This window comes from Bubalus kerabau, chromosome 23 (assembly GCF_029407905.1).
Source record: "Bubalus kerabau isolate K-KA32 ecotype Philippines breed swamp buffalo chromosome 23, PCC_UOA_SB_1v2, whole genome shotgun sequence".
Taxonomy (NCBI): domain Eukaryota; kingdom Metazoa; phylum Chordata; class Mammalia; order Artiodactyla; family Bovidae; genus Bubalus; species Bubalus kerabau.
Window position 1 is genome coordinate 14,655,349 of NC_073646.1, and position 60,948 is coordinate 14,716,296.

Consider the following 60,948-nt stretch of genomic DNA (forward strand, 5'->3'; position numbering starts at 1 on the left):
CCGAGTCATCAATTAGAAGTTAAACATGACCCAGTTTTAATAGCCTTGGCTGCTTACAGAACACAAGTTAGGTGGGTTCCAGAGAACACGAACAAAACCAGCACCATAATCCCTGTCCGTTGAACAGAATCTTCTTGGGTAGGATAAGTATGTCTTTAGTGCATTCTCAGGATTCTGATATTGAATAATAACAAAAAACATGGACTGAAGTCTGAGATCTTTGCCTCTTTCTCCCACAGGGCATGTCTTCTTCTCTTGCAGCCACTCCCTATGAAAATGGAAAGCAACTGAACTAGGTCTTTTTTTTTTTTTTTAACATTTACTTATTTGGCTGCATCGGGTCTCAGTTGCAGCACATGGGATCCTTCACTGCAGTGCACAGACTCTCTGGTTGTAGAGCTCAGGCTCCAGAGCACAGAGGCGTCATTGTTGTGGCATGTGGGCTTAGTTGCTCCAAGGCCTGTAATCTTAGTTCCCCGATTAGGGATCGAACCTGTGTCACCTGCACTGCGAGGCGGATTCTTAACCACTGGACCACCAGGGAAGTCCCCCAGCCAGAGAGACAAGTGGAATGCCTCTCTGGCAAGAGGAATGTCTCAATTCCTCTACATCAGTGGTTCTCCACTGGGACAGTTTTGTTTCCCAGGAAACACTTGGCAATGTCTGGAGTCACTTTTGGTTGTCACAACATGGAGAGGAAGGTGCTACTGGCTTCTCCCTGTGAGTAGGGGCCAGAGGCGCCTGCAAAATGTCCTCCCATATACAAGACAGCCCTCCCGCAGCAAAGAATCATCCAGGGTAGTCTGTGTTAGTCTGCTCAGGCTGCTATAACAAAACATCACAGACTGAATAGTTTAACAACAGAAAATTTCTCTGTTTTGGAGGCTGGACTCCTTATAGAGAGATGCTGGCAGCTTTGGTTTCTGGTGAGGACTTGGTTCCTGGCTTATAGGTGGCCATCTTATTGCTGTGTCCTCAAAGGGGCTCCTCTCTGTTCAGGTGGAGGGAGAAATCTTTGGTGTCCCTTCCCCTTTTATAAGGACCTCAGTCCTATGGACTTAAGGTGTTATCCTATAACCTCACTTAATCTTGATTACCTCTTTATAGACCCTCTCTCCAAACAAAGTCACACCGGGGCTTGAACATATGAATTTTGGCAGCACACAATTCCGTCCCTGTGTGCCCAGTCACTTCAGCTGTGTCCGACTCTTTGTGACCCTATCAACTGCAGCCCGCCAGGCTCCTCTGTCCATGGGATTCTCCAGGCAAGAATACTGGAGTGGGTTGCCATTCCCTTCTCCAGGGATCTTCCCGACCCAGAGACTGAACTCAAGTCTCCTGTGCCTCTCTGCAGGAGACTGCACCTTGCAGGTGGATTCTTTACCTCTGAGCCACTGGGGCAAGAAGCAAGTGTCAGCAGTGCCGTGAATAAAGCAAGGATGCACAAAGGAAGAAACAGCCCAAATATTCCTAAGTGGATGGGTGAATAAACAAAATGTAGCGTATCTAGACAATGGGATATTATTGGCCTTAAAAAGGAAAGAAATTCTGACACATGCTGCAAAGTGGAAGGATCTTGAACAACACGGATGCTAACTTATAAAAGCCAGAGACAATAAGACAAATATTGCATGATTCCTCTTATGTGAAAGGTACCTAGAATAGTCAAAGTCATAGGGACAGAAAGTAGAATAGAGATTACCAGGTGCTGGGGGAAAAGGATGATGAAGACTTACTACTTAATAGATACTGACTTTTAATTTGGGAAATTAAGTTCTGGAGGTGAATAGTAGTGATGGTTGCATAGCTGTGAGAACATATGCCACCGAATTATAGGCTTAAAAGTAGTTAAAATGGGATAGCTGATGTCAGTATCACAGTGACAAAGACATCCCTTGCTTTTATCCCTTTTCCTAACCAATAACAAAAATCTGGCATCCATCCATGGACAAAGGTACCATTGAGGGAGCAGTGGGATCCATAAGCCAACAGATGCAGGAGCAGTCTTGCCCACCTGTGCTCAGATAATAGGCAGACAGACCTTGCTCCCAGCAATAGACCCTGCGGTGGCCCATGAACTGGCTCCAGCCTCTCTCTGCTGTGGTCTGGGAGTCCCTAGAATCAACCATGGGTGAGAGAGCCTTTGCGGAAGTCCAGCTTTCCAGAGGAAAAGTTCTAGGACGTGAAAGGAGCAAAGAGGGACTTCTTTGCTCCTCTGGTGGTCCAGTGGTTAAGAATTCTCCTTGCAATGGAGGCAACACGGGTTTAATCCCTGGTCAACGAACTAAGATCCTGGCAGAGCAACTAGACCCGTGCGCTACAACTACAGAGCCCACATGCCACAACTAGAGTCTGTGTGCCACAGAGAAAGATCTGGCATGATGCAACAAAGATCCCGCATGCTGCTGCTAAGACTCGACACAGCCAAATAAATATTTTTTAAAAAGAAAGAAAAAAGGAGCAAAGAAATACAAGTCTGGACACAAAGGAGAGGGTAAGAGGAACCACTTCACTTTCCCCACATCACTCCGCCCCCAAGGCAGCCCAGCTCAAGTGAAAAGAGAGGTTTTCTCGGCAGTGATTTCTCCTGCAAGGAAAGGCAGAGCATGGGACTGAGTGCCCAGCCTTCCCAGTTGTGCAGGATGTAGGGGAAAGGCTCATTCCTCTCTCACCCCACCCACAGTTACTGAATCCTGCGCTCCAGGACGGGAGGACTGGAAGAAGCTGGGTGAGTGGAGATAGGATTCCGAGGGCTTTAAAGGGATGCAGATCCTACTAACTGCATTGGGACTCCATCAGGAAGCCTGCCCATGTGTCGCTGCGAAAGCCCCGCTTGCCAACTGACCCACAGGTGCCCTCAGTGCTCCAGATGCCTCGCCCACGCCACCCTACTCCTCTGTGGCCAGGCCCCTGTGTGTGCTCCTGACAGCAGCGGGGAGAGCAAACTGCAGTGGACAGCTAGTGAGAACACTCAGGAAGCCGGCCTCAATCTGTGGGCCGGGGACGGACGGCAAGCTTGGCGGTGCTAAAGCTAAAGCCCCATCTTTGGGAAAACAGGAGAAACTGTCAGAACTTTGCAGGATCCAGAGAAGACATAGAAGCTTAAGAATTCTGCCACAAGAGGGAGCAAGCAGCACAGAGTCGGTATACCCCTATAAGGTCTGAGAAAGCCTCAGAATCGGTAGCAGAGTCAACAGAAGGCAGTAAAAACTGGAGAAGATGACCGCTACTTTACGTGTGAAACGAGCAAAGCAAAACTCCAAGGAACAGGAAAGGTCAAGGTAACATCACACCACCAAATGATCACAAGAAACTTCCAGTAACCAAATCCAGAGACACGGAGATCTTCAATTCACCCAATAAAGAATTGAAGTAGCTGTTTTAAGGAAACTTAGTGAGTTTCAAGAAAACACAAAATGACAATTCAGTGAAATCTGGAAAACAATATACAAACAAAATGAAAGGTTTAACAAATACATAGAAATCACAAAAAAGAACAAAACAGAATTTCTGGGGACTTCCCTGGTGATCCAGTGGTTTAAATCCACCTGCCAATGTAGAGGACTCAAGTTTGAGCCCTGGTTGGAAAACTAAAATCCCACACATCCTGAGGGCAATTAACCCTGACGCAGCAACAACTGAGCCCACGTGCCATAACTACTGCAGCCCACGCACTCGAGAGCCAGTGCCCCACAACTAGAGAAGCCGCGGACCACAACTAAAGAGTGGCCCCTGCTTGTTTGCAACTAGAGAAAGCCCTCGTGCAGCAATGGCAATGAAGACCCAGTGCAGCCAAAATAAATAAATACATACAAGTTCTGGAGCTGAAGCATTCATTTTATGAATGAAATGAAAAATGCGATAGAAAGCAACCACAGATGGATCAATAGACGATTCTGTGAGACAGAAGATAGGAAATTAGAGCTTATCCAGTTAGAGGAGATCAAAGAGAAAGGAATGAAAGGAACCTATGTGGTCCATGGATCCATCAAAAAAAAAAAAGTATTTTCCAAATTATTAGTTTCAAAAAGAAAAGAGAGGGAGAAGAAGGCAGAAAGTTTATTGAAGAAGTAATGCCTGAGAACTTCCTAAATGTGGAGCGATCTGGATATCCAATTTTGTGAAGCTCATGGGTCACCTAACAAAGTCAGCTTAAAGAGATCCTCTCCAAGGCACATTTTAAAAAAACGATTGAAACTCAAAAACCAAGAGAGAATCTTAAACACAGCAAGAGGAGGGTGGGGAAAAAAGCCTATAACTTACAAAGGACCGCCCTCAAGCTACCGGTGGATTCTCAGCAGAAAACTTAAATGCCAGAAGACAGTGGGATGATGTACTCAAGAGTGCTGAAAGGAAAGGGCAAAACAAAACCTGCCAACCAAAAGTGCTTTACTGGTAAATCTGTCCTTCAGGAATGAGAGTAAGATAAAGACTTTCCCAGAAAAATAGAACCTGAGGCAATTCATCACCACTAAACCTGCTTTATAAGAAATGCTGAAAGGAATTCATTAGTAACATGAAAACATGTGAAAATATACAACATACGGATAAAAGTAAGTATACAGTCAATTCAGAATATCTGAATACTGCAATAGGATGGAGTGTTAACCACTTAGCTCCTTTTGGTTGGCAGGTTTTGTTTTTTCCTTTCAGCACTCTTGAATATATCATCCCACTGTCTTCCGGCATGTAAGTATTCTACTGAGAAACCACTGACAGATTAAGGGAGTTCCTTTGTTATTAAGGTTAAAGAACAAGAGTATTAGAAATAGCTATAACTATAATAATTTATTAAGGAATATCCAAAATAAAAGAGGTAAATTATGACATCAAAAAGATAAAAGGGGGAAGTAAGAGGGAAGAGTTTTTGTCTGTGATTGAAATTAAATTGTTATTAGCATAAAATAGATGGTTATATCTATAGGACATTATGTGCAAGTCTCATGTGCAAGCCTCACAGTAAACACGAAGCAAAAACGTACAGTAGATTCACAAAAGATGAAAATGGCTTTAGTGTGGCCAACAAAGCAGCAGTCAACAAAGCAGAAGTGGATGTTTTCTTGGACTTCTGCTTTTTCTATGATCCAATGGATGTTGGCAATTTGATCTCTGGTTTCTCTGCCTTTTCTATCCATAATGGAAAAGAATATAAAATATAAAATATCTTCTGGCTCAGCTGGTTAAGAATCTGCCTGCAATGTGGGAGACCTGGGTTTGATTCCTGGGTTGGGAAGATTCCCTGGAGAAGGGAAATGCTACCCACTCTACTATTCTAGCCTGGAGAATTCCATGGACAGTATATATATTTCATGGGGTCGAAGAGTCGGACACGAGTGAGTGACTTTCACTTCACTTTCATATACAGATAGATATAGATATGAATTACTTTGCTATACAGCAGAAATTAATGTTAACGTTGTAAATCAACTACATACTGCAATTTTCAAAGTGCAGCTTAAAGTATGTCACATTATGTCATGGTATATTTCTTGTTGTTTAGTCGCTAAGTTGTGTCTGACTCTTTCATGACCCCATGGTATATTAGCACTATGTAAAACCAAAGAGAGATCAACACCTCTCAACTAAAAGGCATTATCATGTAAAAGAAATCTATTATTTCTGAGATTTAAATGCAGGTAGTATCGGAGAAGGCAATGGCACCCCACTCCAGTAATTTTGCCTGGAAAATCCCATGGATGGAGGAGCCTGGTAGGCTGCAGTCCTTGGAGTCGCTAAGAGTCAGATAGGACTGAGCGACTTCACTTACACTTTTCACTTTCATGCATTGGAGAAGGAAATGGCAACCCACTCCAGTGTTCTTGCCTGGAGAATCCCAGGGACGGGGGAGCCTGGTGGGCTGCTGTCTATGGGGTCACACAGAGTCGGACACGACTGAAGCGACTTAGTAGTAGTAGTAGTATCATGTTAGCTACTTGAAAGTTAATAAACAGTTGCTCATTTTTCTTCTGGTTGATGAACGCCTTCCCAGCCAATAAAGGAATCAATAAGTTAATTAAGTTATTGACTTACTAAAGAAAAAAATACTAATCTGGGGTGTGAAAATGGCTTTCTCTGAGAAACTATATTGTTACAATTACCTAATCCCTATCTCATATCAAGGACCCTCCACACCATTGATTTTTAACAATCCACTTCTGAAAGGCTTTGATCTGTGCTCCTGTACAAGAACTACTTTTTACCATCAGGAAGTAAAGCAAACATTTCTTCCATAAAAAGAATAACTTAAAAAAATTATTTCCTCAAAAGTATCCTGTGGTTTGTAACTTCTCTGGTAGTTCAGTGGTAATGACTTGGTGCTTTCAGTGTCAGGGTCTGGGTTCAATCCTTAGTGGGGGAGCTGAGATCCCATAAGCCCCTGGGTGCAGCATAGGGTGAGTGGGGAGATGTTAATGAGTTACTATGTTGAAAAATTGTAAAATGCGGCAATTTTCCATTGAAAACAAGATAGACTAAGAAGTGTATTTTAATAGTATTATTGCTGTTTGTTTCCATTAAGACCACGAATGTAAAATTGTAACAAATTCTGATTTTGTTACAAATACTCTACAATAAACTCAAAACAATGTAAATACACCAATTTTTCAAATTTTTTCAACTAATTTAACACTATAAGGAAAATTAAAATTTCCTTGGTGGTCCACTGGTTAAGACTGTGCTTCAACTGCAGGGGGCAGGGGTTCCATTCTTGGTAGAGGAACTAAGATCCCACATGCCTCACAGAGTGGCCAAAAAAAAAAAAAAAAAAAAAACAACCCCACCAAAACAAAACTAAAAAAATTGGAAGGAAAATTAAAACAGAAGAAACTTAAAAGACGGGGGAGGGGCGGGGGACTTCACGTCTAGGTCTGCTTTCTAGGCAAGCAAGTAATCGCCCAGTCACTAGGAGGCAAATAGCTAAAATCCGAATTAAGATATCTATCAACAGACCCTTCACCAAAACCAGGGGAAGCCTTTAACTCTGAAAGTGGTAGCACCTGACACCAAGCTGCATTCTTAGCTGGGAAGTGGAAGTTTCTGACAGAGTCCTTGCCCTTTGCTCTCCTTCAGGATTTCGCCCCCGTTCTGGAAGGCGGGGGCTCGAAGGAAAGAATGTAGATGTCTTCCTACGGCGGGGACACAGAGCACGTGAGGTGAACGCTTGGCTCTCCGAAGGTCCCAGGCCGCACACGCACACGCGACTGGAGCACGCCGAGGAAACACTGCGCGCGTGGGGAAGGCGGCCCGGGTGGGGGGCGGGGCACCGCCTTGGGGCAGACCGCCTTGGGGCAAACTGCGCATGCGCCCGGCTCTGGGGCGACACCTCCCCCCACCCCCCGCCCCCCTCCGCGCAAGTGGGCGGCGGCCGAGCTTTCCCGAACGCTCGTCCTGCCTCCTTCTTGGCGCGCCCCCAACGCGTCGCCGTGGCGACCCAGCGGCCCCTGCCGGCCTGTGGCGACGCCGCTTGCCTGGTAGCTTCTGCGGACCCGGCGGCGGCGGCGACAGTCGGGGCTCATGGAGGTTTCGGTTAACCACGTCGCCAAGATCGAGAAGCGGTCGTGCCTGGGCCGCTGCAAGCATTTCTTTTGGCTGGGCATCACCTTCGACACGGTGGGCGCGGCCATGCTGTTCACCGGGGTCTTCACCCGTGTACTCTACTATGACATGTTCCTCTACCTGGGTGCCAGCATCGTCTTCCTCAGCCTCCTCTGGTGGGCTTTCTGGTACAGCGGTAACATCGAACTGTCTTCTGAAGAGGCCTTCAACAGCCCCTACCGCCTGCCCTCCGCCTACACGCTGGAAGTCCTGAGCCAGACCATCAGCAACCGCTTCACTTTCACCATAGGCAGCGTTTCCAACACCTTTATGCGGATGCAGCGGCGGCGGCGACAACGCCAGAGGTTCCTGGAAGGGCAGACATCTCTGGATATGACCGTCACGGGCCAGGTCGAAAGCCAGCTAGACCAAGACAAAGACCGGGCAGAAGGGGCCGCGGAGAAGGGCGAGGCTCAGGACTTTGGCAGCAAGGATCTCCCCAAACCCGAAGCTGTCAAAATTTTAAAGGAAGCTGGCTCCCAGGTGCCCGATGCTGGTGACCTGGGCCGTGAGGCTAGTCTCCCAAAGTTCGTTAAGGGACCATCGACCAATCTGGTGCAGCCATTCACGCCATCTCCTCTGGAGCAGGCTCCAACTCCAGTCATCCTGGCTTCTAAGAGCCTGCCCGTAGTCTCCTTGGCCTCTATGAGCCAAACTGCCCCTATTCTGACTTCGAAGAGCCAGCCTGTAGTAGACTTGGCCTCTACGAGCCAGCCCCTTGCAGTGACTCTTGTCTCTGTGAGCCAGCTTGCAGCCCCTTTGGCCTCTACTAGCCAGCCTCCACGTCTCCTGACTTCTAAAAGCCAGTCTGTAGTTTCCTCTACAAGCCAGGCCCCTGCAGTCACTCTTGCTTCTGCAAGACAGCCTGCTGTCCCCCTGACTTCTACTACTCAGCCTCAGGTGGTCTTTGCCTCTAAGAGCCTGCCTGTTGTCTCCTTGTCCTTTGCAAGTCAGCCTCTGACCATCCTTACCTCTCAGAGCCACCCCCTGATGCCTAGGACCTCTCAGAGCCAGCTCCCGGTGCCTGTGGCCTCTGAGGGCCACCCTCTCGTGCCTGTGGTCTCTGAGAGCCACCCCCTGGTGCCTGTGACCTCTGAGAGCCACCCCCCGGTGCCTGTGACCTCTCAAGTCCAGCTCCCAGTGTCTGTGGCCTCTGAGGGCCAACCCCTGGTACCTGTGGCCGCTAAGGGTCAGGCTCTGGTGCCTAGAACCTCTCAGAGCCACCCCCTGGTGCCTAGGACCTCTCAGAGCCACCCCCTGGAGCCTAGGATCTCTCAGAGCTACCCCCTGGTGCTTAGGACCTCTCAGAGCCAGCTTCCGGTGCCTGTGGCCTCTGAGGGCCACCCCCTGGTGCCTAGAGCCTCTCAGAGCCACGCTCTGGTGCCTGTGGCCTCTCAAAGCCAGCTCCCAGTGCCTGTGGCCTCTGAGGGCCACCCCCTGGTACCTGTGACCTCTCAGGGCCAGCCCCTGGTGCCCAGGGCCTCTCAGAGCCAGCTCCCAGTGCCTGTGGCCTCTGAGGGCCACTCCCTGGTGCCTGTGGCCTCTCAGCAGCAGCTTCAGAATCTTTTGGAGGTCTGTCAAACTGGACCACCACCTCTTCAGGCCTCCCAGGCCCAGAGTCTGGCCACCATCTCTCTGCTCCAGGTTCTGCCCACCGAGTCTTTGCAGACCCAGCCTGTGGACCTTCAGGTGGTCCAGGCTATTCTGGACCTTCAGGCCACGTATCACACCCAGCAGGTCTCCCAGAGCAGCTCTTTAGTCCAGGAAATTAGACCAAGCCAGCCTCCATCTGCCCGGGAGTTTCACACAGAGCCAGTTGATCTTGAGACCCCGCCACCAGTGGACCAGGAGCTAAGTCAGAACCATCCTGATGCTGCAGCCCTGCCTCCTCAGTCTCCAGCTCCAGCTGCTCAAGCCCAGCAGTCAGTGCCCTCTGGGAGGACCCCCACCCTGGACCGAGAGAAGAAGAGTCACTCCATCTAGGACAGAAGCAGACCCCAGCCCTCTGAGTGGCCCTCAGGCCTCCACCAAGTAAGTGATTTAGGAGGAATACCTTCAGTATTCCTTAATTGTTTCCAGGTCCATGTCCTGGTGGTTTCCTCAACCTCCTCTGTTCAGACACACAAAGTTACTGGAGGTGAACTGACCTGTTCCTTCAGCGATTCGATTATTTGAACTTAGGTAGGTTTTTGAATAGGACTTCCCTGGTGGCACTAGGTTTTTGAAACCTAGTGCTCTGAGTGGATGAGTTGTTGTTAAGGCTTTATGGCTCTACCAGCCGAAGGGTGTTAATTACCTTCACTCAGGAGTTCTAAGGCTTCGGGGGTGTGAAGGTAGGGAGATTCTACAATGTTTCTGAAACAAGATGAGTTTAGGTGGTACAAGACACAGCACAAATAGCAGTGAGCCTTCCTGTGGGAAAGGTCTTTTCAGTTCTTTTTCAATCTTTTTGATTATATGAAGGAGAATGTCCTTAGTTTGGGGTTACTGATCTCTAACACCTCTGTAATGCTTTGGTAGGCAACACCTGCACCCAGCTAGGACTTAATACCATTCATATTAACAAAGTTATTTTAGTGGATAACTTCTATCTATGCCCAGTATTGTAACAGTTTCTCTGTTTATGGTAGTGATGGTTGCTTTTTGAAATCCATTTACTTAAGTAAAATTATTTTACATGCGTCAACATAAAGGTTAAAATTAATCATGGCCTGAAACTTGGAAAGATTCTGAGATTTGGAAAACATTTTGTTATTTGCATTAAATCATATATGCTTATGTACCATAGTACACATGTGGTTATGTGTACTGAATCACAAGACCGTTTATGCTGACCTAGGAGATGAATGTTATGGTTAAGACAGCTGAGGAGGAGGTTCATTTAACTCCCAACTGATCCCCTGTCAGTTAGAACAATAGAAGAGATCATGTGAAGGTCAAAATTGGTGACCCTTAAAACACTGCTTCTCAATGGTTTAAGTGCTGTGTGTCAGTATACTGGTCTTTGTCTCTGACCCCATTTGATAAATTCCTTGGGGGGCAAGGAGGAAGAGCATGGAGCAGAGCAATACCTTGAGATGATGTTAATGCTCCTGTTCACATGCTACCAACATATTCAAGAAGGTGTTCATATTGACTGGTTTCATCTCTGACGTGAAATACAGCTATTAGGTGGAAGTCAAACCCTTAATTTCCTTACAGTTTTCTCCAATTCACCTTTAACAGAATGTGTAACAGTTTCTAGGTATACACACACACACACACACACACACACATATTCTATAGATAATCATAGGGGCAAAGCATTTTAGCTTGTTTGATTTTTGTACAATTTGGACTCGTGGATTCTAAAATGAAACACATTCAGTGATTTAGGTTTCTTTTTTTTAAAGAGCAAAATAGTAACAAATTGTAATAATTCCATAAGTTAAGGATTTAGTGTTATTGAAAAAGATCATTTTCCCATTAATTCATATGATTGAAATAATTCTCCATATAATTCTTGAAGGAGCATTTACTAAGTGCCAAGAATAATGGTGACCACAAATAAACACAAAGGTTGCAGACCTTGCCATCAGAAAGCTTAGAGACCATGTTCTCTAAAGAGAAGAACACTTTAGACAAGGAAGAAGAAGGGGTAGCCTTGTGTCTACCCCTTATTTTTGACAGGAACTGCCATGCAGTGCCTTTCAAATAATTAATTCATTGGCATGGCATTTGTTGAATTTCTATCAAGTGCCAGGCATTCCATTAGGTGTTAGAGATTCAGAGATAAGGTGCCCCTGTTCTCCAGGCATTCACTGTTTATCAAGGGAGGCAGATCTAGAAATAATTACACAGTAAAGAGCTGCTGGAGGAGGAAACAGCCACCCACTCAGTATTCTTGCCTGGAAAACCCCATGGACAGAGGAGCTGGCGGGCTACAGTCTATGGGGTTGCAAAGAGTCAGACATGACTGAGTGACTGAGCACACACACACAGCAAGTGCTGTAACACAAGTCTACTCGGTCTTCCAGAATACAGGTGTGTGCTGGGTGAGGGATTTTTTATCTCAAGCCTGTGTGTAGCAACAAAGACCCAGAGGTATCCATTGGATTAAGAAGATGGAAAGAACATTCCATGCATGGGGAAAAACCAACAGAAAGGCTCAGAGGTTTAACAGTCCGTGACCTGCTGGGGACACACTTGGGAAAGGATAATCTGAGGCTGTAGTCAAGAGTGCTTGGGGCTTTTCGTTCCTGGTGGTCAGTTGTCAAGATTAGTGGGCAGTAACTGAGCCAAGATGCTGCAGTATCTGCTGGCTCTTTGTCGGATTACCCAGAGGACCAGGAGTACTGCTTCACACAGGCAGTTTGAGCATAAGCTTCCAGGGAAACAAAAGCTTTTTCAGGAAGGTAATGGCATTCCAGTGCATCTGAAAGGTGGGATAGCTGATGCCCTCCTGTATAGAGCCACCATGATTCTTAGAGTTGATGGAATGGCATATGCCATATGTCAACTGACTATGACTTCATTTCCCAAGAGGCAGGATTGGCTTCAGTTTATCCTCCCAGCAGTCACTTGGCTCAACTCCATTCAGCTCACTGTGAACCAGTAATCTGATAAATAACTGAGTTTTGCGGGGATCAATATTTATTGACTTGTACTAACCGCCACCAGATTGCCGGGAGAAATACCAATAACCTCAGATATGCAGATGACACCACCCTTATGTCAGAAAGTGAAGAGGAACTAAAAAACCTCTTGATGAAAGTGAAAGTGGAGAGTGAAAAAGTTGGCTTAAAGCTCAACATTCAGAAAACTAATATCATGGCATCTGGTCCCATCACTTCATGGGAAATAGATGGGGAAACAGTGGAAACAGTGTCAGACTTTATTTTTTTGGGCTCCAAAATCACTGCAGATGGTGACTGCAGCCATGAAATTAAAAGATGCTTACTCCTTGGAAGGAAAGTTATGACCAACCTAGATAGCATATTCAAAAGCAGAGATATTACTTTGCCAACAAAGGTTCATCTAGTCAAGGCTATGGTTTTTCCTGTGGTCATGTATGGATGTGAGAGTTGGACTGTGAAGAAGGCTGAGCACCGAAGAATTGATGCTTTTGAACTGTGGTGTTGGAGAAGACTCAAGAGTCCCTTGGACTGCAAGGAGATCCAACCAGTCCATTCTAAAGGAGATCAGTCCTGGGTGTTCTTTGGAAGGAATGATGCTAAAGCTGAAACTCCAGTACTTTGGTCACCTCATGCGAAGAGTTGACTCATTGGAAAAGACTCTGATGCTGGGAGGGATTGGGGGCAGGAGGAGAAGGGGACGACAGCGGATGAGATGGCTGGATGGCATCACTGACTCGATGGACGTGAGTCTGGGTGAACTCCGGGAGTTGGTGATGGACAGGGAGGCCTGGCGTGCTGCGATTCATGGGGTCGCAAAGAGTCGGACATGACTGAGCGACTGAACTGAACTGAACTGAACCGCCACCAATAAAGCAGTCTTTACCATGAAAAAGAGTGCCTGGGACTCCAAAGTTGGGGGATGAGAAAGTGAGAAATCTTTGCAGGCCTTCTTTTTAAAAAATTGCTTATTTATTTTTGGTTGTTCTGGGTCTTTGTTGCCCTACACAGGCTTTCTCTTGTTGCAGCAAGCAGGAGCTACTCTTCATTGCAGCACACAGGCTTCTCATTGCAGTGGCTTGTCTTGTTGCAGAACGCAGGCTGTAGGCGCAAGGGCTTTGGTTGCTCCGTGGCTTGTGGGATCTTCCTGCACCAGGGATTGAACCAGTTTCTCCTGCATTGGCAGGTGGATTCTTATCCACCGTACCACCAGGAAGTCCCCTTGCTGGCTTTTTAAGAAGGGTAATTGCGTTCATAATTCTACCTGTGTGCTCTGTTATAAAGTAATGGCAGTAGGCCAATAATTAGCAAATAATTGCTGAATTCTCTCCCGGTTAGTTCTAAGCTGAAAACAGCCCTCTTTGATGTTAGCAACAGTTTCTAACTAGAGTGTAGGCTCCATGGGTATTCATCAGGTGTTTATTTACTTGGGCATAACACTTTGGCTACAAAGATTGTTGCCAGGCCCTTTCTAGCTTCTTGGACAGTACTACCATAGAAATGAGTATCGTTTCCCCAAGGAAAGGAAAGCTTAGGCAACAAAAGCTTTTATATATATATATATATAATTTATTTACTTATTTTTGTATGTATTTATATTTTGGCTGTGCTGGGTCTTCGTTGCTTCGTGCAGGCTTTCTCTAGCTGCAGCAAGTGGGGGTCACTCTCTAGCTGTGCACAGGTTTCTTATTGCAGTGGCTTCTCTCGTTGCAGAGCACAGGCTCTTGGGTGTGGGGGCTTCAGCAATTGTGGCTCATGGGCTTAGTTGCTCCACGTCATGTGGAATCTTCCTGGACTGGGGATCGAACCTATGTCCCTTGCATTGGCGGGTGGATTCTTATCCACTGTACCACCAGGGAAGTCCCAAGAAAAGCTTTTTATTAAAAGAGATAGCTTGTGCACAAAGGAAAAAGTGGCAACGAAAAAACACAACTACAAAACAAAACTTTCAGCTGCTGGAGTAGAAAGGGTGAGTTGCTTTTAGGACAAAAGGGAGGGTTTGTCTGATAGAGCACTGAAGACTTCCGGAAATTGTCAACCTTCTTTGATTATCAGCAGGTGGCTCCGTGATGGCTATCAGAAATAGGGAGTGCTTCTGTGAGGGGAAAGAAATGCATGAGAATTTTCTGTAAGAAAGCACAGGAACAGATAAGGTTACAATTTATAGTTGAGCTTCTTGTCTTGTGGCAACTAGGTATACTCCTTAGTGTAACAGAGATAAAGTTAATCTTTCGTTCCCTGCGGCCCCTGTTTTTTGTCTCTGGGCCCCAGACCCCTGGGGCCTTTGTTCTTAGCTCACAAGGCCTGTTTTTCTCCAGGCCCTTCCTGGTCCTTTTCCAAAATGGCTATGTTCTTGTCTTCCTGTCTCATGATACCATCAGGTAGCATGACACCATTTTGATACATTTCTCTGTATTGACAGTAGGATGAGTGCTTATCTAACACGGAGCTGAGACTTCCCTGGTGGGCCAGTGGTTAAGGCTCCACGCTTACAATGCAGGGGGCCCAGGTTTGATCCCTGGTCAGGGAACTGAGGTCCCACATGCCATGCAGTGAAAAATAAATAAATAAAATAAAATGGAGGCTGGCAATATTTTTTTCTATAAAAGCCCAGATGATAAATATTTTAGGCTCGGTGGGTCAAAAGGGAAAATCTGGGATACTACGTGGCTGCTTATACAACAAGAGAGTAACTGCTCCTGCCCACCCCCACCCCCATTCCCACTCACTGGGCGGTGGGTTGTACAGCTGCTTTGACTCCAGTTGCCTCAGCTGGAATCATCCACCTGACCAAGAGCAGCTGGCCTAAGGCAGAGGGAGACTGGCCTGGCCAGTCAGGTTCACAGGCAAAATGCTGTACTTCACTCTGTGCCAGTGACACCCAGGTCCCAGGGTGCCATTCTCTCCTCTCGGAGAAGCTGGCCCATGTCCTGGTCATCTGCTGGCTGGAGGAGAGCTGGTCTGCCCAGTCCCTGACTCCCCGATTGCGATTCCACCATTGGATGCCTGCCATCTGCTGACAGTGGAGTTTAGAATGTTCAGGTGGTAACGTTCAGGCCCTGAGCAGACCGCTGGCCAGACAGGCAGGCCCTGGGAGCTCTGGGGAGAGCAGGAGTAGAAACTGAAGCCTGGGTTTGGTCTTGGAGGCTCGCAGCCACAGCCTGCAGCCCACAGCAGTGCAGATATGGAGAGTGGGAAGAGGTGCTGTTGGCAGCTGGTGAGTGGAGGCCAGAGGTGCTGCCAGACCCTAAACTGCTCAGTTCAGTTCAGTCGCTCAGTCGTGTCCGACTCTTTGCGACCCCATGAATCGCAGCACGCCAGGCCTCCCTGTCCATCACCACCTCCCGGAGTTCACCCAGACTCACGTCCATCGAGTCAGTGATGCCATCCAGCCATCTCATCCTCAGGCCAGCCCTTTCGCAGCACAGAACTATCCCACATCATCAGTATGAGGTTGAGAAACCCTGATCTAGAATAATAATAATAAAAATTATGCTATAATTCATGAAATGCTTAAAGAAAAATCTTGATTTGATCCTCAGATGACTCATTGCCTCTTTTTTTCTTCTTAAAAAAAAAAAACCACAACATTTATTTGGCTGCAGGGGATCTCTAGTTGTGGCATGTGAGATCTAGTTCCCTGGCCAGGGATTGATTCTGGGCCCCCTACTTGAGAACGTGGAGTCTTAGCCTCTCGACCCCCAGGGAAGTCCCAGATTCACTGCCTCTTAAATATAGTAGTAGTCACTTCTCCACTAGACCATGAGGATCTCATTCACCATTGTTTTATTCATCTTTGTGTTCCCATTTTGTATAATTCGGAAGCAACACACACACACACGGGGCATTTGTTAATAATAGTAGCTAGCATCAGCATTTATTGGGTGTGAAGGCAATGGTACCCCACTCCAGTACTCCTGCCTGGAAAATCCCGTGGATGGAGGAGCCTGGTAGGCTACAGTCCATGGGGTCACTGAGGGTCGGGCACGACTTGAGCGACTTCACTTTCAGTTTTCACTTTCATGCATTGGAGAAGGAAATGGCAACCCACTCCAGTGTTCTTGCCTGGAGAATCCCAGGGATGGGGGAGCCTGGTGGGCTGCTGTCTGTGGGGTCGCACAGAGTCGGACACGACTGAAGTGACTTAGCAGCAGCATCATACATTACCCACTGTGCCAAGTAACTTACAGGCTTTATCTCATTTGTCACAACACAGACAGGCACCACTCTTATCTCTACTTTAAGGAAAGGAGATTTGATTTTGGAAGGTTATGTAATTTTTTCAATGTCATATAAATGGAGAAGCTGGAATTGATATATAATTAATGTATAATTTGTTATAAGGTGTATACTATACACTTTTCCTGAAAGCAGTAGTTATTAATGAGCTTTTTTCTTAAGCCTGTTAGTCATAACAAACTGTAAGACCCCAGATCAGTCTGTGGCTTAGTTCTCCATTTAAAGCTCTACTTCCAGAGAGAATGAAAATCAACAACTCTTTAATTTTTTTGTTCCACTTTCATCTCAAAATTGCTTTTTTCTTTCCAGAACCCACCAGTATTCCTTCAGATTTCAACGCCAAGTTTATAAAAGCACAAATACTTACCTTAACCTCATTTTGGAAACCTCCACCCGCAGTCCTGACCTATCTCAGACCAGCAAACGTAACTAGACTGCCTCTGCCAAGTATACGTTTCAGGGTTGGGGAGAATATTCCAGCCTCAAATAATAAAGACATTATCAGAATTTTAAGTCATAATAAACTGTGCCAATGAAGAGTTTGTTGAACAGCCAAATGAACTTTGTTTTAAAATAAGTTGATTTTTAAAATAGATTTCTCTTGTGGAAGCATTCCAGCATTCTAAGTGGAAAATAACATCACACACTTTGGGTAAAGATATAAGAACAAATCCCACAGAAATGGACATTGAAAAATGTGGCTTCTTTTTTAAGGATACCATGTGGCCTCATCAAGCTATCGGAAAGATTAGTACAATCAATGTATTATAATTTGTATGTTCATTTTTTAAATAGCAGGAGTTTCCCTTTTTCCCAAGGATTTAAAACTGCTGATTTGATTGCATATATTAATGATAACTTCCAGATGTTCAAGCTGGTTTTAGAAAAGGCAGAGGAACCAGAGATCAAATTGCCAACATCCACTGGGTCATCAAAAAAGCAAGAGAGTTCCAGAAAAACATCTATTTCTGCTTTATGGACTATGCCAAAGCCTTTGACTGTGTGGATCACAATAAACTGTGGAAAATTCTGAAAGAGATGGGAATACCAGACCACCTGACCTGCCTCTTGAGAAACCTGTATGCAGGTCAGGAAGCAACAGTTAGAACCAGACATGGAACAACAGACTGGTTCCAAATAGGAAAAGGAGTATGTCAAGGCTGTATATTATCACCCTGCTTATTTAACTTATATGCAGTGTACATCATGAGAAACGCTGGGCTGGAGGAAGCACAAGCTGGAATCAAGATTGCTGGGAGAAATATCAATAACCTCAGATATGCAGATGACACCACCCTTATGTCAGAAAGTGAAGAAGAACTAAAGAGCCTCTTGATGAAAGTGAAAGTGGAGAGTGAAAAAGTTGGCTTAAAGCTCAACATTCAGAAAACTAATATCATGGCATCTGGTCCCATCACTTCATGGGAAATAGATGGGGAAACAGTGGAAACAGTGTCAGACTTTATTTTTTGGGGGCTCCAAAATCACTGCAGATGGTGATTGCAGCCATGAAATTAAAAGACGCTTACTCCTTGGAAGGAAAGTTATGACCAACCTAGACAGCATATTAAAAGGCAGAGACATTACTTTGCCAACAAAGGTCCGTCTAGTCAAGGCTATGGTTTTTCCAGTGGTCATGTATGGATGTGAGAGTTGGACTATAAAGAAAACTGAGCTCTGAAAAATTGATGCTTTTGAACTGTGGTGTTGGAGAAGACTCTTGAGAGTCCCTTGGACTGCAAGGAGATCCAACCAGTCCATCCTAAAGGAGATCAGTCCTGGATTTTCATTGGAAGGACTGACATTGAAGCTGAAACTCCAATACTTTGGCTACCTGATGTGAAGAGCTGACTTATTTGAAAAGACCCTGATGCTGGGAAAGATTGAGGGCAGGAGGAGAAGGGGACGACAGGATGAGATGGCATCACCGACTCAATGGACATGGGTTTGGGTGAACTCTGGGAGTTGGTGATGGACAGGGAGGCCTGGCATGCTGCGGCTCATGGGGCCGCAAAGAGTCAGACACGACTGAGCGACTGAACTGAGCTGATTAATGATAATCAAAATTCATGTGGGACTGTTCTCCTTTTATGTTCTTCTTTTGTATCATTGGATTATTTGTGCAAGAATGCTTTAATATAGGGATAGTTTCTTTTTTTAGATTTCCAATTACAAGCAAAAGTATGTGGTGTGGTATGTTTTATAAAATCTTCCAAAAATGTTAGTTTTTTTTTTATATTTCTTCCCATTTTCTGTCCCATGCTTCAGTATTTCTGTGTTCAGAATTTTAAAAAATTAACTCAAGCTGGAAGCCTATATGCATTGCAGATACTTGGAAAAAAGAATAATGGCAGGATATTATGCTAAGTGAAATAAGCCAGTTACAACAAGACATATGCTGTGTGAGTCCACCTGTATTATAAGATTTCTCATGTCAGAGAATCAAACTCACAGAGACAGAAAGAAGAGTGATGGTTTCCAGAGTCTGGGGATAGTTGGGGGGATGGGGAGTTATTTAATGGGTATAGAATTTCAGATGAAAAGGGTTATGGAGATCGATTGTACAACAGTGTGGATGTACTTAACACTACTGAACTGTACATTGGAAAATGATTAAGATGGTAAATTTTATGTGTGCATGCTTGCGTGCTAAGTAGCTTCAGTTGTATCCAGCTCTTTGCAACCACATGGACTGTAGCCCACCAGGCTCCTCTTTCCATGGGATTCTCCAGGCAAGAATATTGGAGTGGGCTGCCATGGCCTCCTCCAGGGGATCTTCCTGACCCAGGGATAGAATCCGTGTCTCTTATGTCTCCTGCATTAGCAGGCAGGTTCTTTACCACTAGCACCACCAAAACTTTCTGTGTATTTGACCACAATCCAAAAAGAATAATTGGATTAAACCAGCAATTTATAAACCATTTAATATTTATAGATTTATTTTTAACTAATAAATATATGCAACTGCTGAGCTGCTGTATATAAAATGCACCAGGTAAGCACAGTTGTTTTGTTGTTGCTGTTTTTAATTTTATTGATTGTTTGTTTATTTGGCTGCACCAGGTCTTAGTTGCAACATGTGGAATCTAGTTCCTTGACCAAGTATCGAACCCAGGCCCCCTGCATTGGGAGTGTGGAACCTTAGCCACTGGACCACCAGGGAAGTCTCAGCAGACTTGTTTTAAGAATTGAAGAGCTATAGTTAGGAATTCAGAGAAAAATCAGCTTTAATGTAGTGCAGAATAAGGGACCAAGTAAGTGCAAAGGACATTCTTGGAGGGCAGAGGGTGTGTACGTATGCACGTTTCAGGAACCTGCAGAAGAGCCTTTTATCTTGCAGAGGCTAATCAATACTCGTATGATTGGATTTTATCTTGGGTAAATAGAGTTGGTTCTTAAGAATTGTGATTAGTGAACCTCAAGCGTCACCAATGCTGAGCAGCAGATAGTCACCTTGAAAGAAAAATAGAAACAACTTTATAATCATCTTAGTAAATATAGGTTGGTATTTTACAAACACTAGGTCCCCAAGTGACTGACTACCTAGAGCAGAGCTGCACCCCCAGCCAGGACTCCGCACAGGCCTTGACATGAAGGAAAAATAAATATTAAAAACATAAATGTATCAATCAATCAATCAATATACAATAAAGTAAAAAACACTAGACTCTTCTGGTTTATCTTACCCTCAATTTAAAAGAAGTATTTTTATACTATTCAGCCATTAAGAATAAAATTTTGCAGTTTGAACACCATGGATGGACTTGGAGGGCATTATGCTAAGTGAAATAAGTCAGATAGAGAAAAACAAATGCTGTATGATATCAGTTGTATGTAGAATCTAAAAAACCACAACAAAGTAGTGAGTATAACAAAAAAGAAAGACTCACAGATACAGAGAACAAACTAGTGGTTACCAGTGAGGAGAGGCAAGACAAGGGGTAGCGGAGTAAGAGATACAAAATATTATGTATGAAGTAAGCCACAAGGCTATATTGTACAGCACAGGGAATATAGCCAATATTTTATAACAACTCTAGATGGAGTATAATCTTAATTAGGTACCACTATATTGTACACTTGTAACATATAATATCGTACATCAACTATACTTCAATTTTTAAAAAGTGACATAGAAATAAAACGTTTTATAGGATGAACAAATTTTTAAAGTTTAAATCTTTGACTAGGTAATGTAATTCCATATTGCAAAATCCAAAAAGCATAAAATAGCACATATTAAAGCCTCCCTTCAACCTTCAGAACATTGCTACTGATAGACATCAAAAATGTTATTAGGGGCTTCCCAGGTGGACCAGTGGTTAAGAATCTGCCTGCCAGTGCAGGGGAGACAAGTTCGATCCCTGGTGCAGGAAGATCCCACATGCCACAGAGCAACTAAGCCCGTGCCACAACTCCTGAAGCCCTCGCTCTCCAGGTTCAGAGCTCGGCAACAAGAGGAAACCCTGCAGCGAGAAGCCTGAGCACTGCAACTAGAGAAAGCCAGTGCAGCATCCATGAACACAGTGCATCCAGAAATAAATACAGAATTTAAAAAATGTTACTGATTTCTTATAAATCCTTTCATTCAAGCATAAATATATAATGATTCACTGTATATATATCATTTATATACGCAAAGGCTTATACATTCTAATGTTTCTTTACAGGCTTTTTTAAACTTAATATGTATTGCGGAGATCTTTCCATTTTGGGTGTCAAAGAGCTTTCTTATTTTTTTTTTTATGAACACAGTATTCCATTGAATAGATGTATCATAAATTCACTTGTTTCCTATTCATGGACATTTTTGTGGTTTCCATTCTAATAAATATTTAAAAGCAATAATACATTTGGACCTAATAAATATATATTGACCAATCAGCCACTAGTGATTGAGCATTGACTTTAACAATTCCAAAGTTTGTTTAGTCCATTCCCTGCCCCGAAACAAAAAAATGAAAATCGTAAGTGATCTGTCTATACCTAGTTAGTGGCAGAGACTGGACTAAAATCTGACCGCCCTGAGTATGAGTCCTCCTTCTAGCAAATCAGTATAATTATTTCATTGTGTTGTAGTTTCCTTAAAAAATACATTATCTCAGAGATTTGAAGTTGAGCTCAGAAAGGACAATGAATCTCTTTACTTTATTACCAGAACATTTTAATTTTTTTAAGGATGAAATACATGAACATGGTTAGCAAAGAAAAAGGGAAATAGTACTAAAAGCTGTACAGTGAAAATAAATCTTCCTTCAGCTTTTGAACCCCACCCCCCTGCTCCCCAGTCCTTAATGGCCCTTTCCCAGAAGCAATCATTGTTTTTAGTGTCTGGAACATCTATCCACAGAGTCTGTGCAAAACCCAGCATATATTTTTATACAAGTCTGTGCGTTTTTAAAAAGTGACTAGCAGGATACTATGCATCTTTTTCAGTACCTTCCCTTTTTCTGTCCCCCTTCCCTTTTAAAGTTTCTCTAAAGTTGTTAACAAAGTTATGTATAATCAAAGCTATGGTTTTTCCAGTAGTCATGTACAGGTGTGAGAGTTGGACCATAAAGAAGCCTGAGCACTGAGGAACTGATGCTTTCGAATTGCAGTGCTAGAAAAGACTCTTGAGAGTCCCTTGGACTGCAAGGACATCAAACCAGTTAATCCTAAAGGAAATCAACCCTGAATATTCATTGGAAGGACTGATGCTGAAGCTCCGATACTTTGGCCACCTGATGTGAAGAGCTGACTCATTGGAAAAGACTGATACTGGGAAAGATTGAAGGCAAAAGGAGAAGGGGGTGGCAGAGGATGAAACGATTAGGTAGCATCACTGACTCAATGGACATAGATTTGAGCAAACTCTGGGATTATTTTTTGGTTCATGGGTCTGCCTTCTCCCCAGGATTGCCATCCTCCTCAATAAAGCTGTCTTTCCTTTTACCTGACGCTTGTCTCTTGGTATCGGATGCCTGAGTGAGGAGCAGGTGAACCTGAGTTCAGTAACAGTATGGAGAAGATTTTCCAGTACCATTATCAGATTATATATGGTGAAAGTGAAAGTCGCTCAGTCGTGTCCAACTCTGCAACCCCATGGACTGTCCATGGAATTCTCCAGGCCAGAATACTGGAGTGGGTAGCCTTTCCCTTCTCCAGGGAATCTTCCCAACCCAGGGATTGAACCCAGGTCTCCTGCATTGCAGGTGGATTCTTTACCAGCTGAGCCACAAGGGAAGCCCTATATCATGATGAACTGCTATTACTTCTGAAACTTCATTACTTCTGAACTTTAACATTCACTCAGCTTAGATTTTTGTACTTTGTGTCTTGCATTGCAAAAAGCTAACATATTTGAATATTAAGAAGGGAAAGGAACATATTTGCATTACAAAAGGATTCCCAATCATTCATTTATTTCAAGATTCCAATTTTGACTGTTTTCTCAATGGATTCTCTTCTCAACCACCACCACCTTCCTCCAAAGGACTATTACCTTAACCCTGGACTGTTAAACTCAAATCCTAACTCATATCCCCTATTCTACTCTTGCCATGGGGTCTTGCACACTTTTCTCCTTGGTTTAAATGCGCTATCCCCACATAGCCTGTTGACCCTTTCACCCTTAGTGATTTTTAAAATTTTGATTCAATAATTACTTTCTTAGGGAAACTTCCCAGAATGCCTCACAGATGTAAAGTATGCACTTTATAGAACCCAACAGCAAGTACCATGTTGTCTCCTTTAAAGGACTTAATAGATTTGTGCTTGTGTGCTAAGTCGCTTCAGCCATGTCTGACTCTTTGCGACCCCATGGACTGTAGCCTACCAGGCATCTCTGTCCATGGGATTTTCCAGGCAAAAATGCTGGAGTGGGTTGGAGATCTTCCTGGCCCAGGGATGGAGCCCACATCTTCCAAAGAATATTAAAGGCAAAAATGGAAACTGTATGACTGTTTATAATACAATTTTGTATATTGTTTTACCTCTTTGTCCTCCAATTGTTTCATATATGGTTGGTGTCTTCAATTGGATTAAAAGTTCACCTCATTGTTGTTCAGTTTCTCAGTCATGTCGGACTCTTTGCGACCCCATGGACTGCAGCACACCAGGCTTCCCTGTCCTTCACTATCTCCCTGAGTTTGCTCAGACATATGTCCATTGAGTCGGTGATGCCATCCAACCATCCTCTGTCAGCCCCTTCTCCTCCCACCTTCAATCTTTCCCAGCATCAGGATCTTTTCCAGTGAATCAGTTCTTTGCATCAGGTAGTCAAAAGTACTGGTTCTTCAGCTTCAGCATCAGTCCTTCCAATATTCAGGGATGATTTCCTTTAGGATTGACTGGTTTGATTGCCTTGCCGTCCAAGGGACTCTCAAGAGTCTTCTCCAACACCACAGTTCAAAAGCATCAATTCTTTGGTGATCAGCCTTCTTTATGGTTCAACTCTCACATCCATACATGATTACTAGAAATACCATAGCTTTCACTATATGGACCTTTGTTGGCAAAGTGATGTCTCTGCTTTTTTTTCCTCCAAATTCCCGGTTAAATAAGGACTTGTTTATTTTGAGGGGAAAAAAAAAAAAAGGTCCCAAACATCAGGCTGTTCACAAAAAGAACCCACAGTATCAACTTTAAAAAACAAACCTTAAGACTATTACACTAGTTATTTTTCTAGAGGATGCATTTAACATGCCAACTCTCATTCACAAAAAATACATTGTTACATTTGTGTTGAACAGCCCCACACAGCACTCTTATGTGGGGTATAACACACATACCTCTAACTCAAAGCTGCTCTCAGGTTCTACTCAACTAATGAGACTGCCTTTGTAGTTAGCGAAGCAGCTACTGTATGAATGGAAAGAACTGTACTCCCTCTCTAACAAGAGATTATTTTGGAGACAGTTGATACATCCTTTTTATTGTTAAGTCCTAAAGACTTATCAAAATTAAAGCAAAAATTACAGGGTAAAGACTAAACGTAACTACTAGGAGGGTCAAAGGAAGTGAAAATGGGCAACATGAATTAATGAACATGGGAAGGACAAGGGTGGGGAGAACAGTGAGCATGTGCTGAAGATACTAGGGGAGAGGATCTGGTGAAAATTTTGATCTTAGACAAGTGCCTAGGTAAAGAAATCATGGGGACAAGATTTCTAAACCCCGCTATGTGCTTAAGGGTCGCTGTCTCTGTTATCCTCTCTGTTTCATCATCCTTGATCAACTCCAGCTGGTCATCCCCCTGATCTTCACTGTCGTCACCATCCAGTAGGTCCCCCTCCTCAGCAGAGCCATCTGCACCCGCTGCTCAGACTATATCTTTGTTAGTTTCATCTTGCTCAGGGAGCTGCCGCTCTGTTCCTCTTCTGACTTACCCTTCTTCATCTCCACTCCTTGTTCCGTTCCTTTTCAATTCTTTCCCAGGCTTTCCAGTAAAGAACCCACTTTTTGTTTTATCTGGGTTAACTCCTTCTTAATAGCCTGAAGGTCATCTCCTTTCAACTTTCCAGACTTAGAGGGAAATCCCCACTGTCTGCTCTTAGAATTGAAGCCATGTTTGCCCCTTTATGAGGTGTTTCCTGGTATCTACTGGTGTTCTGAGGGCGCTACAGCCCGAGCAATAGGAGGAGGAGAAGGAACACATGCTGGGTAACTGTACATCCTGTCGTAATAATCCTGTTGAAAGTCACAGTCCAAGTCAAAAGATGGGCTGAGTGGAGGGGACGGAGAAGGGTGTTCTGGAACTGACCCCTAATCTGCGCTGCAGATCATTTCACACCTGCTTTTCCTCGGTTCACTTTGGGCTCTGCAGCCAGATTAATATCTAAAACCTGGCCAGCAATCATCCTGCCATCCTCTCCTGCCACAGCAGCCCGGGCGTTTCTCTCATTAACACACTGAACGAAGGCAAAGCCCCTATGAACAGAGCAACCCACAATTTTGCTGTATTCTGAGAATATTGCCTCCACGTCGGATTTCTTGACCACAAGGGTATTAAGATTCCCAGTGAACACATGAGAGTTCATGGAGCAAGGATCCGTCTTGTTGATAACATTGCTGGCCATTGTCTTTGATGATACGGTGCCTTACAAAGCCGAAAAATGTAGCTGAAGATCAAGAAAAAAGTCACAGGAGGGGGAAGGGAGAAGAGATTCGACTCTGAATCTCCTTCCCCCGAGTTCTACGTGGAGAAGCCGATAGCTGCTGGAGGTTGGCAACGCGGTCGCAATCGCTCAGTCTTCACCTCTTCACAAAATGTGTCTCTGCTTTTTAATACGCTGTCTAGGTTTATCAGAGCTTTACTTCCAAGGAGCAAGTGTCTTTTAATTTCGTGGCTACAGTCACCGTCTTCAGTGATTTTGGAGTCCAAGAAAATGACATCCGTCACTGTTTCCACATTTCACCCATCTATTTGCCATGAAGTCATGGGACCAGATGCCAAGATAGTTTTTGAATGTTGAGTTTTAAGCCAGCTTTTTCACTCTCCTCTTTTGCCTTCATCAAGAGGCTCTTTAGTTCCTCTTTGCTTTCTGTTGTTAGTGTGGTGTCATCTGCATATCTGAGGTTGTTGATATTTCTACCGCAATCTTGATTCTAGCTTGTGTTTACCCAGTCTGGCATTTTGCATGATGTACTCTGCATAGAAGTTAAATAAGCAGGGTGACAATATACAGCGTTGATGTACTCCTTTCCCAATTTGGAACCAGTCAGTTGTTCCATGTCTGGTTCTAACTGTTGCTTCTTGACCTGCATACAGGTTTCTCAGGATGCAGGTAAGGTGGTCTGGTATTCCCATCTGTTTCAAAATTTTCCCCAGTTTCTTGGGATCCACACAGTCAAAGGTTTTAGCATAGTAAATGAAGCAGAAGTAGATTTTTTTTTTTTAATTCCCCTGCTTTTTCTGTAATCCACCAGATGTCAGCAATTTGATCTCTGGCTCCTCCGCCTTTTCTAAATCCAGCTTGAACATCTGGAATTTTTCAGTTCACGTATTGTTGAAGCCTAGATTGAAGGATTCTGAGCATTACCTTTCTAGCATGTGAAATGAGCACAGTTGTGTTCACTAAGATCATGATTTATACCAGTGGTTCTTAATTTTGGCATTATTGTCTCCCTGGGGCATTTGGCAGTGTCTAGAGATCTTTGCCGGAGAAGGCAATGGCACCCCACTCCAGTACTCTTGCCTGGAAAATCCCATGGACGGAGGAGCCTGGTGGGCTGCAGTCCATGGGGTCACTAAGAGTTGGACATGATTGAGCGACTTCACTTTCACTTTTCACTTTCATGCATTGGAGGAGGAAAAGGCAACCTACTCCGGTATTCTTGCCTGGAGAATCCCAGGGATGGGGGAGCCTGGTGGGCTGCCGTCTATGGGGTCGCACAGAGTCGGACACGACTGAAGCGACTTAGCAGCAGCAGCAGCAGCAGAGACCTTTGCTTGTCACAGTGGCACAGAGGGGAATGCTACTGTCACCTAGTGGGTGAAGACCAGAGATACTGCTAAACATCCTGCAATGTGCAGGGCAGTCTCCTCCTCTCATAAAGTATTATCTGCTCTAACATGTCACCAGTGCCAAGGTTGAGAAACCGCTTTATATTTCTTTGGGACAAGGAAAGCTCTAAATTAATGGTCTTTGGATATACTTATATTATTTAATCATATATTACATTAATTTTATTGTATATAATTTTATATTACATACATATAGTATATGAATATTTATGATTGCATACATAATATGTGGCTATGATATATTAGTAAATATATATACATTATTAATATTCATTAACTACATGAAAGATATACAGTTGACATCTTGTATTAATGAATGTTTTTATAAAGATAAGTGACTCAAAATAACTGTTGACTCTTTGGAAAGGGGAAAAGAACAAATGAGATATTTATTATTGGCTTTGCTATCTAGAAATTATTGATTTGGAATACATTTGAAAAACATTTCTGGAGCATTGATAGTGACCCTTTCATCTACAGCAAAAATTTATTGGAAGCCATTTGGTACCATATGACCTCATCTCTCTAGACTGGGCTAGAGGAGGGCTTATTGTTGTTATTTAGTCACTAAGTCATGTCCTACTCTTTGCGACCCTATGGACTGTAGCTTGCCAGACTCCTCTGTGCATGAGATTTCCCTGGCAAGAATACAGGAGTGAGTTGCCATTTCCTTCTCCAGGGGATGTTCCCAACCCAGGGATCATATCCATATCTCCTGCTTTGGCAGGTGGATTCTTTACCACTGAGCCACCAGAGAAGTTCCTGACTCAAATTTGGCCAGTGAGAAATTCTTTTTTGGTGCTTTAAGATATCCTGTAACCTTAGAACAAATTCTTCTTTTCTGCTTAAACTAGCTAAAGATAGCTTCTGTTACAAAGCCATGATTGTGGCTTTGCCCAAAAGAACTACTCTGGGGATGAGTGTAAAATTCATCTCTAGAGGAAGACTGCTCTTTTGAAAAACAGTTTAATGGGGCATCTGGGTACACGAAAGTAAAATTTCACTCTAGAGTGAAGAAGCTCAGAGCAATTATGAACAATGATAATACCCAGTGATACGAAAGGATGACTACATTGTAGGCGAGGTTGTATCTTTGCAAGCACATGTTCCTATTTGTTTGCTTTCTGTTGTTGTCGCAGCTGGAGGAGGAGGGGTCTTTATTAGTACTGGTGCTTTTTTTTTTTAAGAGTTGGAGACAAAAAGCCATGAGAGTCTGAGGAAGGCAAGGCTGGATAAAGGAGGCTTTTATCCTGTCACGCTGAGATGGCCCATGAAACAGAGTGAGCAAAGGATCCACAGTGAAGGAGCATGACCTGAGAACTCCCACAGAAGATTATGCCACTTAGTTTTAGGATTTTTCCTGTATTGTGCTCAGGTGTTATTGAAAAAAAATTTAACACAGAAGCCTTGTCTTAACTGTGCTTTATGAAAATAAGGAAGAAGCTGTGTTCAAGCTTATGGACGAAGTATTGCAGGGAGTAGCACAACTACTTAGGAAAGTTCTTTGACTGTGTCTTGTATACCTCTAAGAGAAACTCTGCTGCTGCTGCTGCTAAGTTGCTTCAGTTGTGTCCAACTCTGTGCGACCTCATAGATGGCAGCCCACTAGGTTCCTCTGTCCCTGGGATTCTCCAGGCAAGAACACTGGAGTGGGTTGCCATTTCCTTCTCCAATGCATGAAAGTGAAAAGTGAAAGTGAAGTTGCTCAGTCGTGCCCATGGAGTCATAAAGAGCTGGACACAACTTAGCAACTAAACAGCAACAACCGTGATTTATCAATCCATTTTCCTGTCTCCAATATTTAGAAGTCTTACACAGCCTCCTAAATATTTGAAGTAATTTTATCATTGAAAGACGAGAAAATAAATAGTATGCTTGTTGTCTGGGAATATATATGGTAATTGCATAAAGAAAAGTTGAAATGGTTTTTTAAGAACTCAGGATAGTGGTTACCTTGAGAGGAAGCAAGCAGAGGGTGGGGGTCTGGAAGGAGCACATAGAAAGCATCAATAATACAGGCTGTTTCATAAGTTGGTTGTACATTCACAGGTCTTCACTTTACTATGTTTAATAACTTACATTAACATATATTCTTTAATACATATCAGACTTTTTACAAGTGAAGGAATAAAGTAACTGTCAAATTCCTTGACAGTACAGTTAAACTTATACTGGCTGAGAGTGCAAAGAATTGTGATTTTTTTTTTCTTTTTAGCTCTGCTTTGTGGGTATAGGGGAAGAGATTCCCACTTAAACAGCTATCTTGAACATCTTTGTGAGCTACCACACAATTTCCTCAGTTCCTGGGACATGGATGATTTCTGCCCAGCATTCCGCAGGAACTCGGAAGCAGAGAGGCAAGAAATGGTGTGCCCATATGGAGGCAGCAGAAGGACAGTAACTGATTTTACACCATTGCCAAAACAAAACAATGCTTTATATTTTAAAAGTTGCTGTACCTAGTTTATGCCCTTTTGATATAGTTCTATACAGTTTCCAAAGGTTGCAACAATTCTCCCTTCACCCCCTTTTTCCCTGTGCCTCCTTCCTGCCCACCCTGCCTTGGCACCTGTTGTTCCCTATGTTTGGAAGACCCTTTCCTGCTTTGCTGGTCTGGCTGACTTGGTACATCTTTAAAAATTGTAAGTTTAAGGGTTAATGCCTTTTGAAAACTGCCTTCTCTCACTCTTTGATTTCTAATCCCAGAATCATCACAGCTCTAAGATTTTTGGATAAGATGTGTCATCAACCCCGTTTCCAGGAGGGTAAGATTAGCCTGGGTGTTTGTGAGAAGAGCCCAGTAGGTAGGAAGAAGCAGGTTTCTGGGTCAGGCTGACTTGTTCAAATCCTGACCCTCCCCATCTTGCTGTGGGTTTAGATTAATCACAGGGCTTCCAGTTCTTCATTTCTATTATTGATTTTTCTTGGAGTATAGTTGCTTTACAACTTTGTGTTATTTTCTACTGTACAGCAAAGGGAATCACCAATATGTATACATATACCCACTCTTTTGCAGATTTCTTTCCCATTTAGGTCACCACAGAACACTGAGTAGCATTCTCTATGCTATACAGTAGGTTCTCATTAGTTTTCTGTTTTATGAGTGCCTGCATGCTAAATCTCCAGTGTTCTTGCCTGGAGAATCCCAGGGATGGTGGAGCCTGGTGGGCTGCCATCTATGGGGTCGCACAGAGTCAGACATGACTGACATGACTTAGCAGCAGCAGCAGCATGCTAAATTGCTTCAGTCAGTCAGTTCAGTCGCTCAGTCGTGTCCGACTCTTTGCGACCCCATGAATTGCAGCATACCAGGCCTCCCTGTCCATCACCAACTCCTGGAGTTCACCCAAACTCATTGTGTCCAATTCTCTGCGACCCTATGTACCTTAGCCCTCTAGGCTTGGGTTCTTCAGTTTGACTGAGGGAGGCTGAAAGAGATGGGAATACCAGACCACCTGACCTGCCTCTTGAGAAACCTGTATGCAGGTCAGGAAGCAACAGTTAGAACTGGACATGGAACAACAGACTGGTTCCAAATAGGAAAAGGAGCACATCAAGGCTGTATATTGTCACCCTGCTTATTTAACTTATATGCAGTGTACATCATGAGAAACGCTGGGCTGGAGGAAGCACAAGCTGGAATCAAGATTGCTGGGAGAAATATCAATAACCTCAGATATGCAGATGACACCACCCTTATGGCAGAAAGTGAAGAGGAACTCAAAAGCCTCTTGATGAAAGTGAAAGAGGAGAGTGAAAAAGTTGGCTTAAAGCTCAACATTCAGAAAACGAAGATCATGGCATCTGGTCCCATCACTTCATGGGAAATAGATGGGGAAACAGTGGAAACAGTGTCAGACTTTATTTTTTGGGCTCCAAAATCACTGCAGATGGTGACTGCAGCCATGAAATTAAAAGACGCTTACTCCTTGGAAGGAAAGTTATGACCAATCTAGACAGCATATTCAAAAGCAGAGACATTACTTTGCCAACAAAGGTCAGTCTAGTCAAGGCTATGGTTTTTCCAGTGGTCATGTATGGATGTGAGAGTTGGACTGTGAAGAAAGCTGAGCTCTGAAGAATTGATGCTTTTGAACTGTGGTGTTGGAGAAGACTCGTGAGAGTCCCTTGGACTGCAAGGAGATCCAACCAGTCCATTCTGCAGGAGATCAGTCCTGGGTGTTCTTTGGAAGGAATGATGCTGAAGCTGAAACTCCAGTACTTTGGTCACCTCATGCGAAGAGTTGACTCATTGGAAAAGACTCTGATGCTGGGAGGGATTGGGGGCAGTAGGAGAAGGGGACGACAGAGGATGAAATGGCTGGATGGCATCACCAACTCAATGGCCCTGGATTTGGGTGAACTCCGGGAGTTGGTGATGGACAGAGAGGGCTGGCGTGCTGCAATTCATGGGGTCGCAAAGAGTCGGACAGGACTGAGCGACTGAACCGAACTGGAACTGGACTGACTCCTAGAACTTAAAAGTCGACAGACCAAGCCACTGATTGGCCCCTCCGGGTGTCCCCGCCCCTTCTCTGGGAAACTCAGGGCTGGACAGACACCTCCCAGGCAACTCTCCAGTCTCATTACAGTTGTTGTTCAGTCGCTCATTCATGTCCGACTCCTTGTGATCCCATGGACTGCAGCACGCCAGACTTCCCTGTCTTTCACCATCTACCGGAGCTTGCTCAAACTATGTCCATTGAGTCAGTGATACCATCCAACCATCTCATCCTCTGTCGTCCCCTTCTCCTCCAGCCCTCATTCTTTCCCAGCATCAGGGTCTTTTTCTAATGAGTCGGCTCTTCACATTAGGTGGCCGAAGTATTGGAGTTTCAGCTTCAGCATCGGTACTTTCAATGCAAATTCAGGACTGATTTCCTTTAGGGTTTACTGGTTTGAGCGCCTTGCTGTCCAAGGGACTCCCAAGAGTCTTTTGCAACACCACAGTTCGCCTTCTTTATAGTCCAACTCTCACATCCCTACATGACTACTGGAAAAACCATAGCTTTGACTAGACAGACCTTTGTTGGTCCAACTCTGAGTCAAAGTTGGCTCAGTACAGTGCACTGGCTAAGTCGCTTCAGCCGTGCATTCTTCGCGACCCCACGGACTATAGCCCCCTAGGCTCCTCTGTCCATGGGATTCTCCAAGCAAGAACACTGGCGTGGGTAGCCATGCCCTCCTCCACCCGACCTTCCAGACTCGGGGATCGGACTCAAGTCTCCTGCATTGGCAGGCGGATTCTTTACCGCTGAGCCACTAGCGGAGTCCACAGCCACCGTCAGCACCTCGCTTGGCGGGGAAAGTCCTCCAAGAGGAAGAAGGGGCCTGATTCACGGCGGGGATTACGCCTTAGCGGCGCTCTAGCTTGGACCGGGGTAACTCAGCTCTCCCCGCGTGGGGCTCCTGATTGGCTGAAGCCCGTTGCTCTCACGCGTGTCTTCCGGGACGGAGGCGGGCCTAGAGGGAGAAAGACTTCCGGCATAAGCCGCAGTCGTCGCGTTTGTCCGGCCGGATGGCGGCTCCTCTGCTTCACACGCGGTTTCCCGGAGATGCGGCTGCTTCGGGCTCTGCGGTCAAGACGCTGGGCTCGCCGAGGACCGGGTGAGAATCCAGGACGCTTCCTTCTGTGCGTCCGGGAGCACAGCACTGGACCGGGATTAGGAGAGCGGAGCTGAAGGGTCTGGGCCAGAGCTCATGGAATGGGTGGGAGCCGAGGGAAGAGGGTCACTTTAGGTCGTCAGGAGTGAGCCAGTGACCCTTGGATGGGTAATAAAGGTGGGAGAGGGGCTGGGAAAAGGAACCTCCTCGGTTCCAGAGTCCCCTTTTCTCCCCACTGGGCTCCCTCATATTTTTCCAGGCCTGGGTACTACCTTATACTCCTTTACTCTTCTTCCCTCCTGCTGCTTCGACTGGATTCATAAAGAGATACTTGGGCTATTTGGATTATTAACCAAATGATGCCACTGATGGCAGATTGTGTCTTTGAGTTTTTGTTTGCTTGAAGGTTATTTGACGCACATTTGCTTAACAGTGTTTTATATCTAGCTCAACTTTTAAAACCCATAACTCCCATAAAACACTTTGGGGTTTAACTTTGAGAGTCTTTCAGTTCAATTCAGCCGCATAGTCATGTCCGACTCTGCGACTCCATGAACCACAGCACAGGCCTCCCTGTCCATCACCAACTCCCAGAGTTCACCCAAACCCATGTCCATTGAGTTGGTGATGCCATCCAGCCATCTCATCCTCTGTCATCCCCTTCTCCTCCTGCCCTCAATCTTTGCCAGCATCAGGGTCTTTTCCAATGAGTCAGCTCTTCGCATCAGGTGGCCAAAGTATTGGAGTTTCAGCTTCAACATCAGTCTTTCCAATGAACACCGAGGACTAATTTCCTTTAGGATGGACTAGTTGGATCTCCTTGCAGTCCAGGGGACTCTCAAGAGTCTTCTCCAACACCACAGTTCAAAAACATCAATTCTTTGGTGCTCAGCTTTCTTTATAGTCCAACTCTCACATCCATACATGACTACTGAAGAAACCATAGCCTTGACTAGATGGACCTTTGTTGGCAAAGTAATGTCTCTGCTTTTTAATATGCTGTTTAGGTTGGTCATAACTTTCCTTCCATGAGAGTCTTTAGCAAGATGCTATGTTTTTTTCACTGACCTGTTTAAAAGAAATAAACTTTGTGGAACTCTTGGCATAATATCATATATATGTTTTTTAAAGTACCTACTTTGGATGTTAGAGTTGGTGACAGTATATCAAAAGAGACAAGGTCCGTGTTCTCAACCGAGTTTAAAGTCTAAGGAGGGAAAGACAGTAAGTCAGCGATAATTTCAGATAGTGGTAACTACTGTGAAGAAATAAAATAGGGTGATGGTAGGGAAGAGGGAGAGGATAGGTACTTAAGATTTCTGATGTGGAAGGCCTCTCTCACATTTAAGCTTCAACTTGAAAGAAGACAAGGGTCCAACCACGTATACATCTGGAGAATGAGTGTTGCTGACAGAGGGAATAGTAAGTTATATGGGAATCTGATTGGTGAACTTGAATAGCAGAAAGGACTCTGGCTGCAGTATGTAAGGGTTGGAAGTGAGATCAGAGGGATAGGTAGGGGCTAGATTAATGTAGGACCTTGAAGTCTATAAGGAGTTTAGGTTTTTTATTTTAAGAGAAGTAGGAAACCTTTGGAGAATTTAAGCAGAAGAGTAGCATGATCTGTCTTTTTTTAAGTTTAAAAAAAAAAAAAAAAAATACTGGGTTGCTGTGAGCTTTCTCTAGTTGCAGCAGTCGGGCTGCTTTCGTTGTGGCGTGCAGGCTTCTCGTTGCAGTGGCTTCTCTCGTTGCAGAACACAGGCTCCGGGATGCCCAGGCGTCAGTAGTTGTGATGGCTTATTTAGTTGCCCCTCGACAGGTGGGATCTTCCCAGACCAGGAATCAAATCTGTGTCCCCTGCATTGGCAGGCAGATTCTTAACCGCTGGACCACCAGGGAAGCCTGTGTTTAGTTTTTGAAAGATTTTTAGATCATTGAATGAAGACTGCATTAATGGGGGATTCAAGTGGGAGGAGGGAGGCCAGTTAGGGGGCTTTAGCAGTGGTCTCACTGAATGATGTTGGATTTTATAAATTTTATTGTTGCTTGTCATGCACTTAATGGCTTGATATCTTTGGTTCTGTAGGCTTTCAGACATGCTCACATTAGAGAATGATTTCTTCAATTCTCCCCCAAGAAAAACTGTTCGGTTTGGTGGAACTGTGACAGAAGTGTTACTCAAGTACAAAAAGGTAAGAGGGGATAGTGTGAGGTTTGGTGGGTTTTTCCCTCCGATTTATTGACGTATAATTGATGTATTGAGGTTTGATTTTTGGTGGTCAGAATATAATTATAGCTATTATACTAAAGACCAGTAGACAAGATGGATTTTAGATATCAATATTGGAGTCAACTCAGTTTAACAATAGCATGGTGCTGTCCGCTCACAATTAGAATAGTAACCCCTTTTCTGCGGTTTTATACCTTCAGATGCTTTATTTACCTACTGTCCTTGAAAATCTTTAGCAAGTGGTATAATTAAAAAAAACCCATTAGATCAGAGCAATTTATTTCTTAAGTAGTTACATAAGCATTGCTTTGGGATAATAAACCAGCTCTATTAATGGGGATATTTGGGGGCTTTGTTTCCATGTTAGTTTAGAAGCGATTCTACGGTGTCTCAGGGATGGTGGGAGAATGTGCTTTCTGTGTACTTTGGTGTGTGACCTGCGTTTATATCCATATACATGCATGGGTGCTATCATGGTCAGATGTCAGTGCACAGGGGTACACAAGTGTACCAGAACACCCCAGAACTGAGATGTCGGCGTTACAGTTTTCTTTTTGTAATAGTTTAAAGTCCTGCTGTTGGTCTTTAAAAGGAAAACCCAAGCAAGCAAAAATTCATTTTTTTCCCTTCTTCTTAAGGGGGAAACAAATGACTTTGAGTTGTTGAAGAACCAGCTGTCAGATCCAGAGATAAAGGTAACTAATTTTGTGTTTGATTATTAGCAAAGTTGTTACCACTTTGTCGAGATGTTAATTTGCACTTGTTGTCCTGTTCCATTCTCTGGAACTTACTTTGTGACCCTGCTCTAATGGTTCTCAAGCAGGGGCACTTTCACCCTGAGGGAATAAGGGAGCAGTGGTACTGCCACCCAGTGAGTGGGCGACAGGGGTGCTGCTGAAAGCCATGCAACACACACAGCAGCCCTTCACGACACTGAACGATCTGGCCCCAAATCCCAGCAGTCCTGAGGCTGGGAAACCCTGCTTTAATTTGCCTTTTTAGAATCTACCTTCTATGCTGCAGGCAACTCTCCGGTGCTAAACAACAAAATGAAACCAACAAATGATGACTTGTATTTCAACCTGCTACTCTGTTTCAGCGTTTTTGGAAATGGTTCGAGATATGTACCCGTCACATTAATGTTATTCCCCTTTCTTCCTTGACTGCCCAGTTGTGGGAAGAATAGTCTGTTATTGTGGGCAGTAGTGGTCAGATTGCCTGGCATAGAATCCCAGCTCCATTGTTTCCCAATGTGTGATCTTGGGCACATTCTTTAACCTCTTTGCCTCTGTTTCCCTCCTTGTAAAACCAGAGAAATAAGTTCTTTAAGCGTAGAGGTCTTTCAAGGATCCAATGAGTGTAGTCTCTGACTCAGAGGACTTTGTTCATGTTGACAGTTTGCACTTTCTCATTCGTGTTTAAATCCACTGTGAAGTCCACTGCTGTATATACTATGACAAAGGTTACTGATGATTTCCTACATTCTGATTTCATGGACTTTCTCTTTCAGCCCCACAGTAGTTTCTTGTAGCAATTTGTACAGTTGACTGCCCATTTCTTAAAACCTTTCCTTCAGTTTCTTTGATCTTCCTGTCTTCTTACTGCTTATCTCTCATCACTCTCTTGACAGGTTCTTCAGAATTTTGGTATTGATTGGATTTCCTAACTTACCCCGTCCTCACTTTACAGATTCTTCCTGCGTGATTCCCCTGTGTTTTCGTGGTTTTGGGATTTATCTGTCCTCATAATAGAATTATTTGCATTTATAGATCAAATTGCTCTTTGGGCTTCAGACTTTGTTCTTTCTTTTTTAATTTTAATATCACTTATTTTTTTTATCAAAGTATAATTGAATTACAGTGTTGTGCAGACTTGTTTCTTAACTGCAAACCCACAGGTGTTATGGGTGCTCTGGATTTAGCATTTTCTCTCTTTCAAATCCACTCTACAGGCTTTATGTGCCTAAATGATTTATTGCTTGTCTGTCTCACGTACATGTCCCCTCCACCCCTTATATCCTTAACAGTGCATCTGAGTCATCTCTAAAGCACATTCTGAAAATGCCATTGCCCTGCTTCATGCCCACCGAGGAATAGAGGACCAGCGCCTTAGCATGGCCTGCAGCAGACTTGGAGTGTTCAGTCTCACTAGATACTCTGTTTCTTGAATTTGCCACTTTATGGCTTTGCATGTGCCTTTTCTTTCTGGCTGTGAGAGGTTCTCGGATCCACTTTGCTTGCTGCCTGTTTGAGCATGGGCTCTGGTTACATCACCTCCCTCTCTTACTGGCTTTGTGATTGAGGGCGAATTACTGCATTTCAGTGCCTAGGTGTCCCCAGCTATGAACCAATGGTAGTTCTCCCTATCTCATGGAATGTTAAAAGTCTTAGAATAGTGCCTTGCACTTAGTCTTATATTAGTGTTTATTATTATTATTAGTGTAATTATAAAACTATTCTTTGAGACCCAACTGAAATGTCATCTTCACTAATGAACTTTCCCAGATTTTGTCTAAGCACATGGTTGTGCCTTCATTCAGACCATGCCCCACCCTACAAGCAGATCTCTAATTAGAAATCTGGCTTACAGGGACTTCAGTGATATGTCTGGTCCCTCTTTGCTCTCCAGATTGATCTGTTGGCTTGCTTGCTCACAGTATACTCCAGCCAGCTAAACTGCTCTTGGTTTTCTGAAGACATGCTTTCACCCTTGTAAAGTGTAGAGCCCTTGAGAGTACTCAGTCTGTTTAAAGACAGTGGAAGCATCGCTTCGTCTTTAAAGCTTTCTCTGACCTGTGCCTTCTTCCCCGGCTGCACATTCTTTGTGTTCTACTGTATTTCATATCAGCACATCTCCAAGGAATTTTTACAGACCCAAGAATCACATCAGTTATGTTTATGTTAGTTCAGAGGAGTGTTGAAATAATTTGTTTCTAGTGATTGTTCAGTACCATAGTCTCTGACTGGTTTACTTGAAAACTGGAGCATTAAATGTCCTTATGATTTTGTTGCACTCGTTTTAGTGGAAAAGTGACAGACTAGAGCTAACTTCGGAGAAGGCAATGGCACCCCACTGCAGTACTCTTGCCTGGAAAATCCCATGGATGGAGGAACCTGGTGGGCTGCAGTCTATGGGGTCGCTAAGAGTCGGACACGACTGAGCGACTTCACTTTCACTTTTCACTTGCATGCATTGGAGAAGGAAATGGCAACCCACTCCAGTGTTCTTGCCTGGAGAATCCCAGGGTCGGGGGAGCCTGGTGGGCTGCCGTCTATGGGGTCATGCAGAGTCGGACACAACCGAAGTGACTTAGCAGGAGAGCTAACTTTGTGTGTAACTTAGCATGGCCTCTCTGCTTAAGTCTTGTTATCCTTAATGAGTGTGGACATTATGAAGTTACTGTAGTGCAAATGAGTTGTGACTTTATTTTCCTGCCAGGTTAGTTAGGGTTTCATCGGCAAATAGTGTCATGGAGGTTTGTCATATAGATAATGCATAGGAAGCTCTCACTGGTTGAGTGGAAGGTGGGGAGCTCCACTCTGTGGGGCAAGGCACTGTGTGAAAGTGGGCGGGGCATCGATCTAGGCAAATGGGTTTGAACCTAGTGTTTTACTGGTGAAAGTGAAAGTGAAGTTGCTCAGTCGTGTTCAACTCTGTGACCCCATGGACTGTAGCCTACAGGCTCCTCCATCCATGGGATTTTACAGGCAACAATACTGGAGTGGGTTACCTTTTCCTTCTCCAGGAAATCTTCCTGACCCAGGGATTGAACCCAGGTCTCCTGCATTGTAGGCAGATGCTTTACTGTCTGAGCCACCGGGGAAGTCCTTTTTACTGGTGTGGTGGGCAAATTAATCTTTCTTAGCCTCAGTTTTTTCATCTATAAAATGAGAATAACAGTAATCCCTTTGCAGCATTTTTAGGATTAAGGAAAGGTGTATATATATATATATGTTGGAGAAGGCAATGGCACCCCACTCCAGTACTCTTGCCTGGAAAATCCCATGGACGGAGGAGCCTGGTAGGCTGCAGTCCATAGGGTTGCTAAGAGTCGGACACAACTGAACGACTTCACTTTCACTTTTCACTTTCATGCATTGGAGGAGGAAATGGCAACCCACTCCATTGTTCTTACCTGGAGAATCCCATGGACGGAGTAGCCTGGTGGGCTACAGTCTATGGGGTCGCACAGAGTCGGACATGACTGAAGCGACTTAGCAGCAGCAGCATATATATATGTATGGTGTTAAGAACTGTGCCTGGCGCATGGTATGTACTCCCTATAAGTAGTCTATGGCTGTAGGTCCAGTCCTGTCTGTTAATAGTTTATCACTGGGGGTTCAACACTGTCTGTTTGTAGTCTGTTGCTAAAGGTGCAGCACTGTATTATTTTTGTTTCTTTATTTCTCTTTTCCCCTACTGAATATCATCATTAATCATTTTCTTTAAAAAACTAGGGGCTTTTTTTTTTTTTTGGCCATACTGTGCAGCTTGTGGGATCTTAGTTCCCTAACCAGGGAGTGAACCTGCTCCCTTGGGAGTGAAAGCAAAGTCTGGACCACCAGGAAGTTCCCCAGAATTAGGGGCTTTAATTTTTTCTTGCACATGTGTGTTGTATATATGCTTGAATACAAGCAATGTCTATTAAGTATCACTGATACCTTATCCTCTACATGGCCTCTTTTTTGAACTTAGGTTTTCCTGTGTCATGGAAAGTATTATGAATAGTAATTTTATTGTCTGAAAAATATTTAATGGAGTAGTGGAACCATCATTTATATAGAACACATTTTGATTCCTTTAGACCCATTTGCAAGTTGGGTTAAAAAGAAGTTACATTTATTGATGACTCTGGTTAATCAGCTTAGACTGAATATTATCCACATGCTTGCAGGTCATCATGAGGATAGAGGAAGTAGAGGTACCTATTGGTCTTTGTGGCCTTAGACTATTTGATCTGTTAGAATTCTTCACTTTAAAAAAGTCCCAGGTGTCAACATTTACCATTTGAGGTGTTCTCACTTTTCTCGGGTCAGCAAAAATGATTAGAATTAAACATTGCACTTGATTCCTTTCCCTGATATCAATTACTATATTACTTCTTCTTCTTTGTTTTTAGAAAAAAGGAAAATTTATTGTAACATCTTTTTGTATTTTGATACAAACTAAGAAATCTTCATCCCAATTTTGGCTTAAGTCCAAGTTTGTGACTTTTCCCCCCCTAATTTAAATATTGCTGATAGATGACCAATGCCAGGTAATATCATTTCTCTGTTATTTTAGAGGACTTGTGATTTTGAAAGTACTTTTCTTTTTTTAACTTAAGGATGACCAGATCATTAACTGGCTGCTTGAATTCCGTTCTTCCATCATGTACTTGACGAAAGACTTTGAGCAGCTTATTAATATTCTTTTGGTAAGTTCACCATTTATTTCAATGACTTATATGTAATTCAGTACTTTGAAAATAGTATCTGTTGAAAATAGTATATATTATATATATTGAAAATAGGATATATTATATCAGTAAAATGTTTCTTTTGTCTTTCCCTCCCATCTCTAGAGATTGAAGTGGTTGAACAGAAGTCAGACAGTGGTGGAGGAGTATTTATCCTTCCTTGGTAATCTTGTATCAGCACAGACTGTCTTCCTTAGACCATGTCTCAGCATGATTGCTTCTCATTTTGTACCTCGTAAGTCATTGCTCTTTGCTTGCTTCAGGTTTTCTTTTTAAAAATATCTCTGTTAAAAAGGCTGCCTTCCCACTGTATTTTGGAGATTATGCCACCATGGAAGAGGCCAGGATACTTACTGGAGCAGCAGTAGTTCTGGTGCTTGTCTGTTCCCTGTAATGATCTCCATGGAAGTGTCTGCATTTATTTGTTGCTGTGATTTTTATGGATTTAATTCCCTTTAGTGAGCTTCTGGTGAAGTCTTGGAATTCAGGGATTTTTAGCTGCTTAAACTTCATGCCCACATTGTAAATTTTATTGTATTAAGTTTGGACAACAGAAAAATTGCTTTTTTTATGTAGCTGTTGCTTGTTTAGATCAATGTTAGAAGTATAACACATTTTCTTTTTTTCTCAAAAGCCCGAGTGGTTATTAAAGAAGGCGACATAGATGTTTCGGATTCTGATGATGAAGATGAGAGTAAGTACAAAGAGGATTAAACAAAGGCCGCCTCTTGTGTCTGAGTATCCTGGTTCCTCCAGGACTTAGTCTCACAGATAGACGGTAACAAAGGGCAACCTTTGATGGGGTCTTTTTGTTATATATCTAACAAAAAGAATCTCAGTCATATTTAACTGATTACTATGCAATCAGTTGCAGTTACTGGCATTATTTATAGTCTTCATTGATAATCATGGAGAAAAGTCTTGGGATTATTATTTTGCTGACATGTGATTATTTAACTGACAGATGATTCAGTTTTGGTCAGCAGGGGATTTTAGCCTTAAGTAGGTAATTTTTCAGTTTTCAGTTTTATCTTAATGCTCATGCTCTCCCTTTTCACCTGTAGATCTTCCTGCAAATTTTGACACCTGTCACAGAGCCTTACAGATAATAGCAAGATATGTCCCATCGTGAGTATACTTCAGTTACTTATTTTGTGTTGTGGTGTTTAAGTCTCAAGAAAATTATGATCAGTTAGAAAATTATAAAATGTCCACAGCATCAAACCTGAAGTTGTATGCAGCATGTTTTTGTATCTCATTGCTGTCATATCACAGTTTAGAAAAAATGGCATTTCAGTTCTCTATTCATTGTCTTCAATTGTTTTTCAAAACCTGTATGCCAAGTCTACTCTCCAGCTTTTTATGGTGGTTGGACTTTTGCTTTTAACTTGAACAAACAAAATAGCCAAAATTTTTCAGTGAGAACCGCCTGTGTGTTTGTGTCTTGTCTTACGAATAAAAATTCGCTCTATATGTAGGTTTCTTTTGGAGGGGTGAACTTCAAATTCCCCCAGTAAGTTTAGCACATAAGCTAACTTTAAAAAGTCCAAGTTGGTAATTTTTTCTCCTTTTAAAAATAACACGTGTAGTGGGAAGTGTTTAGATTTTAAACTGAAGCTCTTTGTTAAAACCTGTGTAGAAAAAAAAGAATCCTCCTTTAATATCCTGATGATATCAAACTCAGCAGAAGCTTATTTTTCCCTAAGTTACAGATTTTCTCTGAGGTGTTTTCACTTCCATTGCTTGAGGTAGGAGTCGCCTTTTGCCTCTTGTATCCATATTTGCTCTTAGAATGGAAATGTTACCTTCTGAGAAAGTCTCCTTATCATGGATTTATTGATTTTTTTTTTTTTTTTTCAAATAGCACACCATGGTTTCTTATGCCAATACTGGTGGAAAAATTTCCATTTGTTCGAAAATCAGAGAGAACATTGGTAAGAAATCTTTTCATGGGGGAAATAATGGAAAAGTTGTGTGGTTTAGTTTTAGGTGAATTTGGGTCTTTTTCTTCAAAGTTTTGTCTGCTGAATTTTAAACTCAAGACTAAGAATTTGACTCATTCCTTTCTTAGCAAGCCACTGACTGAGGATTCTCAGTGCCTTTTCTCTTATTCCTGTGTGCGTGTCAAGGGCAGAGTCCACTTCAGAAATATCTAGATAGAACTTAATGTTAACACAGGTAGGAATTGCTGGAAGATAATAGTTCATTTATTACTAGTTGTAAACATGCCTTATTTGAAGGCAGAGCCTTCTGTTAATGAAGTCTTGGAAGTCTTTTGCATAATATTTAGATCATCTGTGTAGAGTTCAATGACAGTGGTTTCCTTCTAAATACAGAATATTTTTTCCTAAATAATGTATTACAGGTATTAAAGAGTTAATAACTTTTGTTGATATTTGTGAGAGTGTGCTTCAACTGGAATGTTACAAATTCTGTATCTCTTATGAACATAGATGCTAAAATTCTCAACAAAATACTGGGAAACTGAGCCTAACAACATACAAAAAAGAATTATGCATTGAAATTTATCCTAGGAATGCAAAGTTGATTTAATACTCCCAAAGCAATTAATATAATAGGCTGTATCAGTAGAATAAATGGTAAATACCACATGATCATCTTAGTAGATGAAAAACGCCAAAACCATTTTGTGACAAAAACAGAAGAGAGCTTCCTCAGCCTGATATCAGAAGGGCATCTATGAAAAAAATCTATGAAAAATTCAAAACTTGTCTTTATACTCAGTAGTGAAAGATTGAAGGCTTTCCCCTACAATAGGAACAAAACAAGGATGTCCACTTTTGCCACTTCTGGTCAGTATTATTCTAGAGTTTCTAGCCAGGGCAGTTAGGCAAGAAAAATAAAAAGGCACCCAGATTGGAAAGGAAGAAGTAAAACTGTCTCTCTTTGCAGATGACTTGATCTTATATACAGAAAAATCCTAAGGAATTCACAAGAACACTAGTGGTAATAAATGAGTTCAGTATAGTCACAGGATGCCAGATCAATGTGATCAATAATGATCACATTGATCAACCGATCAATAGTGATCGGTTGTGTAGGACAGTGGGGAAGAGAATAAATAGTCTTTTCAACAGTTGATTCTGGGACAGGAGTATGTTCATATGCCAAGAATGAAATAGGACTTCTCTTCACATTATATACAAAATTGAACTCAAATTGGATAAAACTGTTAGAAAAAATGTGGGTGAAAATATTTGTGATCTTAGACAACAATTTCTAGATATACCACAAGAAACCACAGCAAAAACAGTTAAATTGAATTGCATCAAAATTAAAACCTGTTGTGCTTCATAGTCTTCAAAAAAATGAAAAGACAACTTAAATAATGGAAAAATATTTGCAAATCATATATTGGATAAAGGACTTGTATCTAGAATATTTAAAGAACTCTTATTGAACCTAATTTAAAAATGTACAAAGAGTCTGAATGGGTATTTATCCACAATAGATATACAAATGGGTAAGGAGCACATGAAAAACTAAACATTTTTAGTCATTTGGAGAATGCAAGTCAAAACCACAACGAGATACTGCTTCTTACCTACTAGGATGGCTGTACTCAAAACGATAGATAATAACAAGTGTTGGCAAAGATGTGGAGAAACCAGAACCCCCCACGCTCTGGTGGGGATGTAAATGGTAAATGGTACAGCTGCTTTGGAAAACAGCCTTACAGTTCCGTTCCTCATAAAAGAATTGCTATATGAACCAGCATTTCTACTGCTCCCAAGGGAAATAAAAATATGCGTCCCCCTAAAAACTTTGGCACAAATGTTCAAAGCAGCTTTACTCATAGTAGCCAAAATATGGAAGCCAAGTGTTTAGCAGCTTATGAATAAAAGGAATGTGCTGTGCCTGCAGATTGGAATATCAGTCAACAATAAACATGGTTTACTTGCTGCGACATGAATGAAGTTGGAAAACATTATGCTGAAACAGCACATGTTGTAATATTCTCCTTATGTGAAATATCTATGCTAGGCAAATTCACAGAGAAAGAAAGTAGACCAGTGGTTACTTAGGGCTGGGAGGAGGTACATTACTGGAAGATACAAGGTTTTTTTTTAGGGTGATGAAAATGTTCTGAAATTGATTATGGTGATGGTTGCACAACTCTGAATAGTTGAGAACTATTAAATTGTACACTTAAAGTGGGTGAATTGTGTATCAACAAACCTGTTTTAAAAATACTGTAGGAGTATATACATCACAATTATGCTGATATTGTGTATATAAACAGTGTAGTTTCTGTGTTGCTTGATAATCTTTTTTTCTATCTTTTTATGTTTTAGGAATGTTATGTTCATAACTTACTCAGGATTAGTGTGTATTTTCCGACCTTGAGGCATGAAATTCTGGAGCTTGTTATTGAAAAGCTACTCAAGTTGGACGTAAGTATTGGATAATCTGTTTTCTCTTCAATTTTCTTTTCCCAAATATTATAGTATTTGTTATAATAATTGAAACAACAGTAGCAACAATAGAAGAGAATCCACAGTTCCACCTTTGATTCATTGAACATTTCTTAAACATTTCCTTTGAACATTGGTGTGTTATTGTTTATATAGACAGTCCTATCTCATGGTTGGGAAACAAGGTATTACTTAGATAGTCATGTAAGTGGAAAAGTATTGTGGTAAATGCTGTGGATGGAACACATGCATTATGAGCTAGAAAACCTGTTGTAGTCAGAAGTTGGGAAGACATTCCAAGGAAGTGACCTGCAATAAGTCGCAGAGGGAATGAGAAAGTAGTGGATTCTGGTGACACGTGGAGGAAAGGGCCTTGACTGGATTGGAAATAGAGGAGTGGGGGGGTAAGGGAAAGGAATCCCTCAAAGGTAGCTCCCTGTGGAACGAAAGCCTGATGTTGCCATCAGGAGGAAATTGCAGGACACGAGTTCCTCTTTGGATGGGTTAAGGTGCGGGGGAGGGAGCTGGGTGGAGAACTGAAGCTGCAGGTCGAGGACTGAGAGCAGACCCGACAGGGGAGAGTGAGACTGGCACTGGGAGGGAAGCCAGAGTCTGGACACCCAGGGAGGATCGGCTTCTCTCAGCAGCGTGAGACGTTGCTGGCCTTCTTCAGGAGGTTGAGGAAAGTAGAGTCCTTGGGTGTGGCGTTTCGGAGGCAGTCTGTTGCTGCAGAGAGCGTGGCTGGTTAGGAAGTGGGGCTGCTAGAGACCCGGTGAGGGTTTGCGGTGTAGAGAGAGGATGAAGCAGGGGTGAGAGGCATGTTTCAGGGTTGGGGAGAGGAGGTTTGTGGACTAAGGAGATAGGGCTTGATGGGAAGCACACTGATCCTGTAGTGGGGAGGGAGTTCTAGGAAAGACCAGAGGTTGGGTGGGCTGGCGCATTGTTCACCTGGAGTTAAACCTCTCTGGTCACCTGCATCTATAATCTTTATAAAGTCCTTCTCTGATGTATGCTTATGGAACATTTTAGAGTACATTTAGGAAGAAGGTCATGTATATAGACATGTTAAAAAGGCATATTTGACTGGTATGTTAAACAAGCTATCTAGAAATTTTCTGTTGATTGATCATATGCTCTTATATACCATGCATGTGCCTTGTGCCTAGGAAGTGTTGGGATAAATGTTAAATTTCAAAGCTATATGATATAGACCAACATAGCACAGTTCATATTGATTTTTATGAAAATATGTAGTACAGGGTGCTTGATTTACAATCTTGTCAATTCTTTCATGACCGAGTTTCATTTATAGTTTTGTGCCATACTTGTGTATTGAGTTACAATGCTGTATAGGGCACTAGTGTGGATATCTTGAGAACATGTACATTAGGTGAATTTCCAGTCGCTGAATACTGTGGTTGTATTTTATACATTTTTTTTCTTTTTCTTTGTTATGATGTAGGTGAATGCATCCCGGCAGGATATTGAGGATGCTGAGGAAACAGCTGCTCAAACTGGTGGTGGAGCCGATGCCACAGAAGCCCTATTTAATATGGTCAGCATTTGTGAATGTAGTCAGACATACACCCTCACAGTCGCAGAGGGTGGCAAGAGACAGCTAATGGTGCCTCACCTTTTTCAAGGCTGTGGGTTAAAGCAGTAGTTCGGCAAGCTTGAAAGTGACTCTTTAAATGGGCAGTTTGCTGCCTTGTTGCTTATCGACTAGGAGAGTTCATTTCCAAGGCTTTGAATTTGGGTTTGGTGAAGTCTGTTTCCCTTTTACTCTTCCGTCTGTTCCTTAAGTTTGTTTCTGTACACCCCATATTGTTTGTGGAGGAGTGACACATTGAAAAGCACATCAATGTGGTTTCTGTGTTCTACAAATTGTGTACCTTCATGCAGTGCTTCTCTGCTCGGAGTCGTGTCTTAAGTTGGGTTCACTGGGAGGAGCCTGAGATGGGGATTCAGGTGCCCTTGGGACACAGGGTGTGGGGAAGCAGGAAAGGGCAGGGGAAGGAAGGAGGTGAGAGTTGGGGGTTTCGATTGGAAGTCACTGCAGCCTGATCCCCCCCCAGGAGCTCTGGAGCATGAGTTACAGGATGGAGTAGGTCCTACTTTGGGACCGGGGGATGGCCTCTTGTGACCTCATGTCAGTTACTAGGTCTGATTGGGAGGAGCCAAGGCAGTTCTCTGGAGAAGGGGACAGCTGTGAGTTGGCAGCCAGTGCTCATAGTAGCTGAGGGTGTGGGTGCCCTGTCCCAGGAAAGGAAACCTGGCACCAATAGTTTGTGCCAGAAACTGGGGGAAATCTGTGATGTTTGCACAGCCACGCTGTAGGCAGCTCTTCTACATGAGAATCAGAGGCTGGATCTGTGCTTTCCTGTTGAATTCCAAGGGTGATTCTGATTCATGCCTCTGGTTGAGAGCCCCTGCCTGGGAAGATTTCTGGGTTTTCTCTTTATCTTTTAAAGGAAACCGTTACCTCAGAGTTTTCTCCCTGAACTACTTTTACTGAGTTTTTATAACGTCAGCTTTTATTTTACGTTCAAAGGATGAAGATGAAGAAGCTGACCACGAAACCAAGGCTGATCCAGGAAGGCTCGATCAGATGGTCCATCCCATGGCTGAGCGCCTGGACATCCTCCTGTCTTTACTCTTGTCCTACATTAAGGATGTCTGCTATGTGGACGGTAACAGCCTGTAGAAGTCACAGCTGTGATGCACTGTGCTGGGCATACTGATGGAAAATCACGATAAAAATCCTTGTTTTGACTATGAGGAAAAGAAAGTTTAGAGAGATTGTTTGCCAACGTGACGTAGCTTGAGAATAGTGGGACTGGGACCCAGACTCAGTTGTGTTTGTCTTCAATGGCCTTGGTGATCTTTTCACTGCCTACTGTATTAAAAGATTATATATGGAGTTTGGACAGTTTAAGGTGGACCTCAAGCTGGAGACATTTAAGAATGGTATAGTGGATACTTTGGAGAAGGAAATGGCAACCCACTCCAGTATTGGACAGAGCAGCCTGGTGGGCTACAGTCCATGAGATTGCAAAGAGCTGGACATGACCGAGCATACGCACACTTAGTAGGTATTTGGGGCTTTTCAGGTGGCGCTTGTGGGAAAGAACGTGTCTGCCAGTGCAGGAAATGTTAAGAGGATGCGGGTTTGATCCCTGGGTCGGGAAGATCCCCTGAAGGAAGGCATGGCAACGCACTGCAGTATTCTTGCCTAGAGAATCCCATGGACAGAGGAACCTGGCGGGCTACAGTCCATGTGATTGCAAAGAGTCAGACACGGCTGAAGCGACTTAGCATGCATGCATGCACACACTTGGTGTTATGTTTGAAATTTAGAGTCTGGGTACTTTTGGTTGTTCCAGGTGTTGGTGGACAAATTGATACGTTTCTTGCCCTAATGGAATTTTTAGCTTTTTAGTCTAGACACTTTGCCTTGAAAAAAGCAGTTTTTTTCTATTTGCATTTCTCAGATTTAAGAATGAAACTCAACCACTCAGAATAATAAGGCTTGAATCTGAGTTGAGAGTTACTACTTTAACTTTTTTGCTGCTATAAAAGTAATACATGTTGGTTAGAGAAGATTTGGAAAATACAGGAAAGGATTTTTTAAAAAAAGACAGTTTATATGGTCACACTCCTATTTGGAGAACCATTATTAGCATTTTTTTTTCTGTTCTATTTGCATGGGTGTATGTGTTTTTCTCAATGGATTTGGGGAATCATGCTGCTGCTGCTGCTAAGTCGCTTCAGTCGTGTCCGACTCTGTGTGACCCCATAGACGGAAGCCCACCAGGCTCCCCTGTCCCTGGGATTCTCCAGGCAAGAACACTGGAGTGGGTTGCCATTTCCTTCTCCAATGCATGAAAGTGAAAAGTGAAAGTGAAGTCGCTCAGATGTGCCCGACTCTTAGCGACCCCATGGACTGCAGCCTACCAGGCTCCTCTGTCCATGGGATTTTCCGGGCAAGAGCACTGGAGTGGGGTGCCATTGCCTTCTCCGGGGGAATCACACGATATGTAGTATTTTATAATCTTCCCTTTTTACCTCTTACGAACATTTTCTCATACAATTCACGGTTCTTCTAAAATAGTTATTAATCGTATGGATTTAACCGGTTCCTTATTTTTTTCCTCCCCCTGCTTTATTTGCCATTATAAGTAACAGTGTAATGAACATACTTATACCTGTATTGTCACTTGTTTGCTTGTGATAAATTCCTAGCAGTAGAACTTGTAAACGGCGATTTTCCAATGTGTAGAATCACAGTGGTGTGTGTGAGATAAGGGCCCACTTCCTTACCAGTCCTGGATTTTTATAATTAAAATGGAAGCTCTGTGCCAGATAAAGATGGCATCCTATGCCCCCACCCACCGACCCCCCATTAGCTTCATGGATGAAGTATTTCTTAATGGTCTTGTTTGCTTTTTAAAACTGTGGTAAATGAAACTGGTGGCTTGAAAATAATGTCTTTATAAATAAACTGAAATGCCAAATTTTCTTCACAGGTAAGATTGATAACAACAAAACAAAAGATTTGTATCGAGATCTCATAACCATCTTTGACAAGCTCCTGTTGCCCACCCATGCCTCTTGCCATGTGCAGTTTTTCATGTTTTACCTCTGTAGCTTTAAATTGGTGAGTATGTCATTTGTGTTATCATAGCTTTTGTTACTCTTGCCCCAAATTTTCCTTAAAAAATGAGGGGTGAAGGGAAATGTTGAAGAGGGACCATGAATTGACTATTTCTTTGTCTTGAGCTCATTTTACTTAGTGCCTCTAGTGAAATAGAAAGCCCTTCTCAACCTGTAGAAGGAGGAGAGGGCATAGCTGCCTGTCACCCGAAGCTGTGCTCTGAAAACGTCATCCTGTGTTTGGTCCACTAGGTGGTGTCCTTCCCTTTCATTCGAGCCTTCACTAAACTCTCATATGGACACATTTGTAAAGCAATTATATTCCAATTTTAAAAAGCCTCATATACAGTATGCAATTTTATTTTTTTAAATTCTGTTTCATTTGATATTAACTAGCCCAAACTAAAGTTTTAATCCAGGATTTTAAAACTTAAGAGTTTGTTTTTCTATTTTGAGAACAAAGCAAAACAAAAGAACACAGGAGTCTTCTTTGCACTATTTCATAGCTTCCTAGTTCTAGTCTAGGAGAGTACTGGTCATGGGTAGGAAGGTTAAACTCAATCTGCCCCAAAGCATATGTTAGTAGCTTTTGAAAAGCTTTGAGAGAAGTTGGAGGTTGCATTTTTCACTGAAAAGAAGGTGAATTGGTCAGTTTTTCCCCTACAGTTGGCATAATTAGTCGAATATCAACTGTACTTTAATCCTCATTTCTGTTTCTGGTTAAGTTTGTTATGTGCAGTCTGGAGGGTATGGCAAGAGGGATTCCCATGTGAGTGTGGATAAGCACTGCTTTCTAGTCACGGCTAAATATCAGAGTCATAGAGCTTTATTTGTTTATTTATGTTTGGCTGCACCCTGGCAGTGAGAGCACGGAGTCCTGACCCCCGGGCTGCCAGAGAATTCTCATTTAACAGAGCTTTTACAGACTGCTGGATCCTAGAGTCCTGTCCTGATGTGTGGAGTTCCAAAGCCCTACGTCTGATGCTCAGCTGGTCTGGGCATCCATTGAATTGTTTAAAGCTGGGGAATGCCTTTTGTTTTTGATAGTATTATCTCAGAGTGTTTTCAAAATAAGAACCATGATGACCCTATTCATTATTTAGCAGTATAACTGAGATACTGGAGCTTTCCCATGTTGGTGAGTTAAAAATCTTAGAATTCTGCTAGCTAGAATATCTGAAGCATTAGAAAAAGAGGAGACCAACACCTTCTCTTTTTATAGGGATTTGCGGAAGCATTTTTGGAACATCTCTGGAAAAAATTGCAGGATCCAAATAATCCTGCTATCATCAGGCAAGCTGCTGCAAATTATATTGGGAGCTTTTTGGCAAGAGCTAAATTTATTCCTCTTATGTAAGTAACCTGATTTTCCAAGTGCTTTTCTTATCATGCTTTAAAAAAGAATATAGTATTGTCTCAAGTCAGAGAAGTAACTGCCTTATTTTTGTGGCCTGTCTTTAAAGTGAAAAATTTGTTTCTGTACTCTATGCAAGATGTTTATATTTCCAAGAGGCAATTTCAGAATAAAATGTCTCATTTTTAAACTGTAAAACCTCACATGCAAAGCTTGTGTCATCTGTATCGTTGCACTTGAACATGAAGAGCCGTTTGTCTTCGTGGATGGTGTAGTGTTGTATACTGTTTTGATTCTTTTTATAGGTTTGTCATTTTTCATTTGCATTCCGAATCAATTGTATCTGTTAAAGCTGAAGAAAAAAAATCCCCTTTGAAGGTAATGGATCTGTTTAGGAGGCCAGTGCTGGGCCTGTTTCTTCTAGTGATCCATGAAGATACCCTTGGGCCAGAACGCTATTAAAAACTCTTCCCTGACAACTAAAAGCTGTCTGGGTATTCTGCCCTAAATTGTTGACCACAGGACTTCATCAGAACCCCCAGGGGATGGTGAAGTCAGCCAGGCTGTTTTTCTCTTCTGAGATGTGGGTAGACATGCCTCCTCTCTGACCGTTTTCCCTCAAGAGGACTGGGAGGCCATAGGAAAAGCCCTTCTGAGTTGACCAGGAGAAACTGTTCTCCAACTCTTGACACTTTAGGCCGCCTTAGGGGCCTTCCTGTTGTCATGGAAGGTCCACATTCTTGACTTTGTAATGGAAGGCTGCCCTTCCACCTGCCCATCCTTTCCTTTGCTTGCTTCTCCTCTATGCCCATGGGTAATAGATAAAGAAGCCAGTGGATAGACTTTTCTGAGTTTGCAATGAGAGGCAATTGTGTGTTTTTGTGTCACTCTAGTGTGTTATGAAGCAAGTGAAATTGACTTGAATTTTTCTTTTCTCTAGTACTGTAAAATCATGCCTAGATCTTTTGGTTAACTGGCTGCACGTATACCTTAATAACCAGGATTCAGGAACAAAGGCATTTTGTGACGTCGCTCTCCATGGACCATTTTATTCAGCCTGCCAAGCTGTGTTCTACACTTTTGTTTTTAGACACAAGCAGCTTTTAAGTGGAAACCTGAAGGAAGGTCAGTGATGTGGGGTTGATGGATATGAAACTGGATTTTCCTATGTACTAGTTATCCTTCAGAATGAAGATTAATTACTTTTTTGACAAAAATTGTTTGTTAGAAAACTGCATGTGCACTCAAGCTTTTACAAATAATTTCTAACAGCTTGTGGGCCCCTAAAAGTCCCGTAAGCCACCTTTTTAACAGTCGATGGATTTGTGATTGAGAAGCTCCGCTTTAGAAGGTGGCAGCAGGAGTCGTTGTCAGATGTGGCTCAGCACTTGCGCTGTGGCTGCACCGGGCTCGGTGCTTTTGATCCTCAGCCCCCACCCCTATGCTGCCCCCATCCTATCCCATCCCATCCCATCCTTGCAATGGCCCAGTGAACTGCGGACGTCAACCCTGCTTTACAGACGAGACCAAACCCCAGGGAAGTAACTTATTGGCAGGATGAGAAATTAAAACCAGGTGAGGGTGACCCTGAAGCTTGAGGTCGTTCCAGATATGCTCCTGTATCCAAAGACTTGAGTTAGTTTACTGGTTTTCAGTTTTGCTAATTTCTAAGAGTTAAAATTTGAGTCTACCAGATGAAGCTTGTTTCTTGGGTTAGTGTATTACAGTTGAAGGTAGTCCCCAAGAACAGCATCAGTTAAGTCAGTTTAAATGGTTTCATTTTCATGAATAACGCAAATGGTTTAATAGGCTATTTCCTCTAAGCCAGAGTTTCTCAGACTCTGCACTGCTGATACCTTAGGCTGGATAATCCTTTGTTGTGGGGGCTGTCCTGTATATAATAGGGTGACCAGCAACATCTCGCGCTCTCTACCTGCTCGATGCCAGTACTAGCCCTGCTCGTCCTCTGTTGTGACAAGTAAAACTATCTTCCAGACACTACCAGATGTTCTCTTGGGGGCACTGTGGCCTTTGGTTGAGAATCACAGCTCTAAACTGAGGCTTGTACATGTTGCATTACATGCATTGTCTCATACCATGACTACTACTAAAAAGATAGGGGGCTTAAAAATAGGTGTATGAATAGTAGTAGGACAAGATTTTATCACAAGGTAAGTAAAATCAGTGCTTTTCTCTGTAAAAATAAATGCTAAGAGTCTTAGTTAAAGAGGATCTATTTCTTGTAAGCCTTTACATTATTGCATTTTTAGTCACTTTTATCAAAATATATACATTAAAGAATCTCCTAACAAAAATATACTTAGGCACAAGTTGGTTTGCGCACCTCTTAGAATAAGTGTGGGGTTCTTCTTTTTAATATAGGAGAGAAGTATAGTCATTGATTCCAAGACAGTAGTATCTACCTCCATAGTTTTGTTATAAAAACAAAACAAAAAAACCCCGAAATACAGTGAATGCACACTTGAAAAATAGGCTCAACTCTACTGATAATTTAAGTTGTGTAAGTCTTGCTGTTGGCTTCATTAACTGTCATATTGGTGTGTGTGTGTATATATATAGATAGATAGGTAGATAGAATTCAGGAAGGAGAAATTCCATTCTGTACAGTCATTGCCTCGAGGGAATGGAGAATTCACTGTGCTCCTCAGCTGCTTGATGATTCCATGATTGTTAGCAGAAGTTGGATCAATGGTCTGTGTCTCCCTCTCTGCAGTCAGCACGTGCTGAGCTTGCATGTGTCTGAGTTCCAAATTGTCTTATAAGCTCATAGCCCACTAGGAATGTATCTTTACTTTCCTGGATCTTTAAAAGAGTAAACTCTTTTCTTTAGAAAAGTTGGTTTGGTCGTAAATGCGTGTGGTTGAGATAAACGATGTTCTTTGGGCTTTGCACTATGTGAATATCTACATGAACCTATAAAGCATTTGTGCAAATACCCTTTTAAAATTTAGTTTTTTTAATATATATATAGAATAATGAGTGCTGCTTAGACTGTTGTGTTTGTACTTTTTAAAAAAATTTTTTTGTTTGTTTTTTAATCAAAGGTTTGACGTACCTTCAGAGTCTAAATTTTGAACGGATAGTGATGAGTCAGCTGAATCCTCTGAAGATTTGCCTGCCCTCGGTTGTTAACTTTTTTGCTGCAATCACAAAGTAAGTTCTTTCTGCTTTATTTCTGGAAGTTACTTAAAAGTAAACTTATGTTAGTATTGTAAAATTCCATTAAATTTCTGTGATATTACTTTAAAAAATTCATAACAAAAAGACATTTAAAAACCAGTAACCCAATACCTGCAGAAAACACTGCATTGAAGGTGTTGTTTTTATACTTCTGGTGGCATTGGAAATTGCTACTGCTTTTTAATCTAAAGAGGATCATTCAGCAGAAGCTCAGGCACTTTGAAGTAAGTTCACAAGCCAAGAGGTTTTATGTTTATTAGAATGACTCCTGTAATAGTAATAAAAATAGACTGGACATGAGATAAACATCCGACAAATAGGGAGATGGTTCAGTGGGGGCCTTGTGGCCGCAGCTGATGCATGGCGTTTGTTGTGTGCCCAGCACAGTTCCGATAAGCACTCTACACAGAACTCACCTGTCTTATGACTGTATTACTAACCGCTGTTTATAAATGACAAGGTGGGGTCACAGAGAGATTGAATGACTTGGGAGAAGTCATGGGTAGACTGTGGCAGAGCTAAGGTTTGAATGCCGACAGGCTGGCTCCTTTGTCAGCATTCACTGAACTATCCTGCTTTGTGTAGAAAGTGAATTGGAGACCTTGGGCCTCTAATTAGGATATTGAGGACAGAAAGAAGTGTTAGTCGCTCAGTTATGTCCAACTCCTCTTAACCCCATGGACTGTAGCCCTGCAGGCTCCTCTGTCCATGGAGTCAGATTGTAGCTTAAAATGCTCAACAGATGGTGCTATTAGAAGACAAGGATAATTTCTGCTCCCCTAGACATCAACAGCCTCATTTTTCCTTCAGTGGGTATCTAGTCTAAGGATTTCGCTCTCTCCTGAGATCTCAAAAATGATAGTAGAAAAATAAGAAACCAACCAGCAATAGTGCCCAGCGGGTGGACGTTTCTAGCATGTTGCAGGAAGATAGCCTCTGGAAGAATAAGGATGGATGGAGCAAGGCAGAGGCTGCTGCCTGTAGAGTATGTGTGGGTGGGAGTGGAGGCTGCAGATGAGGGGCAGGCTGGTCATAGAGGCTGGAGATTTGGGGCTGGGATTAGCAACGGAGGTAAGGAGTAAGATGGGAGGCTGCAAGCAAGAGGTGGAGATAAAGGTTTGTGTCAAGGATCTTAAGTATTATTCTGTAGCTGCTGCTTCTGCATACTTATTGAGTTAACCATGTGGACCCATATGGCTGTCTTTTGATGTTGACTGCTGTGTAATGTTCTTGTAATTTTAAAAAATCGATTCTTTGTTGGGATTTAAGGAGAAGGCAATGGCACCCCACTCCAGTACTCTTGCCTGGAAAATCCCATGGGTGGAGGAGCCTGGAAGGCTGCAATCCATGGGGTCTCGAAGAGTCGGACACAACTGAGCGACTTCACTTTCACTTTTCACTTTCATGCATTGGAGAAGGAAATGGCAACCCACTCCAGTGTTCTTGCCTGGAGAATCCCAGGGACGGGGGAGCCTGGTGGGCTGCCGTCTATGGGTCGCACAGAGTCGTACATGACTGAAGCGACTTAGCAGCAGCAGCAGCAGCAAGCTGCCTTAGTCTTCCAGTGTTGGGAACATGGTTGTATGTGTGTCCTGGCACACAGGCACAGACTCCTGTCACCCAGAAGTACAGTTGCTGGGTGATACAAGTACACACCTTCGGTTTTACCAGATACTGGAAAGTGCAGTTTTGCCATACTACCTTCCCACCAAGAGTCAAATGTGATCCAATGGAACCGAAACAGCCATATGGTACTTAAGATTGCAGTAATGACCTGAGAACTGATGCCCGAATGAGTACCGTGGGAGGGAAGCAGGGAGCCGGGGGAGTTAGCAGAAATGAGCTAAGTCCTCATCTCAAAGAAGCGGCCCAGTGAATGATCGTGAATTGCTAAGTCATAACCCACAGAGGGATTGACCGTGTCTTGGTCCCATGGGTTTTTATTGCAAGGTCTTCTGTCCACTTAACTGTTTTCACTCTCTATTCCTTTCTTTACCATTTTCTGAGGTTGTGATTCAGTAAACCCCATGTCTCTTCCTTAGGACCCATCTTAATTTCTTCAGTAGCCAAGTCTCTCCATCAACAATGCGTATTTTCTCTCAGTGAAACCCAAAGCCCTTTTTTTCACCAACCCACTAATTCTCTTACAAACAGTAAAAATAAGTAGACGGCTACATAATTTTGTAAATTATAACAATTACCATGAACCCATTCGTTTTCAGTGAGTGGTGCCTATTAATAATCTAAGCCCACTCTCATATTCTTAAAGTGATAGTACATTTTCGTCCTCCTTTGCCAATTGTAAATAGTAGGCCCAGAGGACTGTTCCCAAAAAGGATTACTTTCTACTTTATGCTGTTTTTTCTTGCATTTGTTATGTTCAGTAAGGTCTATGTGTTGGGGTGGTTGTCACCCAGAAATGGGCGTGTCCATACAGAGTAACTGTGGCACTGGAATGCTTCTGTCGGTGTTGGTTTTGTTCCACAGCAAATACCAGCTCGTCTTCTGCTACACCCTCATTGAGAGGAACAACCGCCAGATGCTGCCCGTTATCAGAAACACTGCTGGGGGGGACTCGGTGCAGACCTGCACGAACCCACTGGACACCTTCTTCCCCTTTGATCCTTGTGTGCTGAAGAGGTGAGTCTTACACAGTTGACCTTTCAGTGGTGAATTTAAATGTGGTGTGTATATGCCTTTCCCAGGATCAGCATTTAGGGTTTCTTTGTTGTGCGTGGCTCTTCTAGCCTTTGATAGGGTCTCGTGGTCTCCTTGTGTGTATTCCAGGCCCAGTGTGGAGAAGCCGGTTTGAGGCTGCTGAGGTCTACCTCAGTAGGAGCCCAGATTGATACCAAGGGGTTTTTGTCATCCTTGAAACTTGTTGGTTTGAACATAAAAGAGGCTGGAGAAGGAGGATGCTGCCTTTTCTTTGCGCATAAATTTCTCCCAAATGACTCGTTCCTTCCTCTAGAGACCACATCCCATAGTCTTGCATGATATAAGCAAATGCCAGGTGATTTATCTGGATGGGTAATTAGAGAAAACCTCAGGCCAGTCTTAGCTTCGCATGTATATAAGGAAGCAGAATTTCTGTTCTGACAGTCTATAACTAGCAGCAAAGGAAGTTCTAGAATAAGAGTTTCACCTTCAGTTTGAACATACTATAACTCACTGTCAATCTTTGCACAGTCGAAGTAGTTTTCACTTGAAATGAAAAGATGAGAAATAGTAGGTGTAATACTCCATCTCTGTGAGTGGATGTGCTCTTACAAAGAAGGAGCCATGTTAACAGATCCTGCATAGGATATTTTTGGACACTGTTATTTGAGTTATAGTTTTTACTTTTTCATTTTGGATTTTGTGAGAAAAGAGCTAATAAGTATATGACTTTTGCTGTTAGTATTTATTTAACTTGATTTTGAAATGTGATCTTTTTGACAGGTCAAAGAAATTCATCGATCCTCTTTATCAGGTATGGGAAGACATGAGTGCAGAAGAGCTTCAGGAGTTTAAGAAACCGATTAAAAAGGTAAATAAAGTTGTGATTTCAATACACTTTCTGGGAATCTCCTATATGGCTATAGATCACAGTAAAAGAGTTAAAGGCATTGTTACATTTGAATACTGTATTTGTTCATTCAGCCATTACGGAACACCAGATGCAGGTTATGTTCTTATGAGAAGAGTATCTGCCTTTTTTGTTTGTTTGTTTGTTAAAGATTTATATATTTATTTTTGGCGGTGCTGGGTCTTTGTTGCTGTGTGGGTTTTCTGTAGTTTCGATGTGCAGGGGCTACTCTGTTGTGGTGTGTGGGTTTCTCATGGTAGTGGCTTCTCTCGTTGCGGAGCATGGGCTCCAGGGGCGCGAGCTTCAGTGGGTGTGGCACGAGAGCTTAGTTGCTCCACAGCAGTGGGATCTTCCCAGACCAGAGATTGAACCTGTGTCTCCTGCATTGGCAGGCGGATTCTTAACCACTCGACCACAAGGGAAGTCCTGCTTGCTTTTTAATGAATTGTTCAAACCAGATAGCGCACATGCTGACTCTGGGACGTGAAGGATAATTAGAAATCAGCTTAACAAATTTAGATCTTTACCACCAAGAAACAGTCTCACATTTGCTTATTGCTGAAACGTCCCCAGAAGTTCACACTAATTTTGTAGGTCTTCATAAATAGGTGCTGAAGATAGGAATGTCACCATCTGTTTCTTTGTGGCACATTCATTTCTTCATTAAAAATCAGATTTAATATGCCTTTCTTTTTCATAAGTTACCATTGGAATGCTTTTTATTTTCATTCTTTCTTTAAATTTTGCATTTGAGGAAGGTGGTTATTTATTCCATGTTACGTTAGATTGAGCAAGAGTGATATATCATGTTACCTGTCCTCCTTGAACTTAAAATCTGTTTAAAAAAAAAAAAAATCAGATTTTAAAGAGATGTTCACAATGTGTCATGAGCAATTGTGTGAATGGTTTGTAATAAAGAGGTATGCACCAGAGGGAGCCTTCAAAATGAAGATTTTTTTTTTCCTTCACTTTTTTTTTTTCTCCAGAAGTAGCACATTTCTGAGGAAAGGAATTCTTGAAAGCATTTCAAACTGCTGCTTGCAATCTTGTTTGTAATCTCTGTTTTTATGCAGGAGGTGGTAGAAGATGAGGAAGATGATTTTTTGAAAGGTGAAGTTGGAATCACACCGAGCTCCTTTGACGCGCATTTCCGCAGCCCTTCAAGTAGTGTGGGCTCCCCACCTGTCTTATACCTGCCGGACCAGTCCCCCCTGGTCACAAGGATTTGTGACTGAGGCTGCCATTCCTCCCATAGTGCCCTTCAGTACTGGGTTTCATCCTGTTCGAGTGTTTCTTTGAACTTGAGCGAGTACATGCTTCAGGCATCTTACTTTCAAGTTAGACTTACTCTGGTGTCTGAACAGATGTGGTTGGGTTTTTTGTTTTCTTCTTTTTTTTTTTTTTTTCTGTTTTGTTCCTGTAGAGACTAAAGGAAAAGACAGAGTATCATGTGCAATATTTTACAGTGGAGTTGGTGATAAATGTTGAAAGCTTGGCTCATACTTACAAGACTTTGTTGACACAATATCTTTTCACTGAAAAGTCCTCTAGGACACTCTTTAAAGTCTTCAGAATGAGTTTAACTACTTTGGATACACTGTATACCCTCTGCCTAATTGCATTTGTGTTCTGGAGTTTCAGTGGGGTGTAGGGAACATAGGAGGACAGATGGGGGAGGCGGCCAGGGCTGGTCCTGGATGCTGCAGGTTGGAGCTGGCACTGAAGGAGATCTCCAAGGACTTCAGAAACCAACAGACGCCTGGAGGGAAGAGAGAGAGGACTAGAAAAGCAGAATCAGACAGATCATACATTTGTGAGTGCAAAAATGGATTTAAGAGGAAAAAAGGAGTTCTGGGTTAATGTAATTCACAGTGACTAAAAGAGGGGTTGAACTTTTATATAACACAGTATTTTATCTTGAGGCTCCCAAGAGTGCTGTTAGAACTGGAACTACTTGTTCGCGGTGGAATGTTGTGTTGGTAACTGAGAATTCCTTTGTCCAGAAGTGGGGGAAGAGGGGATTTTAGGTTATTTGGTGGAATGGTTTTGCTAGCAACAAGAGGCCAGGGTTATAGCGCAGTCCCTGTCTACTGGCTATTCATCGTATCATGAATTCCAGCTCACTGAAATCTTCCTCTCTCGAGTCTCTTTTTGTATTTTTATAACCAAACACTGAGCGAGAGGAGTCTAAACAACATTGCTGTATAACAGACTTACGCAAGCGCTGCTAGAGTCATTTTGAAGCTCCTGCATATTTTAGCTTCCTTTGTTATCTGTGTACTTTGTTGTTATTTGTGAAAATGGACATCTTTAAATATATTTATTTTTCTGTCACTTTTCCTATTCTTTATTTAAAGTTAAGCGATATTTTCTTGATCACAAATATTTTGTAATGAAATACTTTTCTCTTTCCTAGGGCTTTGTATGCTCTTGTATATTACATTGATGGCATTGTAGAATTTGGAGTTTCAGTCTGTAAATACGTTTTTGAAAAACAAATTTTTATTGTTTTAAAAAGTTTTGGATATTGGTGATTTTCTTTTGGTGACTTGGTGGAAGGTCCTTTGAGAGCCTTTAGGTTCTCTTTCTAACTGCTGACAAAAAGATGGGATTTTTGTATAGTGCCTAAAATGAGTGATTGAAAATGTGTCCATAGAAATTAACAGTGAGTGGAGTCTTTGTGAGTTGGGGAATAGCTTTAATGTAGAAGGATATATTTACATAGAAGTCTAAAATTTCAAAGGAGTTGGAAAAAAAACCCTATTGTGAGAATAAAACAGTGACGTGGTTAACTTGGAACTTTTGTTCTTACACTCTCTGAGCTCCACTTTGAAAATAAAAGTGGAAATTAATAACTACTTGTGAGGATTTGATGAACATTCATGTAAAGTCGGTTGTTTCACCACCTTGGGTAAAGGGAGATACCCCGATAAAGAGGCTTGTCACAAAAATGTTCTTCTGATTTCTGTGGTTTTTTTCCTTAATTGACCTACTGTATTAAAGCACCATTTTGCAATATAAAACTGAAATTGAGACTTTACTAAACTGAGACTTTATTAAAGAGGCAAAAATAATTGTCAATGTGTTTGCAAGTTGTTGTTTAGTCACTAGGTTGTATCTGACTCTTTTGCAACCCCATGGACTATAGCCCAAAGCCCACCAGGCTTCTCTATCCACGAGGTTTCCCAGGCAAGAATACTGGAGTGGATTGCCGTTTCCTTCTCGAGGGGATCTTCCCAACCCAGGGATCAAACCCACGTTTTCTGCATTGGCAGGTAGATTCTTTACCACTGGGGCACCAGGGAAGGTCAGGTTGCAAGTACTCAGAAATAGTTGCATATTGGTGATGAGGATCACTTCTAGAGGGCATCCCACCCAACTGGTCCAAGGAGAACAAACACTTCCAGAAAGTTACAGGTTTTTAAGGAACATCTGTGAAAAAGACACGACTGAGCAACTTCACTTTTCACTTTCATGCATTGGAGAAGGAAA

The 60,948-nt window shown here is 42.7% G+C and overlaps 3 protein-coding genes and 1 pseudogene across 3 annotated transcripts; 3 read left to right on the forward strand and 1 right to left on the reverse strand.

Moving 5' to 3' along the window:
• Positions 1–7,356: 7,356 nt before the first annotated feature.
• On the forward strand, positions 7,357–17,993 carry LOC129637906 (MAGE-like protein 2). Its single transcript, XM_055562223.1, has 2 exons — positions 7,357–9,624; positions 16,755–17,993. The coding sequence occupies exon 1, from the start codon at positions 7,513–7,515 to the stop codon at positions 9,574–9,576; it is 2,064 nt and encodes a 687-aa protein (XP_055418198.1). The 5' UTR covers positions 7,357–7,512; the 3' UTR covers positions 9,577–9,624; positions 16,755–17,993.
• LOC129637634 (cytochrome c oxidase subunit 7A2, mitochondrial-like) lies at positions 11,876–12,190 on the forward strand. Its single transcript, XM_055561862.1, has one exon. The coding sequence runs from the start codon at positions 11,876–11,878 to the stop codon at positions 12,188–12,190; it is 315 nt and encodes a 104-aa protein (XP_055417837.1).
• A 5,655-nt stretch (positions 17,994–23,648) lies between the features above and the next one.
• Positions 23,649–25,508, reverse strand: LOC129637716 (heterogeneous nuclear ribonucleoprotein C-like; annotated as a pseudogene).
• Positions 25,509–32,402: 6,894 nt separating this feature from the next.
• RRN3 (RRN3 homolog, RNA polymerase I transcription factor) lies at positions 32,403–60,537 on the forward strand. Its single transcript, XM_055561478.1, has 18 exons — positions 32,403–32,559; positions 34,643–34,748; positions 35,425–35,481; positions 40,113–40,202; positions 40,350–40,479; positions 40,879–40,938; positions 41,309–41,372; positions 42,109–42,178; positions 44,561–44,659; positions 46,143–46,235; positions 47,232–47,370; positions 49,207–49,337; positions 50,556–50,686; positions 51,628–51,812; positions 53,753–53,861; positions 56,376–56,528; positions 57,330–57,417; positions 58,530–60,537. The coding sequence occupies exons 1-18, from the start codon at positions 32,471–32,473 to the stop codon at positions 58,689–58,691; spliced, it is 1,956 nt and encodes a 651-aa protein (XP_055417453.1). The 5' UTR covers positions 32,403–32,470; the 3' UTR covers positions 58,692–60,537.
• Positions 60,538–60,948: the final 411 nt, after the last annotated feature.

Excerpts from the sequence above, each read along its gene's own strand:
- LOC129637906 (XM_055562223.1), top strand. The coding sequence starts at position 7,513 with ATGGAGGTTTCGGTTAACCACGTCGCCAAGATCGAGAAGCGGTCGTGC.
- LOC129637634 (XM_055561862.1), top strand. The coding sequence starts at position 11,876 with ATGCTGCAGTATCTGCTGGCTCTTTGTCGGATTACCCAGAGGACCAGG.
- RRN3 (XM_055561478.1), top strand. The coding sequence starts at position 32,471 with ATGGCGGCTCCTCTGCTTCACACGCGGTTTCCCGGAGATGCGGCTGCT. Across the intron at positions 40,480-40,878 it reads TGCTTCTCATTTTGTACCTC|CCCGAGTGGTTATTAAAGAA; the intron begins GTAAGTCATTGC and ends TTTTCTCAAAAG. Across the intron at positions 56,529-57,329 it reads GATCCTTGTGTGCTGAAGAG|GTCAAAGAAATTCATCGATC; the intron begins GTGAGTCTTACA and ends TCTTTTTGACAG.